The 72089-nt window shown below is 44.3% G+C and overlaps 1 protein-coding gene across 8 annotated transcripts; it reads right to left on the bottom strand.

The window, feature by feature from the left end:
- Positions 1-20155: 20155 nt before the first annotated feature.
- LOC123773757 (zinc finger and SCAN domain-containing protein 23) lies at positions 20156-57045 on the bottom strand. 8 transcript variants are annotated; one of them, XM_045767682.2, is made up of 8 exons: positions 56920-57040; positions 44167-44268; positions 40030-40215; positions 36784-36991; positions 33984-34234; positions 30555-30809; positions 23107-23310; positions 20156-21506 (listed from the first exon to the last, which is right to left on the bottom strand). In XM_045767682.2, exons 2-8 carry the CDS (start codon positions 44245-44247, stop codon positions 21240-21242), a joined length of 1452 nt encoding a protein of 483 aa, XP_045623638.1. In that variant the 5' UTR covers positions 44248-44268; positions 56920-57040; the 3' UTR covers positions 20156-21239. The 8 variants fall into 8 exon arrangements, with proteins under 8 accessions (XP_045623638.1, XP_045623637.1, XP_045623639.1 ...); XM_045767681.2 differs by lacking the exon at positions 56920-57040 and adding an exon at positions 56698-56864; XM_045767683.2 differs by lacking the exon at positions 56920-57040 and adding an exon at positions 56443-56629.
- Between the last annotated feature and the right edge of the window lie 15044 nt (positions 57046-72089).

The raw sequence follows: 72089 nt of genomic DNA, 5'->3' as shown, positions 1-72089 counted from the left end.
TTCCAGAGAGCAATATATCTTGGATAAGTCGCTCCACGATATTGTTGCTTGGACCATCGACTTCCTTTGATATTGCATATTTACATCTTATTTTGTTATGAAATGATATTTTTTCAGAGTAAAATTATGTTTTCTCATTTTCTGCATCCAGCATCCACATTATAGTGAGTAAATATACCATATTACTTCATTGCTTACGTAATGCTAGGAAGGTTTGAGTAGCTTTGGGTCTTTAGTGGACAGAATCTCCAATAGATGGGGCGAGAGTCGCCCCATCTCTCTCGACCGGGCGGGACTCGAAACTTAAATTAAAATTGCTATATCATTGGTCTCCAACATGATATATTTCCTTTGATGCACTCACAATAACGATTATAGCTCTGTCTTTCTGGAGGCATGTAATATTTTAGGCTTTATTAGCGTATCTTTGTTAATTACACAACATATTGGCAAGTGCGTAGGCGTCTGCACTCCATGACCGAAAAGCTGCTGAACGCCACTATAAAAACATATATATCTTCACTTGAGCTTTAAATATGTCTAATGTAATGTATTTAAAATAAAGCTTATATTTCTATCTTTCTTAAGACGTGTAAAACATTTGTGTTTATTAACGAATTTACGTAAAATAAACATTCTTCTGAGAGTTGCTCTGTCGCTCAGTCTATGCGGGGGTCGGAGCTCGGCGATTATTAAAATACATGAATCTTCATTAGAACTTTAATTATGTCTATGATAAAGTGTTTAAAATGAGCCTTATAATCCTATCTTTCTTGAGGCATATAAAAAATTTACGATTATTTACAAATTTACGTGAAATAAGCATTGTTCTGATAGAGAGTTGCTCCGTCGATCGATCTGTCCGGAGTCGGAGCTCGGCTATTATAAAAGTACACGTATCTTCGCTTTAAATTTAAATATGCCCATGGTAAGGTATTTAGAACGAAGCTTATATATCTGTCTTTCTTGTGACATATAAAACTCTTACGTTTATTAAGGAATCTGCGTGAAATAGGCATGGTTCTGAGATGAATGCTGCGGTTTTCGAGTTTGACGAGCGATGAAAACTGCCACTTTTATACAACTACAAATATCTTCGGTTTTACTTAAAATATTTGTCTGGTAGAGGTTTTACATATAGATCGCGTTTCTGTCTTTCTTCTGACTAATAAATAATTTTGGTTTAATCATTTATCAAGATGTTTTCAACAATATTCTTTCAGCGTTCATCTTTTCCAACTTGGGCGACCCTTTTGGAAGCGCGATACTTGGGTTAACCCATCCTATAGTTGGGTCTGTTTGCAACTGGGGTTCGAATAGATGTTCGCCACCGTCCGTGACGGTCACCCACGACCACCCTGCAAGACGCCGGCCTCACCCTCACGCCACCACAACGCTACCTGGCAGATAGGACACTGTAGGGGAGTAGAAATAATTTTTTTTTTTTAATTTTTGCCCCAAGGAGCGAGTTTATTGGGCAGCGTCACTCATCCTGTGAGTGGACACACCGCCATAGCAGCATGTACAACGCTCCCCAATAGGAAGAAAACCCGCTGGGTTGTTCATCCTGTCACTTGTACCCAGACACAGCTGGGACTTGGTTAACTGTCTCAAGTGAACAACTCCTCAAACAAGAAGATTAACACCTATCAACCCTTAAAAGCTTACGTTATCTTGCGGGTGCAAAATGGGGAAATCTTTTAAGAACAGTATCAATATTTGACAAAGTGTTTTCCTAACTCAATGTGGAGTTCATTATTCTACACATATTTCTAATGTCTCTCAGGTGTTCACATTCACGTAGATAGTGGTCAAGGCGGTGTCCGTCACTCTCACCACAGATTCTGCAACTTCGCTGATCAACAGTCGTTTCCATTCCGTATCTCTATGGATATTTGTATCCCAGACGGATTCTCGCTATTACTGATTCTCTCCCTCGTCCTCCTCCTCTTCGGCCATAATGATTGGGATTGCCAGCTGCAACCATGTTGTACCATCGTACAGATTCACTGGTTTGTTCTTCTATCCTCCTTTCCTCAGTTACCTTGTCACGGTGATGTTGCCTGACTATATATACCTCTAATTTGTAGAGTCTTGGGTATGAAGTATTAAATATGGTCTCCTTCAGCGCCTTCAGCAGCCAGCACATCTACTCGTTCATTCCTACATATTCCAACATGGGAAGGGATCCACAGAAACTTGATGACTCTTCCCTGATTGGTAAATACTCTCACAGCTCTCTTAATTTCAGCGACTATTGCAAGATTTTCTGCCCGATTTTTACTTAGGCTTTGCAGTGCTGCTTTTGAATCAGTGCAAATCACTGCACCATTAGTGTTCCGTTCAAGAAACCTTAACGCCATAACAATGGCAGTTAGCTCTGCTTGCGTTGAAGAGGCATAGTTCTCAATACGCGCTTTTTCTTCATTTCTGCGTTGCAAAGTATTATCCTTGATTACCGTGTATGCTGCACCAGCCCTGCCATTGACAGGATTAGATGACCCGTCAGTGTAGATTTGATCTAGTTCATCTCCGGCTTCTTTATAAATTTCCTCGAGATATTTGTGCCTGTTATCTTGTGGTAACATGTTGGATTTTTTCATTGTCATTTCATTGATGATAATCTTGCACGAGTCATCCTCCCAGGGAGGTAACCTCTCTACAAGCAGGAGCTCACGGGCTTGCTCAAGCAGGTGAAGCTCTTCCAGGTAGCAGACTGATCTGTGATGCCATTTTTTGCTTCTCCTGTTTCCCCCTGAAAGTAGCACAGAGCTCAGTTTTTTTTTTTAGCAATATCATGGTAATGGGGATCTCTGGCTATCCTAATTGCAAGCTTAGCATTCAGCTCCTTAATTCTGCTTTTAACACTGGGGAGGGACAACTCCTCTCGTAGATTAGACATTTTGGCAGTTCTTGAACTCCAAGAATGATTGCCATGGCTTCATTTTGAATGCTTTCAAGCCTTTTCATATCGCTTTCGGAGTAGGTGCACAAAACTGGTGCGGCATAGTCTATGATGGAGCGCACATAGGCTGTGTACATCATTTTAAGCACGGCAATAGAGGCTCCATGTCCATTCCAGGTCATTGCTTTCAGTGCCCTAAGTCGAGTTTTGCATGTTCCTATGAGTTGATTGAGCTCCTCTTTCTTCCCCTTGTTAGAGCCGACAGTGACGCCAAGGTACCGATAGTGGTCAACCCATTCAAGTGTTACACCATTAATTTGCAGTTCTTCATTTGCTCCCCGCTTGTGATGGGAGTATGCCTTCGTGCATAGTTTGTGGAGAGAGTGAAACCGAGCTCAGTACATTTCCTTCCAAGGAGTTCAATGGACAGTTCAATTTTTCCCAAGGTGGGAGCTTGTATTAGAACATCATCTGCATATCCCACTTGTTGTGTTCCTTCCGGAAAATCAATATTTGCAATGGCGTTCATAAGTACATTGAATAGTGTAGGGCTTAAGACTCCGCCTTGGGGGGTCCCGAGTTCCATATTCATTGTTCTGGAGACTGCTCCGTTGAAGCAGACCTTGGCTTTCCTTCCTGTGAGGTAGTCTTCAACCCATTTCATGAGTCTCCCCTTGACACCCATGCATGCAAGCTCGTCCAGGATCGCCATCCCCTGTGCTTTGTCGAAGGCTCCTTTGATGTCAACAAATACATAGTACCTAACCGTGTCATTAGCAAACTTATTAACTATACAGTTTGCTGTGCTCCGTCCTTTACCAAATCCATTGACCCCCTCCCCTTAACCTGCCTACTTTGTGCAACAGTCGGTTTAGGATGATCCTTTCAAGCATCTTGCAAGTGCATGACACCAGACTGATAGGTCTGTAATTGCCAGGGTCATTGGACTTCGGTATGGGAACAATTATTGCGTGTTTCCATTGTGTGGGCAACACACCACTTAGGAATGACTGGTTAAACAGGTGGAGTAGTGGATTCCCAGACACTTCACACAGTGCATTGAGTATGTCGTAGGTGACGCCATCTTCACCAGGTGCTGTACTTTTACCCTTTTTCATAGCGCCCCTTACTTCTTGGGCTGTGATCGGTTCCCCATATTCATCACTAAACAGTGCTCTTGTTATCCTAATTCTTCTGTCATCATGTCGCATGAGCTGTTCCCTGCTTACTTCTGCAGGGAGGGAGGAGGATGCTGCATCACTCCACTTGTGAATTAGTTCTTCAGCCTTACCCTGGGGGTCTTTGTGAGCCGCAGGCTCACAAAGAGGGGCAGGCTCTGCCCCTCTTAGCTATCTGAATTTTTGCCCACACTTGTCTTGCAGATGTTTCTCATCCAATGAAGGTAGTGAAAAGCCATTGTCTTTCCCGCTCTTTAATCTTCTCTTCCCTGGCTACTTGACACACGGTTTTAAACAACTCTTGGTTACTTTCAGTGGGATGTCTCCGGTACTCTCTACTCATGTCTCGCACATTTGCGTTAAGCATCTTTATGTACTCGTTCTCATACCATTTTATTTTCTTCCTCTGAGAGTTACTTCGCCCAGTCGTACGACGCGGAACTCTGAGACAGCTCTCAATTTGGTTATTAAGGTCAACAAATGTATCAAATATCTTCTGGGATTCGGTATTCCGTGAACCAGTCACTCATCCTGTTTATGAAGAGCGGCCTCATATCTGGTCCGAGTGATAACCTTTTTCATTTATTTGTCTCTTTCCTTCTCTTGCTCATGTCGACGGTGGTAATCAGTGCCCAGCCCTATCAAACCCCCCATACATTACGTCCTCCTTTGATGGAGTGATAGACGGCCGACAGGCCTTAATAAAAACATATATAAACCATAAACTGCACAATGTGTGTACTGGCATCTAAGCTACTCTATCCCTATGAGATGTATTTCTTTCTTACCTCAATAAACATACTTGAACTTGAACTTGAAGGACGCCGTTTACCAGAAATATTAGCACATGGATCACCGATCACGACATCCTCGCCAATATCAACACCCAGAATCCAACGCTGACCAGCGGCCAAGACCATCACTAACCTGGGCTGCAGACCCACACTAACGGTGACCTTCAGCACGGCCATCGCAGCGACCCACGCCAGATTACGGATTCAAATGCTATGGTATCCCCATACCCCGCCCAAGCGACCAAGGAACGCTGCACGGAGCTCTGGCAGTACCTCAAGTGCTACCAGTATTCCCACTTAACCAGTAAGTGCACCGATCGAGCGCAGAGATAGTCTCTGCGCCCAAAAGCACCACTATACGGCCTGCACATCCTCCCACCGTCGCTGCCTGCTCTGCACTGGCCCACACCCTGCAGTCTCACTTGACTGTCTCCTCCGACAGAAGGAAATCAAGATGATGTCCACCACCTCGACCAGCAAAGCTGTTTTCTCGCCACCGCCCGGTCCTTGGGCGGCGGCGAGATAACGCCACATCTAGCCGACAGCACCATCACCGCCCAGCCTTCAGCCCCCACCGAGACCACCCTGCTACCCGTCTTCCTCCACCTCGCTGACAAAATGGCAGGCGACGACACTACTCACTACATCCAATGCTATATAGTCGTAATGGCTTGGCGCTTTCCCGACAGTTCCTGACAGTTCGCTACATCCACGTCATACAGGCTGCTCGTCGCGAATGGCCTCCCGATAGCTGCTGTACTCGACGACCTTCTCCCAGCTTCCACAACCATTATCCAGACCCTCTACCCCGGGGACCTCCGAGCCAACCCCAGGGGAGCCCTTACAGCCCGGCCACAACGACTCCACAATTCCCCTAGCTTATCCCACTGACAAGGATGGCAGAAGCCCTCAGGACAGCTGACCAGGTCGACGAGGCCGATTCCGAAGACGAACACAAAGAAGCTTACCACGATGACTCCGATGCTTCAGTCAACGTCACCTACTCTCCCGCCCTTCCTGCTGCCGCACGGGTACCATTCCCCCCCCCCCCCCCCCTCCAGATCTCGGACCGGCGCCATCCAGAATGACACTCAACCAGGCCACTGCCTCTGGGTGGATCTAACATGGCCACGTACTTTTCAAGGAAGACAGACAACATAACTTCATAATCCACAATAATTACTGGAAACGCAGGTGCTGTGAAGCAGCCCGGTTCCTTTTTTTTCATAGTCATCCCTCAACAACGCATCGACCACCCTTGCGACGACACCTTGAAGAAGGAAATCCGTCCAAACTTCAAACTTCAGAAAGCTGCGCCTAGGACGCCAAGCCTCCTGCAACACCCGACTACCTCCCACTAGGCTAGACGAATATGGCCAGTCTCGCCGACAATCCTGCGTACTCCCAGAGCAAGCAACATGTGAACCCCACCAACCTACAGCATCAGCTGCAAGTCCTATCCACAGTGGTTGGGTTACTGCGTTTTAATTACATCCTCCGACTAGTATCATGTTCCCTGCTCAAGTTTTCTGCACCCTCGCCCCAGCCTTCCGTCCCCTGCTTACCTGCACTAGGGTCTTCGATTTTGAATTTTGGAATGACAAACATTTGCCATCCTTGGTGCCATTACCCGCTTGATGATTATCAGTGGCAGATAATATTAAAGATCTACTGTTATTTGTTAAATCATAGCACATATGTAATATTATTGTATCGGATATAAATGAAACCCTTTGATAAAAGTTCAGTTTATTTGCCAAAATAGGTATTATTAAATTAAACCTATCACATGGAATCTTAAATCTAAGACTAAGACAAGTGACTGTAAAACCCAGTTAAACATGGCAACTTCATTAATCCTACTATATACAAAAATATCAAGCTATTTGTTCCAGAACTGTTCTGTATTGTTGGACTAGTTATGTGATTAGTAGCTGGATGTGAAGTGGTGCATTCTCAGTCAACGTATCAAGGCAGCAGGGCATAGATAGTTACTGTTTAAAAGATGGAATGAATAGAGTAGCTTGTGAAAAGTGGACAGAGAAAACACAATTCTTTTGCAATGGAGGGTGTTGAATACAAATTGAACTCTTGAATGAAGCACAAACTCCGTGAAATGTGTTTAATGAGCAACTGTGTGAATGAAATCAATCTCAGGAAATATACAAAATATCAACAAAGCCATCATTGTTATAAATCTGTATTAATATAAAGTTTCACCATGCACCATGGTAACAAAATTATTTCAGAGTGAGCCTCTTGAATGATTTCCCAAGCAAAATAGAAAATCCACTTTAATTTGTAAATTCGTCTTACAGATTTAAGGCTCAACATATTGGCATATTGATAGGCACTGCTTGTGATTAACATGAAAGATGGATATGGACTATTTCTGGAGTAAAACATCATATCAATATCAGAGGAAATGACTGCTGTAGATGGCCAAGAGAAATTTAAGAAATTTGCTTTCCAATGGCACAACTACACCCTGTACCAGCATACTAAAAACAAACAAGCTTATAATGCTCTGAGCTTTATGCTATGGGAAACCATTTTAGAAAATGTATTACGATATTACAGTTGAGAAAACACACTGCTTACAGAGAATAACAAGCACCAGTCAGGTGTTACCATATGATAACATGTATTTACTGTAAGTGGATACACATTGGAGTAAGGGAGCTCGTTACTACCGGTGGTTACAGCAATTCTTCTACAGTACTGTACTGTATTTATACAGCAAAACCTGCTATTAACTATCATGCTGATAAATATAAAAAATATAATCTGCCAGTTGAAATTTCCTTCCAAGGTAATGAGGTACATTTTAGACCACTGTGTAACTACTACACACTGTTAACACTCAATCTACATTTAATAATAAATAAAAATGTATTGACACTTATATTAAACTTAAAATTTCCAGCATATGTGGCAAATCATGACTATCTTGATAAACATGCGTAAAATAACACAGTATTTCACTATCAGAGGTGCAACACAGTGACATGTCTTATCTGAAATGCTTGGGACAAAATACCTTTTGGGGCTTATATATTTTCCACTTATAAATTGTTTGACATTTAGACCTGTCATATCATGGGTGGAGCAGTGACAATGAACAACAAATAAGCAGAGTACAGTAAATAAAAGAAATATCAAAGGTTATCGGAACTAAATACGCATAAATGAAAGTAATATAAAGCAACTCGATCTAAAATTATTCAATGTATCCACTTACAAACTGAGGAGCATACACACAAGTGAGAAACATTCAACAATGGTGTCTGGTGAATATGATGACAATAGAAGTACAGAAAGTTGGGGGGCGATAGTAGAGTCTATAACAAGATAGTCATTTCAGCAAATTAAGACATGGGCATTGGGATAGTCACCATCCGTTACATGGCTGAACAAAATACTGACGGCTCTGCAACATCAAGCCAAGGGAAGAATGAGTGGCTCGAGGGGTTAAGACAATCGAGATTTTGCACAGCTAATTGCTTCTTAATTAGGTTTTTCTAAATGAGAATATCCCAAAGTGGATTAAACTGCATTAATTCTTAAGTTACATTGCATATATCCTTCCGAGAAAACAATTATATAGTGAATTACAGCTATTCCTATATCTAGTTATTTTCACTGGCTTATGTGATATCTTGACATATCTACAGCAATTTCGCTTTTCATCGATGGTACAGTAGTACTGTATATTCAAAACACCATCCATAATTTCACCACCAGTCATTTGTGATACTCTTAGAAAGAATTATCACACTCAAGCTGGTTTCCTGTGTCATCTTTTGAGTCTAGGCTGATTTCTTTACTCATTCCCTGTACACATTAGTTATGCTATCCAAGATTTTGCTCGATATATATTTAAGCTTTTGTATTCACCATACGGTTCCGAAATAATTGCAGCATGGCTTAATTATTAAAAAGCCTGAAAGTCCCTCCACGTGCAATTTAAAGAAAAAACAATAATGAGAATCTTCTTTTGAAAAAAAAAAAATCTAAAATGAAAAAATGCTAGTCTTCTATCTTCATTTTATAGAATTTAATAAGCATTAACTGGGTCAAAATATATTCTGAGCTTGGTCTAAAGTTAAAATTGTCATTAACAGATACAAATATGGCCATTTTTTCTGGGTATTAAAATACTGCAGTCAATTCACTAAAAATTACCTACATATGCAAAAATGCTACATTAAAACAGTTCTAATTTAAAACAACATTAGGTACACAAAGAGCTTTCTTTCAAGGTTATTATAATTTCAAATGCATATGCTTTTCTAGCCAAGAATAATTCATAAACAAAACTAAATTTCTCATTCCCATAAGTGGCAATGTTTCTGAACTCCAAGTTGCAGCTTCCTATTTGAAAAAACACATTTTTAAACATGACGTGCAACTCAAGGAATAAAAGCACTTTACTGTGCTTTGGTTCAAATAGTTCTACTCCCCAAGCTCGGGCAGTGTACTGTACAGTACTATACTCTCCGCTTGAATGGACAAATCAGGACTAACTCCATTCCATTCCAATTTCTGTTGCAATCTGTGCTTGCAGAGGCTATATTACATAAAAATTACATTTCTTTACAATAATGGGTATCCATAGTTTAACACTATTAAAACCATGTTGTAAGACAGTTGTTAAATATAAAATACAGATGATAAAGTACTTTAAGAATTTATTTCTACATACCTTAGGAGTGAAGCTCCACTTGCATTGTGACCCTCCAGTTGCTTAGCACGGTTTCTCTGTACTAAACAAATTTGCATACACTAAGCACAGTCTTTGTATACTGTAGGGCAGCAGAAACAGTGGTTACAGTAAGGCCACTCAAATGTCATTACATAGTTTAATGAAGTTACCATAATTTTATTCTTTACTACAGCCCGACTAATGTTACTGCTATATATCTTCCCTACTCGATGATTGTCAAATTACATCAAACAAAACGACAGAAATCCTTCAGTCTACAGAATTGTCTAATATTAACAACAGAAATAAAGCATGGGAGAGCATGACGTGAAAGCATAAACACAACCTAGGCAAGTACTGTAGATACTGTACACTGAAACCTCGTCACTCAAACTTAACTGGTTCCACCAGACCATTCGAGTGCTAATTTGTCCATAGTACCAAATAATGCAAATTGGAGTCATTCAACCTAGAACACAAAATACATTCAGGAATATAATAAATAAATGAAATGCAAATTTATTCTCGCTTTACCTGCACTTACGAAAGTTGATTGTGTGACTCGTCTAGTTGTGTTTGTGGGGGTTGAGCTTTGAGGAAGGTGGCGAGGAAGAGGAGGAGAGATGTTATTGTTTGACAGGGGAGTCTCCCTACCATAAAACTTCAGGTAATTGTGCTTCTCGGGTTCTCTCTCTTTGTCTATATTTCCCTTGAGACTCACTAGATGTATTTTTTACAAGAAAATAAGCATACCGAACTCAATAGCAAGAACAGACATGCGGGCACCAGTTTCATATTTTGCTACGGGTTCTTGTTTCATCTCTATCGCAGTTCTAATATTCTTTTTGTTTGGTTCTTATCACTAGTTTTTCTTAGGTGACTTTTTTTACACTTGAGAATATAAAATATATACAAGAAAACATGAGAAAGTTTACAGGGAAGTTTAGTGGGGTTGTACACCAAATAGCAGCTACTAGAAAACTGACTTGGCCATTACGCGTTTACATTTGAGTGCAGAGCAAACAATCGCCTGCAGAGTATGAACACACCATTAGAGTGCCAAATTGTTCGAGTTGGGAGCTGTTCAAGTACCAAGGTTTCTCTGTATTTCTCGTTCTATATAGTATCGTATTTATATCTATAAAGTTAATGTTTGTGGGGTATTTTGGAAATCAGGATTTCCCACAAATATAGAATGATGTCATCCAGATTTTGGAGTTGTCCTTATATGGGTATCAATTCCTTAGCCACAGGAGCCGGTCGGCTGAGCGAACAGCACACTGGACTTGTGATCCTGTGGTCCCAGGTTTGATCCCGGGCGCCGGCGAAAAACAATGGGCAGTTTCTTTCACCCTATGCCCCTATTACCTAGAAGTAAAATAGGTACCTGGGTGTTAGTCAGCTATCACGGGCTGCTTCCTGGGGGTGGAGGCCTGGTTGAGGACTGGGCCGCAGGGACACTAAAGCCCCGACATCATCTCAAGATAACCAAGTCGTGTGGTGATCAAATCTCAACACAATATCTCAACTAGGCGAAATGTGAAAACAGTTCCTTAGAGATGAGAACATTTTTGGAACAATAGTCACCAACAGATCCAGGACAGGGGACCCTGTAACTAACTCAAGCCACGGCAGCTGGTGGTAAAGATGTACAATATAATCAATGTAAATATGCACATTAATAGAATTGTAAGGCCTGTATACACACCTCAACATCGAAGAATAGCCGAATATTTGCTAGGATTTTAAGTGTTCTCTTGTCATCTTACAGATACCATCTTGACATTTTAGATGCCAAATGATGCCGAGTACTTGAGTGATTGTGGATGCATCGCCCAACCCTGTGTGATTGATTGCCACTTGCTAAGTAGTTTTCACCTTTCAAGTTCAGCAGTTATCCAGTAATTTCTCCGAGGGAGTTTAGGAATTTTGTGGCCCCCTTCATAACCTTTCTGGCATGTCACCTCGTTACTCGGTTGGCCTTCGGTCTCCATGGGCTTCCCTGTCTCTTAGGGGAACAAAGGGAAAGTCCCTTGTTTGCAGAAGGTAGTCTCTATCCCAGACGCTTGTCTTTGGAATGTCTGTCAATGCGTAAGCAGTACATACAACAGTTGAGGGGGGACAGCCAAGAAAACAAAACCCATCACTTGTCAATGCAGGCTTTCCAGACGTTTGAAACAACTCTGTGACAATGTTCATAGTTATAATCAAGAAACAGAGCAGCATGGTGTTCACTCACTTCTGAGCCCTGCCTTAGGAGCTGGTAGGTCTATTCCAGTAACAGTGAACTTTTGAAAATATTTATTGTATTAGCTTCTTTTATTTTCACTCGTCAATTCCATTTCCTCACTACCCTCACGATAAAGTTTTATCTAACATGTCTGCACTCCAAGCTATCATCCATGGCCTCTTGTTTTAATCTAATAATAAACTGAATTGTGTACTCTCCATTTAAATTAATATGGACCAATCCCCATACATTGTTTGTATGGATACAAGTTCTGTTGCTGGCGCACGTTTAACAATTTTACAAACATTACTACCTTTTCACAGGAGACAATACAACATTTATTTATTGCAATTTTACCAATTACCAATATCAAGAACATGTAAAAACACAAAGATAATACTGTACAGTACACTGTAAGAAAATAACACTTTCACTTGCCTTTGTAGAGAAGCTCCACTTGCCCAAAATGATCCAAGTGAGGTGTTCCTATACCACTGAAGGAATTTTCATACTGCATACATTATGTACATTACTCTATTATAAAAATATACTTTACTATTTACAGAAAAATACTGTACAGAATATTAATAACTTACATTGCATAATGAAAATAAGGACTGATTAGATTGAAGTAACCACATGAAATATGTTAATGTCCTTAACTGTATCTGCCTGAACAAATGAACAAATCCACAAGGGCCGTGACGAGGATTCGAACCTGCGCCCGGGAGCATCCCAGACACTGCCTTAATCGACTGAGCTACGACAGGGTAAAAGGGTTGAAACCGAAGTTATACTGAACTTACCGGATCCCGTAGCCTCTCCGAGGCACAAACCAGGCTTTTACACAACCCCCTCCCCCCTGCACCCGAGCTATGTCAATAGGCTGTTCTCCCTCTTCGCCCTTACATCATCACACACACATCACACTAACGTGATGCATCAAATAGATCACACAGATCACACTAACATTGATGCATCACGTTAGTGTGATCTGTGTGATGATGATGTATCTGCCTGACATTTGGTTATGACCAAGTCCTGCCTCGGGATACTTATAACTGATCCTGCACTTGTAACCTGCCTATGCTGGGCACTGGAACAAATTCTTTGGCAAGCCTTAAGCATGAATAGAAATTTGCAACATCATTCAGTTTGTGAACATATCAATTGGGGTCATTATTGGCATTTAAATAGGAACCTACATTAAATCTCTAGCTCTACCCCACCTCCGTCCTTCACATGACCAGAAACACTCCATGATGCCATAACCTGGATCATTGATATCATACTCAAAACCATTCCTGTACATTTTCCAAGGTAACATCCTTGCCAGCCTTTCTTAAGTCCCATGAATCTTTACATCAAACACCTCAAAATCATAAGCCTCATCTTCAAGTGTACCTGTATCAAAATTTCTTACAAATTTATTCTAGGCCCAGTTGAAAACGACTTGAGCCTCTTGACCCAGCCTTCTTGCTTACACTTAGTATTTTTTAACCTGTTTATCATATTTATTATTGAACCAGTACATAAACCAAGAGGTTTGGGAGTGACGGTAAGCTACAGGAAGGCTGTTCATTGGATTGTTGTAATAAAACTGGTTTACCAGCTAAGCTTACCACTGCAGACTTTACTCTGATACAACTGCCATCTGTATTTGAACACAAGTAAATATCTCTCTTTTTAGATACTTTTCTCCTTGCCACACATTTCTCTGCCTATTAATGTCATGCTTGGTAACCTTTCAAAATAAAATGGGTTTAATTTTAATTATAATATTTTTTCTTTTAACTGTTATGATTAATGAGATTGTTAAATTCTCTTAAATGTATCTCAATCCTGTTACTATCTGCACTTTTGGCTTCACTCTAGACTCTCTTGACACTACTAATACACCATACAGTTTCAAACCTCATATCGCAGCCATCACTAACCATCAAGTCTGTTAACATCCAAACTTTGTGCAAGGTTGTATTACCTTACTTTGCTTACATCCTGTCATCAAACATTGATTAAACAACTTCAAACGAGTTGTAAAATGTCATGTTTTGTTTGCACATATCAAGACAGTGTGGGTCCCCAAGCCACACTCATGTGTGCCAAGCTGGCAAATATACAGCCAACCTCGAGTTTCATCATCGCCTCCTTTGTCATGCATAGTTACCCTGTTTCTCTTTTTTATCTCCGCCAGCCCAACTAATGCAGCTATTGGACACCTTTCATCCTCTTATCATAGTCCAAGTCAAAACTTACAGCATGTATATTAAAGTCCAAAGGATCACCACCTAGTGGCAAACACGAGGAAAACATTATTTGACGAGCAGGGACAGGATGCATAAATACATTCACATTGAGTAAAAAAATAAATAGGTAACATAAAAATACATATTTTACTAATTTAAAACAATTAAGAAATTATTTTTAAAATAATAATTACCTGCAGAAATACAATACGTATATTTATTTTACTGGATTCGGGAACATTTTCTCCACCAAGTATCTCTGACTTCTTGTAAAAAGAAAAAGGGCTGCCAATTTTACCCAAAAAAACGAAAATGTCCAGTACACCCGATGACAACTTGTATTTTGCAAGAGATAAAAACTACTGCTGTAACCAGCATTATGAAATACATCTCATGCCAGGTGGGATACAGGAATACCCTGATTTAAAATTGTGAATTTGTATGTGAATAGAGGAGTGTGTGTGTGTGTCTCAATTACAAGAACTTCAATTATGATAATACTGTAATTAAAATAGTGTCTTCACTCACAGAATGCAACCCGTTCTCGCACTTTCGTACAGTCAACTTCGTATGTATATATGTATGTTAATTAATTGTATGATCTTATATGACTATGTAGTAATTTAGGTGTGCTTTTTCGCTTTCATTGCAACATCGTTTTCATAATTCCTTTCCGATACTCTCCTTATATTAATGTATTCATTCCTAGCTCTGTTGCATCTAATCTTATTGTCCCCTGTCCTCTCTCCAATTTCCACTTGACAAAGTCCATAATATCTTGCACAGTTTTTCCTCTTGGTTCTACTTCCCACTGCACTTCTCCTGGATATTCTCTTATCCTCTTGTAATCCCCCTTTCCTATATCTTACTCTCCTTTCCCAGACCTCTAGCCCAGTGGTCACAATTTTAAGCTCTATTATGTAGTCAAAGATTAGAACACAAAGGTCACTGGCTCCTAGTGGTATTTCACGTTCCATATTCGTAATGTCTTCCTCATTCTGGGTGAAAATCAGGTCTAACAGGCTTGGTGTATCCCCACCTCTTTCCCTTGCGTCTTCCTTCACATGTTGCATTAGGAAATTCCTGTTTATAACTTCCACTAATTTTGCTCCTCACATTTCTTCCCCACCATTGGTATTTCTTGATTCCCAATTGATCTCTCTGTGATTGGGGTCCCCCATGACCAACAGTTTGCTCTCATTCTGCGAGTAGTTGTTGCTGCCCTCTGCAGTTCATCTATACATGTCTTGTTATCATGTGTGGGTGTAGGGTGGGGGTTACAGGATGAGAGCTATGCTCATAGTGTCCCGTCTTCCCAGCTGTCATATAACGCTTTGATACTACTGATGGTTTTGGCCTCCACCACCTTCTCACTCAATTTGTTCCAACCGGCAACCCCGTGTGCGTATGTTTGTCTGAACTAATTAAGATTGTTTGGGAAAAGCCCACAGTTTTCAGGTGATGAACCAGATATTGGCAGCTTTTGCAATTGCCTCAACCCTATTCATTCTTTGCTTATGCTGGCCATGTGCCTAGTGATATTTAATCCCGATTGGTATTATTACTCAGATATAATATCTACCTTTTGATCCCAAATTAGTGAAATAAAAAAAAATAAAAAAAATATCAATTTGAATTTTTACCCCTATCACTGTTACAACAGTCAGGTCAGACATGGAAGTATCTTTTAGCAATGCCTGCACACAAATCGACAACCTATCTGTTGTTGCCCAGAAATGCATGCAGAACAGTCTGTTTTGCTCAACTCGTCTTTGTAATATTTCATGTGGCAAAAATCCCATTTAGCTGGAAGAAATCAACTTGAATATCTAAGAATATTGAAGCAAATTGTATGGTGAAATATGAGTGACTATCTGCCAGTACGTAGTTTGCTGATGCATGAAAATTTTGAAATTGGATTTTTGTCCCTATTTTGTAATTACTATACTACAATATGTGAAAACTATGCAGACGATTATGACAGTAATTTACTCAAAGTATTTAGTAATAAATGTCAAGAATACAGAGCTAAAGTATTATTGACTACAGAAACTAAAGGTGCAATTTGCTTTATGAATAGTCACCCAGGGCACATACCCAGCTACCACAGAGGGAGGCTGGGCAGGTCCAACAAGCCACAAAATACAAATCTGTGAATACAGTGCCCTCAAGTTTTAAGAGTCTGAAATTGATTAAAGATGATTTCATGAGAAAAGATTATGACTATAGCAATAATTCTAAGTGTCATATTTATAAATCACTAAGTCAGTCACAACCCACCAAACACACACCGAAACTACGATGTTGGTATAATGTTCGAACAAGTTTTAACACCTCCTAACCAGTTATAACAACCAATATAGCAAGTTGTAACAACGTTCTAATACGTCATAAACACGTTAAACCAAGATGTAAGAACTTTATTACAAGTTGTAACAAGCGGAAAATAGAGGTAGTTACGGTTTGTTTCCAGGGAATGACTGACGTTGTGATTTATAAATACTACACTTATAATTATTGCTGTAATTATTAATCATTAGATACAAGGAGAAAGATGGCTGGCTACTCGACTCCAAATGGTGGTAATTCTGTAATCAAATTATTTTGATATTACAAATAATATTCTAAAATAATCAAGTTTATATATCTACAGTATTACCTTTGTAAAAATCTAGTATAGGAAAAATGGCAGGGTGTTCAAAGCTCAGCAGTAGAAGTTGTTCTTACTTTTAATTATTTCCCCCCACAAATTGTAAGACCTTTGCTGTGGTCGTGTTTTTATACTGTACTGTACCTACAAGTCCAAAATCGGTAAGGCAGCACCGACTGGTGGGGGATAACAATTTGTTAATACTTGAAAAGTCAAATCCCCGAAATCCCGAAAAAATATTCTTTACCAATTTGTTATCTTAATCGGAAGGACAATTGTGATCTAATTGTACCAAGCCACAGCGATTGTACATGAAAGTGTCTTACAAGTATCCAACATAATGAACCTTGTAAAGAGAATAGTCTGAATCTCTATGATCATTGTATTATAAAACACGTAAACCACCAAGACAAACATTCTCGACCAACATTCTTTCCTTCAATTTACCATCATGTAACCCCCCCCTTCCCACCGAGCCAATGGCCTAAAGCAAAGAGCACAGCCATTATAAGCAAAGAGCACAGCCATTATAACATGTTTGACTGTAAAATCCCTAGACACTTTCACTGTAATTTCACAAAATTTGCTTATTGTACTGTTAGGTCCTAAGTGGTCTGATAGTAGTTTACAAAGCATTTAAAGTTATAAAATACACAGATACACATCAGAGAAGCTAATGTAAGAATGCAACTTTGAGTATCAACAATTTATTTCAATAATAATGCTAGACATTAAGATCATCGGTTTAAATACTGAACCTGGTACCATTCACACAAATTTAGAGACCCAAATTGTGAAGGATAAACATCTCCATTTTATCAGGTCAAAATGGTTCGAATTTCAACAAATTTACTCCATAAAGTAGCCCTCTGGCTCTGCAAGACAATGGTATGTGTGAATTTGAACTGGTAAAAATTAATTTCAACACAAATTTGAACGGCACAAAGTCAGTTTGAGCACACACAAGTTACACAAGTCAGGCCTACTATACTCTCACTTCTTCAATGCACAATTAGCTTGCGTTTACGTATTTTATGGTTACACTGTCATGTTTTGGCACCTTGTATGCTTTCTGCATTTATAGGAGTGACTCCCCCACCCAGCGTGTAATCTCTAGGTAGGGTCACTCCTGGAGGGGGGGTGGGATAAGGTTGTTTGCCATGCATATTTTGCCACCAAATAGCATTCTGCATACAACATTTACTGTATTTGTGGCTTTTACCAAGTGGACAGGAAAAAATACAGCTCACAGTGTAGCTAACAGGTACGTTTTTGGGCAAGAAATTTGGTTACTCCTTCTCCCACAGCCCTGATGTTTCCAGAGACAGGACTAGGCAGTCAAAGCAGTTTAACATGGCTACTGGTCCAATATCTTTTCAAGCATACCTGTCAGGTCATACTGGTGCAATGAAGACACTGAAGAATACTCAATACAGCCAAAAATGACCTCAAGATGGCACATATCTACTATAATATACTTGAAGCTCTTCCAAGCACTACCTGGAACCAAAGAATGATCTTGCTAACCATTCGCACCAGGTGGTAATACACATGTACCTACATGTTAGCTGTGTACTCTTAAACTGCCTACCTCACATTTCACCTGACAAGAACTACCTATAAACGCAGTGAAAAGCAAGACCAAAGGGAGGGAAGCAACAATGCATCTCGCACAAAAAGGAATTCTTTTGTTGCTCAAAAGATTTATTTCTGCATTATACCATATTTTAGGCTGGCTTCTATTTTGGCAAGAGTACTGGAAGGATAGGATTACCAACAAAAAAAAATGGATTGATCTTACCTGTGTTGCAGAGATACAAGATGAAACCGAGAGGTGAAAAAAGGTGATAAACTCCAAGGAGGCCCACACTTCCACCTGACCAGATCATTATTTTGAATAAAGCCAAGAGCAACACATTGGTAGCATAGGTGAGAAAATACTTCAAGGCAAGGGGTCCAGGAATGCAAAAGTAAGGTTCAGCCTCCAACCCCTCTCCCTGATCCGAGTCTTGAAGTCGGTACAGGACAAAGGAGAACCGTTTCAGATCATGAGCCCAAGCTGAGCCTGACCACACTGCACAGCAACTGGGAGAATATGGCCTTACTACAAGGTGCACTTTTGAATTTTGGCACAGTGCATGCTTTCTGCATTTCCAAAGAGACCTGGTCATGCACTGGGCCGTGGGGATGTTGCACCCTGAAATCATCGCAAGGTAAGGTACCAGGTTACATAGATTTAAAATCAAATACTCTGATGAAGGGTCACAGAAAGACTGGAATACCCCCAGCTGCGTACTTCGTATGTTGAAATAAACTATCGTTGTCTGGCTTTTTTAAGTGTATTATGCTAATAATGAAATAATAACTATGTGGATGTAATGGAGTATACCGTAACACACAAAAAAAAATCTTGCTAGCATTTTCTGGTTATCTAACTACTCAAGTGCCGTTATCCTCACAAATGTCACCATGTGCATGAGGAAATCATCACTAGAAAAATCAGTCATAATTCCATGATATGTATACTGTACCAGTGAGTTTATATGGTTACCTCAACTCTCTATGGTTGAAGTTAAGTATACCACGTCAACCAATCATCTGAATATAATAATAATAATAAACTACAAAAGGCCTATCAACCCTGATGAGGGAGCTCATATTATATTATATTATAAATATAAATATATAAATATATATATATATATATATATATATATATATATATATATATATATATATATATATATATATATATATATATTATATATATAATTAAAGAAATTGAGAGCCCAAGTAGGTTCTTGCACATGGAAAAGACAAATATTAATTGGGGCACCTGAAGAGCAGAACTTTGAACAGAAGAAATAACTGCTAACCCACACATGAGAACCATCCATTAATACCACATATTAACAGCCCAGACCCCAACAAAACATGTTTCTAAGGGTAGAACACAAGTTACTTAACTGAACGTTTGGACCGTCAGACTGAAGTGCTTTCAGAAACAGTCAGGAGGAATGTGCAGGGGTAAAGGTACCCTGTGGATGTTGCCACTAGTAGTGGTTGGGGAAAAGTGGCTGGCAGACCATTCCTTGGTGGTTTCTTTAATGCCGTCAGGTTCTTTAATGCCGCTTGGAAGAGCTTCAGGTGTAGTCGAATAAGCCTTCTGGAGGTAATTTCAGTAGTGCCAGTGTGGAATGTCAACTTGGCCAGACAATGTGTAGTCCTGTTCATAAGGAACAGCATGACCTTGCCAAAGGGACGAGCCAAGCTCAGAAAGTGAACTTTTTCCGGTTCCTGGAACAGAACTATTTTCACCGTGTTAAATTGTGACCACGGCCTGGTCAGAGGCCGGGCACTGGGGACCTTGACCCCCCAGAATCACCGCACAGTAACCATATAAAGTTAAATTTTGCTCTATTTGTGGAGGTTTCAAAAATGAATCCCTTATGCTGAGGGCCATATACATATGGATTTACTTGGAAACATAGGCATGTATGCAAGGTATTAATATGGTACAAAAATTTATACAAGAAAAATAAAATATAATACAGTGCTTACACAAACACATCCAGCTCAAAACTGTGACTAAGCACACTTTGAGACTACTCTTGAAATGTTAAACAATGCATATTAATGCTGCCTTACATTACTGACTTGTGCTTTCACAGTTCAAAACACCAAGTAATTTCACACTGGATGCATGCATTTGAGATCAGATGAAGCATATAAACAATTCTTAAAAAATAAGACCCTCTTCAAAGTCCGGTTGAGGAGACGAGGCAACATCCCAACCAAATTAAAATGCAAATATATTTTAATGTCGGAATAATTAAAATTGATAGCTAATTATAGGTTTACATACAGGTAGACTATAAGGTTTAAATACAGAAGAATGGCTTCTAGGAGAAACCTCACAAAATTATTTCATCATTTTGAATGTTAAGTGCAACAGAGATAAAAAGAACTGTGAGCATTACTTAAAAAAATTTAATATTTAAATAATTAATATTTAACAAAAACCTCTTAGGTATTGTATATGACGAATAATAATTAGTGTGACGTGGACAGTCTTCAATTAAAAGTGAGGCGGCAACTAACCAGGTCAACTGAGGGTATGTAAACACCAAATGACAAAATATTAAACAAGTTGGTCTCAAGAGTGAATACCAGAATACTGGCTTCATTAAGTCAAACTAACATTTTAAATGATTTATGTCAATGTTATCTTTTATAATTAATCATAATAAAAAGTATAAATTATAAATTAATAGAATGTATTATGTCTGAGTGAACATATTGCATGCCACTAGTCATCAATATATATATGATATCAAACCACACATCTGTACAGAGCTAATGCATCGGCTCTCACCATTTTTGACTCACTTACCCAATCAATTTTGACAAGTATTAAAACTTTGTTTTATTCGAAGAAACTGACTAAAAAATGAACGACATCAAAGTAGTAGTACATGTTTGCCAAAGATCTCTCAACATGTCACTAATATGGCAGAACACTTAAGAGTGGCTAATGTTTATAGTTCCTTTTATGGAACCGCAAGCCACATTTCTGCTTGAAGCTCTTACCACAGGTTTCACAAGAAAAGGCTTTGAAGTCTGAATGGCACCGCATGTGGTCTGTCAGACCTTCCTTACGGGTAAATGCACGACCACATATGTCACAGGCATAGGGTTTCTCCCCCGTGTGAATACGTTCGTGCTGCTTCAGGTAGTCTTTCCTCGAGAAGCACTTGTGGCAATATTGGCACATAAACGGACGGTCACCGGTGTGAGTCTGGTATAAGAAAAAGAAGAGATAAGTTTATTATTTTGTGAGACTGAGATAAGGAAAGTATAGGGTGAAAAACTAGCAAGAAAGCAAGGTCTATTGATGAAGTTGAGCATTTTACATGGTGGGTAAAGTTGAGAGATTACAAGCAATTCTTTACCAGTATTCAGGGGATTAATGTGTTCTTCACCAGTATTCAGGGGATTAATGTGTTCTTCACCAGTATTCAGGGGATTAATGTATTCTTTACCAGTATTCAGGGGATCAATGTAAATAAAATCAAACAGTAACCTCATTGCCCCTCAGGACTATGAATGATATGTTCCAGCACTGAGAACACCTAGGCGAGTACTCATGTATGATGTACGCTGAATGTGAACCACATATTTAAAACTAATAGCAGTTGGCAAAAAGGCTAACATGGTACTGTACTAATATATCAACTAGATGATTTTAGCCAACACAAGGAGGTATACCTGGTTCCTATGGCATTACCTGCTACAATACAAGCCACACTTTTTGTAATTTTCTTAAAAAGCAAGAATGCTTCTTCCTAACTATGTAGATAAATTAAAATACTAGCTAAGGTACCAGACATTGTTTGGACAAACAACTGGGAGACATATCTACCTGACCCTTAAAGGTACCGTCGTGTACATCTTGGAATTGGTCCCCTTACCACTAGTTGCTTTTTTCCATTGCATGCATGGCATGTATGCCTCATTTCCTTTGTGCCAATGCTTGCCTAGGCCTTTTGGTGTTTGGTGAGGGGGATTGGTTTATGTGAGTGCTCCAGTGCAGGTGTATCAGTAGTGCTTGCACTCCCTCCATCCTTCTTTACCTTCTCTTTATTAATTGCTATATTCCTTGCAAGATCACATCCTGTCACATACTACACCAGTTTGTTGTTGCAGTAATTGATGGGGATTTACCTGCCACCCTTGCTTGTAATTCTACCCATTTAATTGTAACTATCTTACATTTTTCTAAATAAATGTAGTGCTTCTTAACACAACTGGGATATCTTGGTTTTGCCTGGTGCGTAGTGATTCTGGATTAGTGATTCCAAGCACAAATCTGAGGAAGGAAAGGGTGCATGCTGAGCTTGTCACTCATGCATGCTCCTTTAAATGGATGCCTTGACAGGCTAAGCTGACCTACTATTTTGTCTGTGTTGTATTCTCTGTTGCCTGGCTTATAGGTTCTTGTGAACTGCATGTGCCAGCCAGGTTTCCTTTGCATTATTTACATGCTTTTCTTCCTTAATTTAGCCTGCCTTCCTCCATGTCCTATTTAGACACACATACTTCATGACATACCTCTATTCTTAATTTTCTTTTATGTCATATTTCATATGAAAATTATTCTTAAAATCAAGATTCATTGATCAATTCTGTTGTCCTGAAATCTCAATAGCCTTTAGAAATGTTGTATTTCCCTGGTTGCTTGAAGTCCATAAACATTCATGAAGGCGTAAACACTCCAGCTTCCCTTTCTGCAGGAGCCTCACACTGACTGATCTAGTGTCAAGGCTTAGGGAACCTACAGTAACTGAACAAAGATTAATGAAATGGGTACACAAATGACAACTTAATTTGAGTCTTACCTTGATATGATTGGCAAGGTTATCACGTCGTGTGAAGGACTGGCCACAGAGGGGACAAACAAATGGCTTTTTTTGTTCTCTATCACCATTTCTTTCTTCATCCCCAGCTAATGAAGACGTTCTGGACATAACTTCCCCATAGCTACCAGGACCAATAATGAACTGTGTTCCATCCTCACTTAAATCAACTTGTAATAGTTCAGTCTAAAAAAAAAAATAAAAAAATAAAAATTATTAACAGTAGAGAATAAAAATGAAAATAACATGCCAGGAAGCGATAAACATCAAGCCCCACATTAGAAATGGTTAAGGTCACAGCAATTGTGTTCACCCTGGATCTTCACCCTGGAAGATCCTGTTCACCCTGAAACAGTTTCAGATGTAACAATACTTTATTTTCAGACTTTTCCACCTTCTAATGTGTGGTTTTAGTTTTTTATTTACTGTATCTTGGTACAAAGCATAAAAAATACAGAAAAAATAATGAGTGCATTCCCTCTTCAATAAAACCAATTAAAAAACCCAGCATTGAATGTAATGAAATGCCATTTTCTGGGGGAGACCTGGAGGCTTCCCGGAGCTATCCAAGCTGATATGTAACTATTAGCTTTCTGGCATCAGTCAAAGTGGAGTTCTTGCCATCCAGGGACCACGAGCCAGAACTTGGCCCCCTCAGAGAGGCACGAGGAGCAATGGCCTAAAGAAACCCCCGTGTGGTTGGAAGCATTCTATGTCTGCCATCGACCGAGTCTGGGCACCCAGAAAGGTAGGCGCCCCAAACAAACCCCTATTCTGGTGTAAATATTGCTACCAAAAGCCGAACAAGTGGACAGAACTCCCCAAATAAAAACTAGCAAACTAGCCTGACGTCATCACGTCTCCGCGCCACCGTCTGCGCTACCCCCCCCCTTCCCAGGAGGGGGGAAGGGGGAGCCCCAGACCCTTGTGCCGGCGATCGAATCAGCAGTTCTTAGGCAGGATGTAAAAAACATGCGAAAACACCACCGACCAGAGGGAAAGAGGGATGCCAGGGAGCCTCCGGGTCTCACCCAGAAAATGATGTTTCATTACATTCAACACTGATTTTCCGAGGGGAGCCCCGTCGGCTCCACGGAGCTACCTCACCAAAGATAAGGAAAAGAAGCAAGGACACGGGAGGCGGACACCACATGCCCTAACTCAAAAACAGGACAACTGGCCAAATCAAAGGACCCTGCAGACGACCCAGTAGACCCGAACCCCGGAACAGGAAGGAAGGAAGGAAGGGGACCCGGGAAATCCAAAGTGTGCCCATAGCCACAGAGGCCAAGATGCACCGAGAACAGCAGAAAGCCGCAACAGAAAACAACACATGATGCATCCCCGGCCCAACCAACCAAGCATCAACAACCCAAGGATCCCTCTGGAAAACAGCAGACCCATTCATCGCCAGAAAAGAAGGAGACTGCTGTAAACGAACAAACCTGAAACAATGGTAGGTTTGTTCGTTTTATGTTACGACAAACCGAGGAGAAGAGAGAAAAAAGCGCACCCAGTCCAACGACCAGAACGGAGGTGAAAACGCGCGAGACAGCTTGCTGACTGGGGCAAAAGTAACACCGAACGCAAGCTGGAGCGACTCCACCAGCACCGCACAATACAAGGCGACAGTATCCGGCATAAGATGACAGGTCTGGAACAACCACGAGAGGAAGAACAAGATAACCCTATCAGAAACCGAAATATACCGGTTTATATATATATATATATAAAGTGATAGGAACCAGAAGGACCGCCAGGAACTGCAGACCGCCGCTGAGATGAAGCATGCAGGTGGGAGACCAACAATGAAGCCACCTGCACCCCATACAAGTGAGGATAGACTCTAGACAGAAACCCCAGGCGCAAAGACTCGAGGAGAACGAACGAACCGGCATCGTACCGAGCTGGACCGATCTGCAGAAAGAGGCAAGGCCGCAGGAACTCGCTTGGGCTCGGACACCAAGCAAGCAGCGCCTAAAACCAAGGCTGGGCCGGGCACCAAGGAGCGTCACCCCCCGAACGTGAACTTCCAGGAGAGCCAACCCCGAGAACACAGCAGATGAGTCACCTGAAGCGACCAGCCCCAAAGAGTGAAGGATCACATGGAACCCCCTCGATTCAGGCAAAGAACCACCGGGGAACAGTCCGAATGGAACCAGATCGTTTATCTGCGAGTGACGCGAATCCCCTGGAGCGACATCCACACAGCCGCAAACACCCGCACTGTACTGTGAGCCCAACGGGAGGACTGACCTCACTGTCCCTGGCAGGCCTAGTGAGCACCGGTCACAAAGCCCCAGCCAAGAGACAACGCGTCAGTGAACACAGAGTGTCAGCGCCAAGGCACTGAACCCCGAAAAAACCCAGAGGAAGCTGGCGACACAGCAACCGACACAAAGCCCCCGAAGACCGAACCCAGCAGTCGCAAGAAAGGTGGACGAGACGTCCCTGAAGGAAACAGAACAGCCGACGAAACCACACCCGACCCGGCGAGTAGACCATCATGGCAAAATTCAGGCCCCCGCACAACCCTTGAGCAACTGCCGCGTGACCCAGGAGCCCCTGAGGAGCAGACGAAGGCTGGAACGCAGGCATAGCAGAGCCACCAGAGGACGAGAGAGGGAAGCGGTTCGAGCATCCCACACAAGACCCAGCCAAGACTGAACCTGATAGGGAACCAGATGGGACGTCCGCTAGGGCACCAGGAACCTGGTGAGCTGGGAAGAACCAATCCCTGATGAGCAGACACGCAGACCAGCTGGAAGCCCATACCAGCCAGTCATCGAGGAAGGCCAGAAGCCGAACACCTAACAGATGCAAGTGGGCCACCACGACCCAAGTAAGGTATGTGAGAACGCAAGGTGCCAGAACCAAGCTGAATGGAAGGCAACGAAAGCAGGAACCTAGAAGCCCCACAACAAAACCGAGCCAGTCCCTGAACCTTGGATGAATCGGGACATGCCAATACGCATCCACAAGGCCCAGGGACACCATCCAAGCTCCCGGCTCCAACAAAGACGAACCTGGGGCTGAGGAGCCATCCAAAGGAGAGGCAATAAACCCACAGGTGCAGATGGGACAAGTCCAGAATGAACCAGAGCTCGGCGCAGTCCCGTTCCGGGACCGCAAACAGGCAGGAACCTACCTGAGAGACAAGGTCGACGTGACCATGCCCAAGCGAACCCATGCCAAGACAACTCGACAGATTGCACGAGAAGAGGCCTGCCCCACCAGTCCTGAACACCCCGAAGGAGGAGCCACCCAACGCCACTACAGGCTGCACAAAACGACCTGAAGTGCCTATAATCACGTGGCCAGGTGCGAGGAAACAGAATGAGCATCTTCCCCCATTGCCCTGTCAATGGGACGAACTGCGAAAGGGCCGACGTACCAGATGAGAACCGAAGCGGCGCAAAGGGTGATATCCGCGCTGACCAGAAAAGACGGAACCGAAGGCTGCTCTAGCCCCGAATCTAGCACCACCTGCCTACCACGACGGGAAGAACCCTGAGCCCTACCTTGAGGTTACCTTGAGGTGCTTCCGGGGCTTAGCGTCCCCGCGGCCCGGTCGTCGACCAGGTCTCCTGGTTGCCGGACTGATCAACCAGGCTGTTGGACGCGGCTGCTCGCAGCCTGACGTACGAGTCACAGCCTGGTTGATCAGGTATCCTTTGGAGGTGCTTATCCAGTTCTCTCTTAACACTGTGAGGGGTCGGCCAGTTATGCCCCTTATGTGTAGTGGAAGCGTGTTGAACAGTCTCGGACCTCTGATGTTGATAGAGTTCTCTCTCAGAGTACTAGTTGCACCTCTGTTTTTCAACGGGGGTATTCTGCACATCCTGCCATGTCTTCTGGTCTCATGTGATGTTATTTCTGTGTGCAGGTTTGGGACCAGCCCCTCTAATATTTTCCACGTGTAAATTATTATGTACCTCTCCCGCCTGCGCTCAAGGGAGTACAGTTTTAGGCTCTTTAGTCGGTCCCAGTAGTTTAGATGTTTTACTGAGTGGATTCTAGCAGTAAAGGATCTCTGCACGCTCTCCAGTTCAGTAATTTCTCCAGCTTTGAAAGGTGCTGTCATTGTGCAGCAGTACTCCACTCTAGAGAGCACAAGCGTTTTGAAAAGTATCATCATCGGTATAGCATCTCTAGTGTGAAAAGTTCTTGTTATCCAACCTGTCATTTTTCTTGCAGTTGTGACGGCTACTTTATTGTGTTCTTTAAAGGTAAGGTCTTCCAACATGAGTACACCCAGATCCTTTACATTGCCTTTTCGTTCTATGTTATGATTTGCCTGAGTTTTGTACGTGGTTTCCGTTTTTATATTTTCATTTTTTCCACAGCGCATGAGCTGGAACTTATCTTCGTTAAACACCATATTATTTTCTGTAGCCCATAGAAAGACCTGATCTACATCTGACTGGAGGTTCGCCGTGTCCTCTATGTTGCCTACTCTCATGAAGATCCTAGTGTCATCGACCCATCTGAGAAAGGTGATTGGTCGTGCCCTGGCACGACCCATCTGAGAAAGCCCCCTATGAGCCTTCTGGAGGACCAACAAGTCCAACAACTAGCTGAAGCCGCCTGTAGAGATTGCACAACCGCAGACTCCACAAACAGGAAGCTGATGGGTCGTGCCCTGGCACGACCCATCTGAGAAAGCCCCCTATGAGCCTTCTGGAGGACAAACAAGTCCAACAACTAGTTGAAGCCGCCTGTAGAGATTGCACAACCGCAGACTCCACAAACAGCAACGGACAAAAAAGGGGAAGACAACCTAAGAACCAGGGCTCCAAGCAGATTCCAAGGAAGAAGCAAGCACTGCCTGCCAACATACGAAGCGAGAAGCAAAAACCGCGAAACCACATCTCACAGAAGCGGCACGAACAGTTACAACAATGCAGACCACTTAGGGCAACACACTAGACCCAGAGACAGTCCCAAGCGCCTCTACACCCAATGCAAGCCTAACTGAGGACAGCTCGAGGAGGGAGAAGAAACGCAGAGCCGAAGCCAGCAGGCCACATGTACAGAATTCACTTGCGACCAAGGCAGCCTAAAGGGAAGGGACCAACCCATGAAGCTGCATCACACCAACATCCGGCGGAAGGCAGGTTCAAACAAACAAGCATGTAGATGCTCAAAGTCGGCCCCAAGACACTCAGGCGCGCAGGACCGACAGAACGAGTGCCAAGCCTCCAACAAGAAGAGCTGGCTGTCTGCTAACCAGGACGACTCCGGAACTTCATAACGAACCCAGTACGGACACAAAGATCCAGACACGAAGGCACGTGGATCCATCATGAAAGCACAACCTAGGTTGTGCAGGAGGAAAGGCACAAGGGTTAGCTGCACCTCCATGAGAAGGGACGCGGGAAGCCGAAAACCTCCGAACCTCTAGAAGGACGGACTGAAGAACCCACGGGAACACTGAACCGAACCCGGGGAGTAGATGCCAAATCCAATTTGTACGAGGAGGAAGCAAGAGAGAACCCCTCTCCGTGTAACTCCAAGCCCCGCTCCGAGGGTACAGAAACCCAGATGGGATCCATCGGGGCCCAAGGCCCCAAGTCAACCCCTCCCCGGGAACCTCACGCCGAGGACCCAGAGCCGAGCCATCCCCCAAAAACCCCAGCCTCGCAAGAAAAAGCCGGGGCAGCCAAAAAACACCAACGAAGGGGGGGGCACTGGAAAGACCCATACGCATCAGCAGGAGGAACTGGCTTGAATGCCTCTGCCGCCACCCCGGAAGGGGACTCCCGCGAAACCTCCGAAACCTCCCAAGTCTCAACATCAACTAGACCCTGCCCCGCCTCCAAACCCACCGATGGGTCGGAGCCGGGAGCCAGGGAGAGGTTATCTTGAGGTTATGACCGGATGCACAACAGAAGAGAAAGGAAAGGTGGAAGGTACCAAGGCGAAGCGACTCCCACCCCCTAGTCCGGGTCCCTAAAACCAAAACAGGGCAGTCTTGGGTCATCTGGGGAAGCAACCAACCCATCGCATTGCAGCAAAAGAACCTAGCACATAACACAGCTACTGCTTGCCCCCCTCAGATCAAGATCAGTAGCGAGGGTGAACTGGAGCACACACCAAAAACAACGTCGCATGACTCGGGGTCAAAAGAACCACCGACCCAACAGGCAGCATGGCAGAGGCACAACCGGTGAATGTCACTCTGAGACAAGGGGACAGAGCAACCATCAACCTCACACAAAGCAAGAGGGGGGACTTGAAAGTCACATCCATCGGACCACGGAGCCCCCACAGGGTTTCCCAGGGCCCTAAGCCTTGGTAACACGTTAAAGGAAGCCTAGGCAGGGTACTGCAAACCGGCGCCCAAAACTACCAAGCAAACTTCTAAAAGCTGAACCCCCCGGGACATGTCCACTCACAGGGTCTAGCAAGAGGTACCACCAAGAACACAGAATTGTCTGTCGAAAGACCCCAAAGATAGATAGGAGGCAACCAATCAAGGGCAGACCCCCCTACCAGGCAGGATAACAAAAGGAAAACCCCACAAGAGGTCAACGTACCCAGGCGGAACAGAGCCAGCTGCTATAAGAGGTGAGAACTAGCTGTACAGTACCCTACGAAAATTACAGTACTAGTGATGAAAACTACCTCCTACCCACAGGCAAACGAGGGCAACAAAACCCCAGTTGACTCCAAGGGTGGCCATATACTGAGCATTAAAAGACACAGCGGAGGTAAATCCCAAGGTGACTTGTGGAAGGTGGCCCCAAGCCCCAAGGGCAGTATTTACAGGGCACCTACGGAAGGAAACCCTAGGCACCTGCAGCCCGAATACCATAGAATATTACTCCTGGCTCACACACCACCTGTAGAGACAGACCACACCACAAAGCACAGAAACAAACCAAAGTAGGAGCCAGAGGCACCTGACCTGCCAATATCAAATCAGCCAAAAACTGCCGGTTGGATCGCCGTCATGAGGGTCTGGGGCTCCCCCTTCCCCCTCCCTGGGAGGGGGGGGGGGGGCGGCGACGTGATGATGACATGCTAGTTTGGTAGTTTTCATTTGGGGAGTTTTATCCACTAGTTTGGCTTTCGATAGCAATATTTTCACCAGAATAGGGGTTTGTTTTGGGGCGCCAACTTTTCTGGGTGCCAGACCCAGTCAATGGCAGACAGAATGCTTCCAACCACACAGGGGGTTTCTATAGGCCATTGCTCCTCGTGCCTCTCTGAGGAGGCCAGGTTCTGGCTTGTGGTCCGCGGTAGGAGAGAACACCATGCACTTTGATGCCAGAAAGCTAATAGTTACATATCAGCCTGGATATCTCCAGGGAGCCAATGGGGGGCTCTCCCCAGAAAAAAATTATGAAAATATACTGTACATCATATAGTTAACACATATATACAAATATTTAGGATATGGGCGGAAAATAAAAATCATTACATACCGTTGATATGTCAGAGTTGGGGAGCGAGGAGTTGGATTGTTCAAAGGCATCAACATCGGAGAGTACATCATGACTCATCGGAGACAGAGGTTTCCCCTCACCTAAACCTGCTTCATCATCATCTTCCTCTTCCTCCTCCTCCTCCTCCTCCTCTTCCTCTTCATCGTGTTCTTCATCTCCTGACATACCTTCTCCAGCCACACCTTCATCCTCTTCTGGGTCTTCTTCAACTTTGATGTATTCTGGACGCTCATTCTTAAAATCACATCGGATATGTTAAAATATAAATAAAAATTCAAACTAAATGTGGTTTGAATGCATAAATATAACCGCGGTGTTTATAATCTTCTACAGCATGTTAGCATATTTCGAGATAAAAAGTATATTACGAATTGTAAGAGAATTTCTGCTAGGAAGGAAGGATTGATTAATCTTAGACTCTCCTAGTGCATACAATCTTTACCATTTAATAATTTTTTATTATTGTAAACACACATTTAAAAAAATTATGAAAAAAAGTGCTGTGGACTTATATAGAGCATAGCAAAAAGAGCAAAAAAGAAATTGACTTGCAAGCAATTTATAGTCTAACACAAAGTCTACGCAAAAGCAATGCAACACAAGCAGACGACACAACAAAACCACAGTTCTCAACATAAAAGCAAGAAAGATTGGAGAATCATCTAGAAGATCGTGTCTCCGGATGTCAGTGAGAGAGAGAGAGAGCGCCCTAGGATAACTCTGCATGCAGGCAATGATGATGAAGGATTGCAAGCCAAACTGGAATTGGCCACATGGGGCCAAGAGTGAGCACGGCCACATAGGGCCCAAGAGTGAGCACGGCCACAGAGGGCCCAAGAGTGAACACGGCCACATAGGGCCCAAGAGTGAGCACGGCCACATAGGGCCCAAGAGTGAACACGGCCACATAGGGCCCAAGAGTGAACACGGCCACATAGGGCCCAAGAGTGAACACGGCCACATAGGGCCCAAGAGTGAACACGGCCACATAGGGCCCAAGAGTGAACACGGCCACATAGGGCCCAAGAGTGAACACGGCCACATAGGGCCCAAGAGTGAACACGGCCACATAGGGCCCAAGAGTGAACACGGCCACATAGGGCCCAAGAGTGAACATGACCACATAGCCAAGAGTAAACATGGCCACATACGGTCAAGAGTGAACAGCTCCTAAGTTCATATGTACTACCCACAAAGAAAAGAAACAGTTTTGAAGAAAAAATGTCAAAAGTTTCAGCTGCAGTTGCCAGATCACCCTGACTTGAGATGGCTAAGTGGCACCGTAAGCTTCACAAGTTAACAGCTTTATAAACCCAGCCATTCACCAAGAAAGGTTGGCCCAACGCTCGACAGATAGAAGAGCTATAAAAAAATCACCGACAGGTATAGGCCTAAGCCAGGCATAAGGCATGAGAAACTTTATCATGCCTTACCTTCTTTACTCATGAAAGTAAGGCATGATTACTTTCACTGCTCACTTTCACTTTCATGAATACTTTCTCATGCCATACAGACTTCCTCAGCAAGTCAACTTAAAATGTGATGGGTCAACTCTTTTTTGCCACCTGCGTTTATCAATTAATGTATGGGCTTGAGGATGTGCTGAAGGTCCATGGAATTACTGTACTCAACATACTGCCGTGGTGTTTTGTAAGCAACAAGATCATTCATCATTAATTACCTGAATCAATGCAGTTCTATCTACAATTCTAAATGATAAACCTTGGTGTTAAAGAAAGCCGTCTGAAACCAAGAAACCCCTCTTCAACATGCCACAGGTAGAAATGCAAATTGTCTACAATAAAAGGGGCAACCAAGCCCACGTGAATACACAAAAACTGGAGAACAGCTACAAACGTTTACCGAATATATACCAAATCATTGCAAAAATTGTGGAGTAGGAGACTTGTGTGGAACACCTGGCAAGAATCTCGGAGATAAATTAACACTCAATATACAGCCAATGTCACTTCATATGTTCACAGGCTCATACAGACCTGTGTAACAAATGTACATAGTTTACATGATAAGAGCCACAGAGATTCTACAGGAAAGAGATGGTTGCATTGACTGTGTCCATCTGCAACTAATAAAGGCTTATGGACAGAATCCCAAACAAAAGGTTGTTTTTGGTAACTGGAACATACTGGCAGGGTGACAGGGAGACTTCTGACATGAATGAAAAATGATCTAACTGACAGAAAGATGAGGGCAGTAATCAGAGGCAATGTATCTGACTGGAGGAGTGTGCTCATGTTAGAAGCTCATGTAACCATATATATTTCAGTCGAAAACCAAGGAGAATGTCAGGTTTTTGAGCAGGTTAGGTCAGAATAGATTGGGTTCCTATTCCTGGTCAGCCCCTTTCTATCAGGGGTGAGTTGGGAAACATGTCATTACTAGCATATTCTATAAGGAGGCTCCCCCCCCTCCCCCCTACCTTTTCCAGGCTACCAGAAGGGGGTCCAAAGGGAAATGTTGCTTCACTTGCAACTCCTGCACTATGATAAAAACTAAATATCAAAACAGAAACTACACATAAAATGCAGTTAAATCACACAACACAAAGAAAATGCAATACAGTCTAAAATATTTTGGAGAGTATCATATCAGAAGACCTTATTTTCACAAGAACACAATAAAGCAGCTGTCACAACTGCAAGAAAACAGACAGATGCCAGACCAATGATGGTACTTTTATACAGTGGGGCAATATTGTTGCACACTAACAGCCCCATTCAAAGCTGGATAAGTTGCTGACCTGGAGAGCGTGCAGAGAACTTTTGCTGCCCAAATCCATTCAGTAAACATCTAAATTATTGGGAACATATTCTCTAGGGAGCAGGCAAGAAATACATAAGTTTAACTTGGAAAAATATTAATGACCGTTTCCAAATCTGCAAACAAAACTAACCCATGAGACCAGGAGGCGTAATAGGTGCACCAAGAGAGAATTTTATCAACATTAAAGGGACCAAGACTTTTCAACACTCTCTAAATATAAGGAGCATAACTGACTTCTCAAGCGTTCAAAAAGAGAACTTTTGAAACACGTCCAAAGGATACCTGATTAGATGGTCTATGATTCTTGTCAGATTGTAAGCAGCAGCATCTAGCAATTTGGTTGACTAGACCACCAACCAGGAAGCCTGGTTAGAGACCATCAATGGGGACACTTGGTTTCCAGAACCGACAAGAGGTAGAGAGAACCGAGAAGTTTGAAATATCTCCATAGCACCAACATGAATCACCCGGGATCATTTGAAAACATCCCACAGCTGTGCCGGTGCGGAATGGCAACCTGGCCTCACAGCCTAATCCTGTCTGCAGGAGAACTGTGTGTTTGTCTAAAGACTGCACTAAAAGAAAAATGTCCTACTCATTATTGCACTAGAAAAAGCTCCTAACCTTTATCTTATCTGTATTGTTTATAGGTGGATCATCACTGTTGTGACTGCTGGCTGCTGGACTTGGTGATCTAGGGACCTCACCTGGCTCCATTGTCCCAACACCTACAGCTTTGTTGTCATCTTCCTTCTTTATTCTCTTGAGCTCTGGCATGCCTGATGCCCGGTTACGTTGTCGGGAACGGTTAGGAGTTGGAGGTCCAAGATCAGGTCGCAACGTCAACTTTGGAGGGTCATCTTTCCTGTTTGATTCTGAAGATACATTAAGAAGTTGATTATTATTTAATCCAGTAGAGATGAGAACTTAATTTAGTTGACCAAATATAAATATTTAGAAATAATATCAAGATAGTATTTTATTTGCATGTGAGTAACACAGTATCTTAAAAAGTTTTGAAGGGCTAAAAACCACTAGCCCCTTGAAAATACATAGCATCGCACCTTATGGCATGACGCTAGTCAAATTCAGGCTTAAGTGGAGGCCCTGCTTGCCACAACTACAAGAGCAAACTAAAGAAAACAACTCTAGGAGAAAACATGAAACCTTCTCAAAGACCAAGCCTGAAATTCAATATCCTCGGAGAATGACAGGCTATGGTGACCACTGGTGCTCACAATTAGTTCCAGGGAAGTGGAACCCCTGAAACAAAGCCAAAGTGGATAGTAAGATCAGATACACAAAAACAAATTGGGAACTATGCAGTGCAGCAAACACTAAACCATGAAATCCCATGCACAAATAAGTCTTTGGGATGACCAATCTAGGTAATGTATAGAGTAAAAACATTGCTTCTCTCTCACGATGACATTTTGGTCTGCCCTGGACCAGTATCAAATTGTGCGTGTAATGCATGTGTAATTGGCCCATGTTTACAAATCCTGTGAAATTGTTCACACTACCACAAATTCCTCCAAACAGCATTCAAATTGCAGGAGGAGTCATCAAGGAAGTCACTGATAACCTGTCCAGTGAGCTCAACATCTGGTTTTTGGATGACGGTACTCTAGCTGGCTCCCCAGACTCCCTCCTGGATGACATAAGAATAATTCAGGAGCAAGGAGCAAGTCTAGGCCTCACCCTGAACTCTTCCAAGTGCGAAATAACTTCCACCAACCAGCGCATAATGGAGTGAATAAAGGTTGTTTTGCCCGATATTCATATAACCAACCCCGAGGACAGTACACTTCTAGCAGCTCCTCTTGGAAGGAATGCCATCAACAAGGTCCTTGGTAAGAAGATCTCTGACCTGAAGCGGATGAATGAGACAACTGAAAACATCGATGTTTATGATGCACTTTACCTCATCACCAGATACTTGTTCCTCCCCAGGCTGACCTACTTTCTTAGATGTTCGCCATCTTTCAATACGTAATATTAAATTAGAAGAGCACGACAGCCTGCTGAAATCAATGCTAGAAAAAGCCCTCAACCTTTCCCTCAGTGACTCACAGTGGAAACAGGCCTCCCTTCCTATCAGACTCGGGAAGCCTCGGCGGTCGCACAGCAACACAAATTGCTGTACCAGCGTTCCTATCCTCTTCAGTGGCATCTGACAACTTGGTGAAAGAAAACCTACCTGAGTACCTAGGCCAACAGGCAGGGGTACATGATCTCAGTTTTACAGACTGCACCACCAAATGGGTCTCTGTTGCAGGACCAGCACCCCAACCACCACCTTCTGAAGCCCATAAGCAATCCAGCTGGGCTCGCCCCATTGTCGACCAAAATGCTGCGACATGCCTGGAAGCTGCGACAACACCACATGACACTGCCCGACTTAAAGAGCTGTAGCAGCTCCCCATGCAGGCGACTTCCTATTGGCAACCCCAATGTCAGCAACTAGCATTCGTCTCACACCTCAGGCCCTCCGAATTGCTGTGGCTCTCCGCCTCACTGCCCCAATCCACACCGAACACAGGTGTATTTGTGGTGAGGCAGAGGCCGACAGGTACGGACGGCATGGCTTTCTCTGCCATAGGACAGGAGAATGGTATGCAAGACATGGCGAGGTTAATGACATTATTAAGAGAACCCTTATCACAGCATGTTGTCCAGCAGAGATATAGCCCCGTTACCTAATGCCCCGCAACTCTGATGAGCCTGTCCGTCACCCAGACGGGATCACGTTGAACCCCTGGAAGAATGGTAGACAGTTGGTGTGGGACTACACTTGCATTTCAACTTTAGCCAACACCTGTTGACTTTAGTGCTGCACAGGCAGGAAGTGCTGCCAATCACCAGGAAGCAGCCAAGTCACATATATACAGAGATCTTGATCACCACTACAATTTTGTCCCCATTGACTCAGACACACTTGGTGCCTGGGGTAAAAGTGCTGCTAGTTTTTTGAAGGAGCTGGGGGTCCAAGCTAATTGAAACAACTAGAGACCCTAGAGTCGCCAGTTCTCTCTTTCAGTGCTTTCGTGTGGTGATCCAGAGAGGAAATGCTCACTGCATCCATGGTTCCTGCCCGCCATCTGAGGAGCTGGAGGAGCTCTACAACCTGTAACAAGTAGCCTTGTACCCTGCATGTAACCAATGTTGTAACCCTTTTTGTGCAATGAAATTTTTTAATAAAGTGAGATATATATACACACATACAAAAAGAATAGGAGTGGTAGGAGAAGAAAATATCAAAGTGTTCAGTGAGGATCCACAAGGTCTTCTCCAAGTACTCTTATTTTCTTCTCCGAGGCTATGGGTCCCTACAATTGCACCAGTGGTGGTACCCCCTTTTAGGTTAAAAAAAAATAATAATAATATCTTTTGTTAACTTCACATGTACAGTATTTCAACTTACCCGGTGGCCTTTTGCGCTTTCCACGCAGATGTAAAGGTGCCAAAAGTGTGGGCGGATGTGAGCGTGGGACGGATGGAACAGAAGGCACAATAGGGGTGGAAGAGGAGCCGCGGGGTGAGTCATCAGGTACTGCCAAGCCCTTCACCTGAAGACCTTCTGCTGTACGTAGCAAAGAGCCCAATTCACTCTGAGGTACATGTACTTCTCCCTGAAATAAAACAATATATTTGTTACACAAAGCACAAAGGTTGGCAAATACAATCTTTGCAATTATTAATTTAGTGAAGCCTTCCAACCTGTCAACCTGTTTTAACATCTTAATACATGCTCCCACAGGTGTGAAAAGCAGGTTTCTTCCAGAATGTGTGTTATCTTGAGGTTATCTTGAGATGATTTCGGGGCTTTAGTGTCCCCGCGGCCCGGTCTTCGACCAGGCCTCCACCCTCAGGAAGCAGCCCGTGACAGCTGACTAACTCCCAGGTACCTATTTACTGCTAGGTAACAGGGGCATTCAGGGTGAAAGAAACTTTGCCCATTTGTTTCTGCCTCGTGCGGGAATCGAACCCGCGCCACAGAATTACGAGTCCTGCGCGCTATCCACCAGGCTACGAGGCCATTACCATCAATGAAATGATAATTGTACATTCTCTAACACCAGCTGCACCACCACCTAGGGGTAAGAATAGGGCAGAGAAAGATGACCTAAGAAACTAACCAAGTAAAGTGGTTTGGCACTGACTGGAACTGACAACAATAAACACGTGTAGGCGAGACGGGCAGCAATGACGTCACCAACCAAACATGACAAATTGGTACAAACATCCTGGGCACAGCTGCAGAAGCTGCTCGCAATGACAAAGACAGGATATGCATTCTACCCATCAAGCCAAATGCTTTCAAACTGAAGCAAAGCAAAGAAGAGCCAGGCAAGTAACCTTACAACTTTCTGAGAATGTGAACATAAAGCCACCAGTAATCCACCTCCCAGGACTAAACAAGAGGAACTTAGCTCCCTGTCGATGAAATCGAGATTAACTACTGCCAATGCCACACTGAAGATGTGAGAAACTTACTTCTAATCAAACACTGGGCCCCTGCAGTATAACTGCCACTTCCACACATAAAATATGGTATTGCCTGCCAGCCAAGCGAAAAAGGTAACCTAGCATAACACTGTATTGCAACCAGTGAGTGGAACTGAATGCAAGGCAGAAAATAGGAGTAATCACAAGCAGCCTCTTAATGTGGCTCAGGTTTTTGGATAACTTCCTTTTGCGCACACATTGTTTCAATCAGCATTGTAGACTATGTACTTGTGTTAGCCCCTGTTTGCTTGCTGTCAATTCCCTGTGTGCGGTTGTGAGAGACTGGCAGCGAGAGACTTGTGTGTGAAGTATCTAGCCCAGGTTTACTGCCATCTGTAGAGATCAGTCTCTACCATCTTCAGGCTGCATCTAGTCATAGGTATGACTAATTGTTCCAGATGATTCTGGCTCGGGCATTTTCCATCACTTGTCTGTGAATCTGGTTAACCATGACATGGCTTTTTACACTGTACTTTTATGCCTAACATCTCTGAATCTTATAGGACAACTCTGATGATGCCTCTTACGTTATCTGGTCATGACATCTTGTCTTGGCCGTTTCTGAAACTTGACCGAGCATTTTGCTACCTCAATCTTTCTACGGCTTCACTGGAATCTGTATGCCGATCATGACATTGTGCTACACGTTCCGTCTTCTTCTCACTTCAGGGTTTCATAATTCTTTTAGGATTTGTTTAGATAAGCTCTCTCTATCCTCCTTTCACTTCTTGTGCCTCTAGTGAATACTACCAAGTAGTATTGTGTTTCTAGGGTACTACCAAGAAACATATGCCAAGAACCAAGAAATAAACAATAAACAGTAAGCTATCAGGCTACATTATGCAGTATTGCCATGCCTTGAATCAATTGTAAACAACAGAGAAATTATAGAAGACAACAGTAGGTCCCAAAACCTTTACCACAGACCATAATATGAAGAAAAAGTCCATGTGACAATACAAGTGCACTAGGTACATGCTAACCTTTACCTGTCTATGCCACAAGCAAAACAAAATAAAGCTCCACTATGCCAATGAAGAATGTTGACTTGCTCTGACTGCATAGGCCTGTCTCTGAGGGAAGCAAGATCTTGCCTGAGGAAGGAACTGAAGGGGAGTTCCTCAGAAAGGGAAATGTTTTACACACATATATATTTTTAAATATAAATAAACTTTAATACTGTATATATTATTTTGGGTTTTGGTGATGGAGGGGTGGGTGAGTATGAACAAAGAGGTGCAGAGACGGTTTATATGGGTGGGTGGATGTATTGTGGATTTGATAATATATTGAGTGAGCGATGGTATTTGCAAAGGTGGGTTGTGAGAGCTGGAATGTGAGTAAGCAAGAGCATGCAAGGGTGTGAGAGAGGGTGTTGGAGAGCCATATATAGGTGTTGGGGGCAAGTGAGGAGGTGTGGAAAATGTGAGGTTGGTGGGTGGAAAATATGAAGTGGGGGTGTTCACATATGGAGTTCAAATAAGGTGTTGCGAGGCGGTGATGACATGGGTATTTTGTGTGTGTGGATGGGTTGTGTTTGTAGGTGGGTGGTGTTCAAGTGTGGCAGGATCTGAGGACAGAGGTAGGTGTGGTTGAGCTTGGAGAGTAGTGGCGGGATGATATTGTGGGTATGCACAAAGGTAGTGGCATCAGTAGTGGGCAGGTATGGATTTAGTTGGAAGTTGGAGCAGAAAGTTGAGAGTGTTGTTTTGGGTGTGATGAGATAGTCTGGGGATGAAAGGGACTGATGAATATGTGGGGCTGTTGCAGCACTCGGTGCATAGTGGTAGTGGTAGTGGTAGTGGTAGTGGTAGTGGTGGTGGTGGTGGTGGTGGTGATGGTGATGGTGGTGGTGGTGGTGGTGGTGGTGGTGGTGGTGGTGGAGGGGGATCAGTTTGCAATACACATTATTGTAAAATGTTTAAATACATTAATAGAATATTAGTCTAATAGATGAGGATGTTACAAGGAGAAATACTCTTGGGAGAATTCCATGTCCATTTCCGTTTTTCTAAAATATATTTCCCGAGGCCAACACCACCTAATATCAATACTGTACAAAGCTTAGTTTGATGATCATACATAAGTACTGAAAGTTGTAAGTCTGAATGATGAAGACCAATTTTTTGTAATTGTAAAACAAATTTTTGACTGTACTAACTTTATACATGAAATCCAAGAGAGCTTCCATATCCTTTGTAGACACATCTTTCATGAAGACTATTGGATGCTTGCAAGGATTTTTAGCAAACATTTCCTTGAAGTAATCACTGCATGTTGAGAGGACAAACTTGTGCGCCGGATATAACCTTCCAGCGCATGCCAACGACACATCAACATAAGCCTCCTGAAGCAAGACAATACTAGTTAAGACAGCCTAAAATAAACAATCATATACAATACAGGCAAATACAATGTATATACAGTCAACATTCCTGGAAAATAGAATGCATGTCTAAATTGACACACCAAAGTCAAGGTCATATACAACATATGGGGACACATTCCAGACAAATTAAACAAATGCTACTTCTTCAAATAAAACCCCAAAGTACAGTAGGTTCTCACATAGTGAGAAAGTTCAGGTTATAGATAAAAATATGTTGAGTAAAATACACTTTTTTCTAAGAATCCGCTGTTGTGTTCCGCTCTTGGGGGGAGACCAAACAACAAGGCCCCAACCTCCCCCCCCCCCCCCCAGCTCACTGTAAAGACACTAGGCCTCAGTCAACCTTCATTCACCCCATGACAAGGGAACTGTCAACAGTCTTGCTATGTGACTGGAGAGGAATGACGGTGGATAGTATTCTCAATTCACCACCACAGCTACTGATCCCAGGTCTCCTCTCTCTTCCAGGTCTTCTCTCACGAGTCGAGCCTGGCCTCGGGCCGGGCTTGGGGAGTAGAAGAACTCCCAGAACCCCATCAAGCAGGTATCAAGCAGATCACGAAACGCCAAAAGATCACAAATAACTTACTCAATCTCCCCTTTTTGTCTGCAATTATTTTCCTTGGACCACCTGTATTTAATAATACCAATAGAGCAAATTATTCACAATAGTTATCAACAACAGGAAAGTGCCTTGAGCAACAGCACAAAATTCAAAATGAACTCTGTGAAATTATAGGTCATGTCTAAGTCAACCCGAGAAGCCGGGAATTCATTTCCATTCCATCAATATTTACTTGAGGTGTTACTAGCATGATATGGTTCCCGTTTATGGGGACGACAGATTTATATATTAGACATACATATAGACTTGTATATACAGTATAGTACAGTACTCAGTGTTTTTTGTTAATAAAGTGTACTATATTGAGCTATTCAACACAAAAATACAATTATGAACACTAATTATCAAAGCTACGAACATAAAAACCATCCAACTTAACCATTCAAATCCTCACCTCTAAACCACGAGACAGCAAATTGCATTTCTGGTGTTGATGTGACTCAAGTGACCCCTACACCCAGTGTCTCTATACATGTTTCATAACCACAAAAGCAGGTATTTTATACATTTTTTCTGTTCTCACTTAAAATCACCTGAACTGCACAACGCGCCTGTATGCGCTCGACGGAGGGTGCAAAACGTGCCTCCGGGGTCTTACATTTTTAGTGGATGATTCAAAACTCCTGTGGCTATATGGGGTTATAAGAGGTTGTTCTGGAAACTGGAACATATTGGAGAGGTGACAGATAGGCTTATAACATGGATGAAAAATTTTCTAACTGATAGAAAAATGAGGGCAGTAATCAGAGGCAATGTATCGGACTGGAGAAATGTCACAAGTGGAATACCACAGGATTCAGTTCTTGCACCGTTAATGTCTGCATATATGATCTGCCAGATGGAATACAGAATTATATGAACACGTTTGCTGATGATGCTAAGAAATAGGGAAGATAAGAAACTTAGATGATTGTCATGTCCTTCAAGAAGACCTGGACAAGATAAGTCTATGAAGCACCACTTGGCAAATGGAATTTAATGTGATAAATGCCATGTTATGGAATGAGGAATAGGAGAACACAGACCACACAACCTATAAATTATGTGAGAAATCTTTAAAGAATTTTGATCAAGAAAGAGATCTAGGGGTGGTTCTAGATAAAAAAAAAAAAAACTCACCTGAGGACATTATGTGAGGAGCCTATGCTACACTTTCTAACTTCAGAATTGCTTTTAAATACATGAATAGAGAAATACTAAATAAATTGTTCACGACTTTTGTTAGACCAAAGCGGGAATATACAGTGGTTGAATGGTGCCCATATCTCAAGCAGCACATCAACACACTGGAAAAGGTGGAAAGACATGTCACCAAGTGGCTCCCAGAACTGAAGGACAAGAGCTACGAGGAGAGGTTAGAGGCATTAAATATGCCAAAACTAAAAGACAAGAAAAAGAGGCTTAATAATCACTACATACAAAATAATAACAGGAATCAATAAAATTGATAGGGAAGAATTCCCGAGACCTGGAACTTCGAGAACAAGAGGTCATAGATTTAAATTAACGAAACAAGGCTGCCAGAGAAATATAAGAAAATTCACTTTTATAAACAGAGTGGAAGACAGTTGGAACAAGTTAGGTGAGAAGGTGGTGGAGGCCAAGACCGCCAATAATTTCAAAGCATTATATGACAGAGTGTTGTGAACACGGGACACCATGAGCATAACTCTCGTCCTGTAACTACACTTAGGTAGTTACACTTAGGTAATTACACATGCACAGGGCTAAAAAAATAAACTGCTTTACATATGCATGTGAGGTGAATGCAGGGTTAAAAAGTTGGCAGAGCCTGGTTTATCCAACACATCCTGGGTGAAATGTGGGTTCTGGCTTAGTTAGAAACTGATAATAGATTCCTTTGTGAGATTCCATCTCACAAAGGAATTCTTAATGATATTCACGGAAAATTTCATTTTCTTTTTTTTTGTAGGTAACCACTTATCAGATAATTACTGCAAACAATCTGTCACAGGTGAAATTACCCAAGTGCACAGATCACAGAATTGGTACACCTGTACCAATTTGTGTATCCCTGCGAATACACGATGCAGCTCTTATGTAACCCTAAGAAATCCAAGGAACATGTATTTTCCATTGAACTCATGAAAGAAACCTGCATTTCTGTACATAAATACTATAGTACATCAGTAAATGAAATATGTTGCACAAAGACGACCAGCCAGTTAAGGCTACATAATCATTTATTTGTAATCTACAGTATATACATATTATAAACTGTACTGAATTTAAAAACACTTCTAAACTATCAGTTACTATAACTAAGTGGAGCAATACTAATTATACATAGTGAACACGTATTATCTACCACAGCCAAAATTACTCGTTAAAAATAGATGGTTACAGCCTTGCGATGACCACACCACACTCGGAGGATGGAGAAGCGACGATGTTTCGTCTCTTCTCCATCATCTTGATAATGGTCCAGGGGCCAGATTCACGAAAGCACTTACGCAAACACTTACGAACCTGTACATCTTTTCATAAGCTTTGGCGGCTTTGTTTACAATTATTAAACAGTTAATGAGCTCCGAAACACCAGGAGGCTGTTTATAACAATAACAACAGTTGATTGGGAAGTTTTCATACTTGTAAACTGTTTAATAAATGTAACCAAAGCCGTCAAAGATTGAGGAAAGATGTTCACGTTCGTAAGTGCTTGCGTAAGTGCTTTCGTGAATCTGGCCCCCGGACAGACTGAAACGTCATCGCTTCTCCATCATCTAAGTTGTTGTTTGGTCATCATTTCTTCAGCAACGTTGTGACCACGTTTCTTCAGCCAATGTGACTGGACTTGTGATCCTGTGGTCCCGGGTTCGATCCCGGGCGCCGGCGAGAAACAATGGGCAGTTTCTTTCACCCTATGCCCCTGTTACCTAGCAGTAAAATAGGTACCTGGGTGTTAGTCAGCTGTCACGGGCTGCTTCCTGGGGGTGGAGGCCTGGTCGAGGACCGGGCCACGGGGACACTAAAGCCCCGAAATCATATCAAGATAACCTCAAGATAACGTTATAGTGACTCATCGTCTACATGCAGAGTTGCATTTAATGTAAACAATACTGTACAGTACTGTACTTGTAAACAGTAAGTGTACCAACAAAATATCCAGCCAACTAATTATTTTTCAGTACAGTACATGTATTTGTAAATCAATTTCCTACTTTTGTAAATAATTTCCTACCTTTGTAAATCATTTCCTACTTTTAAAAAATATTTTAAAATATATAAAATGTCTATATACAATTTTTAGCCAACATACAGACCTGTTCCCTGAGGAGGGTGAGGATCTTTGTAAAAATTGTGTTGTGGTTGTTCCATCGCAGTGCCAGGTAGCCCTCCTCCATGCTGTCCTCACGATCTTTTGCCTGAAGAATGTAGTACTGTATTTATAATTTCATTACCTTTCAAATATAGTATGCAATAACAAATGTCCAGCAATTCTCACATCACAGCAAAACGTGCTCTCATACACCGAGATTTAAAAGGTAACAAACGTGACCAAACAAGAGCATTCAAATACATTTAATACAACAAAATCAACTGTCTTTTTATTTCATGTTTAATGTAATTTGTATAAAATGCTTCATTATGAGCCTTGCATGCAACTACAGTATATAGCACAGCATAAAACCATAAGAATAAAGGTAACTGCCAAAGACCTACTGACCCATATGAGGTATTTCCTATTGACCTGTATTTGGCTCCAATCACTACCTGTAATTACCTTTCATGCTCAAACTACCAAATAATTTTTTTATACCAAATAATTTTTTTAACAAATTTTGTGAAAGTATTTTTTGTCGTGTGTAGCATGATATAGGACTTTTAATTAGCTGAGCTGTTTAACCCTTTAACTGCGCAACGCGCCTGCAGGCCCACGTCTGGGGTGCGCTACGTGCCTCTGGGTATTTGTATTTTTCACGTTCCATTCAAAACTCCCGCGGCTACATGGGGTTCACATCAGCTTCCTCAGGGCTCTTGTAAACAGACGCGATCTTTAAAAAAAATCGTGGTCCACATTCCTGGGTGAGAGCCTCAGTAGTGAGTGAGCAACCAAGGCTGGCGCTCGCAGCATGAGCACACAGCACTGCTGTTCAGCGTGTGACCACAGCATCGCCTAATAATGTCAAAATATATATATATAATCTGTATTATTTAGGCATGATAGTATTATAGAAGAGCCTGAGTGTGATAATGACTGGCTACAAATGTTCAAATATTAGTGATTCAATGCTGTTCTCGATGTTCACAGCACTAACCACAGCATTATTTCGTCCATCTAGGCATCTTCAAACGAATTTTTAGGTTCCTTTTCAAAATAAACTTGTGGTTAATTATTCATTTACAGGAATTAGTCACCAGGATTGTGGTTATAATTAGCATTCTGTGTAGTATTGTGGAAGGAGGAATTTTGGTGAGGGAGGGAGGAAGGAAGAGAATTGAGGAAGCCTCACTATGTGTGGCAGCCACTCTTGTTTTGCTCACCATACTAGCTTCGTGATTTGCTACGGGGAACACCTATGTACATGGGTATATACAGTGTGTGTGTATATAGTGTAATAATAGCATCAGGAGTATGTTGAGAGGAGCTATTTTGGTGAGGGAGGTGATGTCGTAATCATAGTGTCGTCTGCTGTCTGCTGTGTGATTTCTCATGTAGTGTATGGTGGCCACTGTACTGTTTGGACACAATACCAGCTTACTTGCATAGTTCTGGTAAATAAAACATGTAGATAGGTATATATAGCATGTGTAAATAGTGTAATAAAAACAATAACAGTATGGTGGGAGGAGGAATGTTGACGCGTAAGATGTTGGAGTGAGGGAGGGCTGGCTGGGTGTGCTCACACTTGCGGTGTTCTGAATGTGCTGATGGTGAATGTATATAGTGTGTACATATGTTGTAAATATACATAAATGAACATGAAACATTGGTGTGAATAACTGTATGATAGGAGGAGCAATGTTGGCGAATACAATGTTGGAGGAGTGAGGGAGGGCTGGCTGGGTGTGGTAGCTCACACTCGCGGTGTTCTGAATGTGTTGATGGTGAATGTATATAATGTGTGACAGTATATAGTCTGTAAATAGATTGTATATATATACATAAATTAGCATGATACATAGTACATATGTGCAACATATGTGTACACAAGTGTCATGCACGTAACACAGTGTCCTCGGACAGTATGGATGTTTTACTGCCATAATATAGTGTACGTGTTCATTATACACAGGCTTAGCACGTAAAAACAAATGAAATGTATTTGGAACTGTGCGCAAAAAATGAACAAAAATATATTCGCGGCAACTCGCACGCCCCGCCCCGGGCGCCCTACTGGCCCCGGGAGCGTACGTCACGGGCGAACGGGGAATGATGACGTCACGCGCCAACTTACGGTCTCCATAGCAGCCAAAGTAAGTACAATTTCGAATTTTTTTTAACATACCCATACTGAGGGAAGAGTTTTTGACACTTTAAAAAGCCAAAAGAATTTTTTCAAGAGAATTTATTTCCTGCGCACTGGGGGGGGGGGGGGGGAGGTATCATATTTGGAGGCGGCACAGTTAAAGGGTTAAGGGTTAAGATAGATATGCATGGGCAATAGACCTGTGCAACCAGTCTCAAATCCAAGAGAAGGAGAATTCAGCAAATTCAATTTTAATAAACAGATTAACTGGGAACAAATAAAGCAAGATTTCACAGAAATATGCCGGGAAAAGACAGCCAGATGATGTAAACAAACCAGTGCCTTGAGAAAATATGCACGGTATGAATTACTGTACTAGAAATATGTGTAAGTCACGTACGACTAATGAGAAATGGAAAAAGGTGCAAACTGGAACAATAATGGTCTTACCTCTATAGGCTAAAAACAAAATAAAAAATAATGCAGAACATGTCAAACGCTCCACTCTATCCCAAGAACGACAAAGAAAGTAACGTAGAGCTGAAGTTGCAAAGATGATATAAAACCCTAGAGGTAGAGAGAGGAAAAGGTGATAAGCAAAAGATACAGTAGATCAAAATACGTTTTCTCCAAAGCAAAATCTAAAACAAAAGCTACATCCTGCATTGGGTTCTTGCACAAGGGTGATGGAACCTTCAGAGACGACAACAAAGAAATTAGAGAAATACTAAGGCTACAGTACAATTCCATTTTCAGTGAACTCGAAAATTCTTTATGAACATGACGTAACAATTGGTGAACAACTCGCTGCTACCATTGTAACGTTTATGACAATCATGTACTGCTGTTATTGTACAACTATGGTAACACTCACTGTAATGGTTGCTATTAACTTGTATCCCTACGGCTGTAATGACTTGCACTGATATAACCCTAGAGAACTAGAAGGGTTCACCCCTCACAGCAGAAAATGTTCAAACCAGTTATTGGGGGAAAGGGGGAGAAATGACAAAGATGTTAAAGATATCTCTACAATCCTTTACAGTCTGGATGGAAGGTAAGGTTACTTGTAAAACAAATAAATGCTGCTGCCACTCCTCCTTGAACTTTAATAATTATGTTAATTGACTCTGGAAGAGTCTAGTCAACTAACACCGAGTGCTTAGGTAATTTAACCTTTTAATACTTACTGGATGAATATAACTCCTTTTACATTTACTTCATGAATTACAAGGTGAATATATTTACTCAATATATAAATATAATAAATATGTAAAAAAAAAATGCCCCCAAGATCACAGGTAAGGTCCAAAACAATTCAAGATCCACGACTCGGAATTAAGAGAAAAAATATATAAAATACGGACAATTAATAGAAACTTAATTTATTAATGCAAATTAATTAACCCTAAGCTAGTAACATCCTATTCCTTCAGAAGCATTTAATACAACCTTGTTCGCTTTACCTTGTTCACTGCCTTTCACAGGCAATGTTGTGGCCTGGTGGCCAATAACCCCACCCCCTCTAGCATTCCCAGTTTCCACTAAAGATCTTTGGCCCTGCATCCTTCAAGGTGAAGTTGAAAGTCTCTTACCCTAGAAGGCCCCTTGCCCTAGAAGCTCTGCCCTTTTCTAGGCCTACATCCAATCAATTTGAATCAGGCCTAAATTCTCACAACCTCAGCCAATGACAAGTTATGCATGGCCCTTGTCCAATGAACAAACTTTAAAACTCCAAAAGGAAGAGTTTTCTAACAAAACTGGATACTACTGACTCTGGCCTACAGAAGGGAGACTTAACCGGCCTCTAATTCAAAACGGATGTAAAACCTATGCCCTCGCTGTCCAGAGGAGGGGGAAAACAATTCCATGGTACCACTATCCGTTGGTGGACAGGGACATGTAAATGAGGATGGAGAAGGGATAAGCGAGGAAGGAAGACAGTGGGTACAGAGGAAGTGAGAGGGGGGAGAAGGGAGAAGAGGAAGAGAGAAGGGAGAAGAGGAAGAGAGAAGGGAGAAGAGGAAGAGAGAAGGGAGAAGAGGAAGAGAGAAGGGAGAAGAGGTAGAGAGAAGGGGAGAGGAGTAAGAGAGAAGGGGACAGGAGGAAGAGAGAGGGGGAGAAATGGGAGGAAGAAGAGAGAGGGGGAGAAAGGGGAGGAAGAAGAGAGAGGGGGAGAAAGGGGAGGAGGAAGAGAGAGGGGGAGAAAGGGGAGGAAAAAGAGAGAGGAGGTTATCTTGAGATGATTTCGGGGCTTAGCGTCCCCGCGGCCCGGTCCTCGACCAGGCCTCCACCCCCCAGGAAGCAGCCCGTAGCAGCTGTCTAACTCCCAGGTACCTATTTACTGCTAGGTAACAGGGGCATCAGGGCATAAGAAACATTTTTTTCCATTTGTCTCCGCCTCCACCAGGATTGAACCCGGAACCTCAGGACTACGAATCTGACGCACTGTCCACCCAGCTGTTAGGCGCCTGACAGCTGGCGAGGAGGAAGAGAGAGGGGGAGGAAGGGGAGGAGGAAGAGAGAGGGAGAGAAAGGGGAGGAGGAAGAGAGAGGGAGAGAAAGGGGAGGAGGAAGAGAGGGGGAGAAAGGGGAGGAGGAAGAGAGAGGGGGAGAAAGGGGAGGAGGAAGATAGAGGGGGGAGGAAGGGGAGGAGGAAGAGAGAGGGAGAGAAAGGGGAGGAGGAAGAGAGAGGGGGAGAAAGGGGGAGGAGGAAGAGGGGGGGGGAGAGAAAGGGGGAGGAGGAAAAGGGGGGGGAGAGAAAGGGGAGGAGGAAGAGAGAGAGAGGGGGAGAGAAAGGGGAGGAGGAAGAGAGAGAGAGGGGGAGAGAAAGGGGGGGAGGAAGAGAGAGGGGGAGAGAAAGGGGAGGAGGAAGAGAGAGAGAGGGGGAGAGAAGGAGGAGAGAGGGGAAGAGAAAGGGGAGGAGGAAGAGAGGAGAGAAAGGGGGAGAAGGAGGAGAGGGGGAGAAAGGGGAGGAGGAGGAGAGAGTGGAGAGGTCTATAACGTCTGGCCATTACGGTGACACCACCACCAAACCATGTACAGCAACTTCGAACAAGAAAACGGTCTCAATAATAACTTTCGTAATTCAACAGGAAATATTTCCCAACAAGATAAGAAAATTACCAGCTTAACTGATAAGGCAATGAGACGGGGGGCACAAATCAAGGAACTAGTGGAGGAAAATGTAACATGGAAAGTGTAGAGAGGTGTACTTTAAGAAATTAATAGGCAAAACAGACTCATATGGTGAACAACTCGAAGTAGTGTACCTCGACAAGCTAGTGCAAAGATGGAGTTAGAAGGATATTCTGAGAGAAACTTCATTGACAGCTCAAATAGAGGCAGTTAATAAAGGACTGGAAAAAGTGCCAAGAGGAAATAAAAGAAACATATGCACAAGTTGTAAAAGAAACAAACTACTGTATCAAGGAAGTGTGTTTGGAGGTCAAAAACAGAAATAACCAACAAGAAGCAGACATTAGATAAGCAATTAGGAAAGAACTGGCTACTAACAGTAAATTAGTACAAAACTCTGTAGATAGAAGAAGTCCATAATATAAATAATAATAATATAAATAATAATAATATAAATAATAATAATAATAATAATAATAATAATAAAGAGCGAGTGTGTGTGTGTGTGTGTGTGTGTGTACTCACCTATGTGTATTCACCTACTTGTGCTTGTGGGGGTTGAGCTTTGGCTCTTTGGTCCCGTCTCTCAACTGTCAATCAACTGATATACAGGTTCCTGAGCCTACTGGGCTCTATCATATCTACATTTGAAACTGTGTATGGAATCAGCCTCCACCACATCACTGCCTAATGCATTTCATCTGTTAATTTAACTACTCTGACACTGAAAAATTTCTTTCTAACATCCCTGTGGCTCATGTGGGTACTCAGTTTCCACCTGTGTCCCCTTGTTCGTGTACCACCAGTGTTGAATAATTTATCCTTGCCTACCCGGTCGATTCCCCGGAGGATTTTGTAGGTAGTGATCATGTCTCCCTTACTCTTCTGTCTTCCAGTGTCATAAGGTGCATTTCCCACAGCCTTTCCTCGTAACTCATGCCTCTTAGTTCTGGAACTAGTCTAGTGGCATACCTTTGAATTTTTTCCAGCTTCGTCTTGTGCTTGACAAGGTACGGGCTCCATGCTGGGGCCGCATACTCCAGGATTGGTCTTACATGTGTGGTATACAAGATTCTGAATGATTCCTTACACAGGTTCCTCAAGGCTGTTCTGATGTTAGCCAGCCTCGCATATGCCGCAGACGTTATTCTTTTTATGTGGGCTTCAGGAGACAGGTTTGGTGTGATACCAACTCCTAGATCTTTCTCTCTGTCCGTTTCATTAAGTACTTCATCTACTATTCTGTATCCTGTGTCTGGCCTGCTGTTTCCACCGCCTAGTTTCATTACTTTGCATTTACTCGGGTTGAACTTTAACAGCCATTTGTTGGACCATTCACTCAGTCTGTCTAGGTCATCTTGTAGCCTCCTCCTATCATCCTCTGTTTCAATCCTCCTCATAATTTTTGCATACACAGTGCCATGCCATTAGTGAAATATTTTTTAAATAACTTTTTTATTTTGATAATAACTGAACATTTTTGGCCAAGACTATGTCTGGTAGCAGCATCAATCGCTCTGGAAGTGTTAAGAGGAAGAAGGTTGTCCTAACAATTAAGGACAAGTTACGTGTTATACAACTCTGTGAAAATGGCCAGTCGCCTTCAAGTGTTCCCAAGGAATTTAATATAGGCACTAGTACTGTTTCTGATATAAGGAAACAAAAAAAAAATCTGAAATACATTTCAACCTGTGAAAATGAAGGTGCAGGCACTGGCAGAGGATGTGGTAGAAAAACTATGAAAACTTTGACGCATGTCCAGTTGGATGAGGCTGTGTACAAGTGGTTTGCTCAGCACCGCACAGCTGGCGTGACAATTTGCTGCCCAGAAATACAAAATGCTGCAAGTAGATTTGCAGCAAGCCTCAGAATAAAGGATTTCAAAGCCAGTGAAGGGTGGGTTGCAAGGTTCAAAGGTAGGGACAATATTGTGAAGAGGAAAATTGTCTGTGAAAAATTGAGTGCAGATGAAAGCAGAAAAAAAAAAAAAAAAAAAAAAAAAAAAAAAAAAAAAAGCAGTGTAGAACCATTTATACAGAAATTAAGAAGATACATTTTGTCAAATAATTTATATTCTTATCAAATTTATAATGCTGATGAAACTAGGCTGTATTGGAGGAAAAAAAAACAGAAAAAGCTTTTTTTTTTTTTACCAGAAAAAAACTCTAGCAATGAGGAGTGAGGGTTGTGCGCCAGGCCGTAAGGTCAACAAGGACAGGCTGTCGGCCATGATGTGTGCGAATGCCGACAGCACAGATAGAATCACGTGTGTAATTTTGTTGGCAAATCAAAGAAACCAAGAGTCTTGCAACATTGCTTGGACAGACTGCCAGTGAAATATTATAACTCAAAAAATGCATGGTTTACACAGGAGATCTTTCCTTCCTGGTTTCATGACAGCGTTTTGCAGGGAAGTTCGTGCCAATCAAGTTAAGAAACTCAAAGTAAGGCCAAGCAAAATTCGGGCTTTGCTGCTGCTTGATAATGCACCTGCTCACCCCAAAATTGACAAATTAACCTCACATGATGGCAAGATAATGTGTATGGCACTTTCTCCTAATACATCCTCTCTCATCCAGCCTATGGATCAGGGAGTTATCTGTGCCACGAAGAGGTTGTACACCAAAAAGATGCTGAACAAAGTTTTGGTGGTTTTGCCTCTTACGGAAGATATTGAACTAGGTGTGGATAACAGGGCTAAAAAAAAAACTGAGAATTTGAAGGGATATGAAGGGACAATAAAGGAAGCCATCAATAACTGGGCCAAGGTGTGGAGTGAAGTAAAGGAATCAGCTTTGAAAAATTCCTGGAAAAAACTCCTCACCTCTACGGACAGAAATGAGGAGGATGAAAAAATGGATTTTGAAGGATTTACAGATGAAATCCATGGAATGTTCAGAAATGCCAGCGAAAACTTAGAAAGACAGGATGTGGTTGATTGGCTTGAAAAAGATGCCAATTACCCAGGATATGGTGTAATGAGTGAAGACAAGATTCTCCAGTGTATTACTGGTGAGGTCAAAGAAGAGGAGGAGGATGAAGGCAGTGAAGAACCAACACCAATGACTACAAAATACAGTGTACTCATGACCTATGTTGATGGATTAATAAATTTTTCATCCAATTGTGTTCATCCAGAAGTTGGAAACATATCAGTACCCGAGGCGAACCAAAGAGCTGATCATACAACTGGCCACAGAACACACAATGCAAGCTACACTTGATTCTTACATGGTACGAAAATCAAGCCAAGCGCCTTCAACCAGTGAGGCGTCACAGGCAACCCAAGCGCCTTCAACAAATGAGGCGTCACAGGCAAGTCAAATGCCTTCAACCAGTGAGGCTTCCGCAGCTGGCAGTCAAAATTAACTTTGCTTAATGAACTGTACAGTAATTTTAAGTGTTAATTTTAATGTGTTAGTATAGGTTACATAATTATCAAGAATTTTTAACTTCAAGATGTGTGGCATCAATCAAGAAGACAAACAACAAGAAAGTAAGTTGAGGTTTCTAGTTGAATATTTAATAATTATATGTGGCAAGGCAATTCAAATTATGTTGTTTGTAGTATAAAAATAGTTGGAAATGGTTAGTTTTGGACTCAGAGGTGAAAAAGTACCATTATCTGGAACACGTGATTATCTGGCTGGGGGTCCTTCCCATATAGTCCAGATAATCGAGTGGAGACAGTAATCTGGTTCACACTGCTGCTCCTGCTTCTAATAGTGTTGGTGTCGCCTCTATTTCCTGTTCTTCTTGTCCTCTCCAATACTTTGGCAAAACTGGCCACACACTTAATGACAGACATAAGGAAACACAAGAGAAGTGTTAAATTTACAGACACAAACAATGCTCTCCTGTCATGTTAGGGACTCTAACCATCCTGTTGACTGGTCTTCTAAAATAATATTTCCTCCTGCCTCTACTCTTCCATGACGCCATGTTGTCGAATTGGCTCTGATACACAGCATACCCAACATGAACCTTGGTTCTGGCTTTACCTGCTGGATGGGGTTTTGGGAGTTCTACTCCCTGAGTCAGGTCCAGGACAAGGCTCGACTTGTGAGAGTTTGGTCCAACAGGCTGTTGCTTGCACCGGCCCGCAGGCCCACATATCCACCACAGCCCATTTCGTCCAGCACTAATTTAAGAAAACAAGATAGTTTTCTCTTGATGTCCATGTTTGTTCCAGCAATCTCTCTTACTATCACCTGGAGAATGTTGAACAACCGTGGACCTCTGACGTTTAGACAGTGTTCTCTGATTGTACCCATGGCACATCTGCTCTTCACCAGTTCTATTCTTCATTTTTTTCCATATCATTCACTCCAATATGTTATTAATTTACAGTGTAGATTTGGGACCTGACCCTCCATTATTTTCCATGTGTATATTATTTGAAATCTCTCTCTCAACTCCTTTCTAGAGAATACAGATGAAGAACATCTTCAAGATGTTCTTCATCTGTATTGATGAAAGATGAAAGATGATTGGGATCATCTCGGAGGAGAACTCTGAGATGATCCCAATAATTTAGGTGCTTTATCGTGTCTGTGTATGTCATATATGTTCTCTGTATTTCCTCTATTTCAGCAATATTCCCCACTGTGAAGGGAAAAAGTGAGTATCGAGCAGTACTCATGACGGAGACAGAACAGCACATGTGATTTGAAGAGTACAACCATTGTGATGTGATCCCTGGATTTGAAGGTTCTTGTAATCCATCCTATCATTTTTCTGGCTGACGTAATATTTGCTTGATTATGCTCCCTAAACGTTAGATCAGACATCAATATTCCCAGATCTTTACATGCTGCTTTCCTACAAAGGGCAGATTTGATTACATTTTGTACCCTGTATTTGGTTTAAGGACCTTAACTTTTACCATACCAGAGTACTGTAACTGGAATTTATCACTGTTAAACATTATGTTATTTTCTGCTGCCCAGTCAAAAACTTTATTAATACTATATCAGCTTGTAGTTTTTCAATATCTTTAGCAGAGGTCATTTTCATGCTGATTTTTGTGCCATCTGCAAAGGATGATATGAAGCTGTGACTTGTATTTTTGTCTATGTCTGATAGGGGAATAAGGAAAAGCACTGGTGTAAGGACTAAGGACTGTACCCTGAGGTACAGAGCTTTTAACTGCGCTTGGACTCTATTTTATTTGGTTGACTGTTACTCTGTTCTGTTAGACAGAAAATTGAATAACCACCATCCTACTTTATCTGTTATTCCAATTGACCTCATTTTGTGTGCTATCACTCCATTATCACAGTTATCAAATGCCTTTGTGAAGTTTGTGTATACATCATCTGCATTCTGCTTTTCTTCTAATGCCTGTGACTTTGTCTTAGTAGTCAAGTAGCTGCGACAGGCATGATCTTCCTGCTCTAAATTTACGTTGGCCTGGGTTGTGGGAGGTCATTGGTCTCCATGAAACTGGTGACCGGACTCCTGATCACTCACTCAAATACTGTACTAGTATAGTACTTTTATTATGTGGGACATTAGTGCAACTGATCTATAATTCTTAGCCAATGCTTTGCTCCTTCCCTTCTGTACAGTAGCAATGTCTGCTAATTTAAGTGCATCTGGTATCTCCCACTTGTCCAAGCTCTTCCTCCACACTATACCGAGTGCCTGTGCTACTGGCACTTTGCATTTCTATATAAATATTGAATTCCATGAGTCTGGACCTGCAGCCGAGTGCATAGGTATGTTGTCAATTTGTGCAGCAGTATAGCACCAGGGAAAGTAAGCTCATTTTCCCAAATTGTTAAGATTTTTAAATTGGTTGACTTTTCAGTCTTTTACTTTATATTAATTATACCTTACTTGATCAATCAGCAACTGATTACTGGATTTAGTAATTAATAGCCATAAAGGAAAACTATTACAAGAATGTAAAAAATTAAAAAAAAAATGTAAAAAAAAAATGTAAAAAAAAATGTAAAAATAAAAAAAATTGAATGTAAAAAAGAATGTAAAAACTCTTGTGTATAATAAATATTAGTATTATTATTATAATATATATATATATATATTATATATATTTATATATATATATATATTTATTTATTTATTTGTTTTACACACATACATACAAACATACATACACACACATACTTACAGCACTTGCAAACTGTCTGGGTTTTAATATACGGTACTGCTAATACTATACTGCATTCTATACAGTACATAAATTCTAGCCATAAGTAAAGAGGATGTTTCTATGCTTTCACGAGACACGAAAATGTGCGTCGTGCAGCAGACAGAGCAACACTATCAGTGCCAGTAACACTGACTTCGGGGTCACACTCGGAGTCTTCTCGCTAACTCTCCATTGACAAGTACATTGTCTATCACTGTGCAAGAGTGACACTCTTAGTTACATATGGTAGAGTAACGTGTTGGGTAAGGAAGGTTGTTTAGGTAAGTGTGACGACGGGTGAAGCAGCGAGGACGGGCAGCCTGAGGTGCGGCTGCTGGCTGCTGCTGCTGCCCCGTCTGGTCCCTTCAGGCAGGGTAGTCGCACCCCCGTCGCCTCCCCATGGAGGCTGAGGCCGGGGGGGTGAGTCAGTGAGAGCGGCCAGCAGCAGCAGCAGCAGCAGCCCAGGGTGCGGCTACCCCGCCTCGCCCTTCCCCAGGTACCCTCAGGCAGGGTGAAGCGCCCTGTCGCCTCCACACACACTACCTTCCTGCTAGTGAAAGCTATTTCTTTATCCCTCCACTAAATGCAACAGGTTTCGCCATGCTTCTAATACCAGCACATTAAAAGGCGACGTCTGCGACGACTGTGATTCTGGTGTCCCAAGCCGGGGGATGTGGGGAGGAAGAGGACGCAGAATATGGCGTCATCACGACTAAGGCCTGCACCGCCGCCTGCAGCGTCCCACCTCCCACCCCGGGAGCGCCCACACACACGCTCCACCACACTACCACACGCTCCACCACACTACCACACGCTCAACCACACAACCACACCTTCTCTAACACAAGTGACAGGAGCAGCGGGAGGCGAGAGCGTGAGGGTCGTGGCAGCGGGTGTAGTAGCTCACCATCACCGCCGCCGCCGATAGTGTAGGGCAGCGACGCCCTTCACCGCATAGCAACCTACACCGTCAGCGGGCGGGCCTGGCCACCGCACACCCACCTCCCCCACTGCTACACCCACACCCACACACACACTAGGGGCACACCACGTAGAGGGAAACACTCGGGTTGTGTCAGTGGAAATACCTGAGCGGGGAGTGTTGTTGGAGTGAGGACCAGCGGTGGGCGCAGCAGCAGCAGGCCCCGCAGAGTGTACTGAGGCACACTCGCCGCAGCCGCCGCCACCGCCGCGCCCACGCCGCCTCACCCGCCGGGACACCTCCTCCCCGTCACCCACGCCCTCCACACCACACAACCACCACATGTCATCCATCCACCGACTCATTTGAAACAATAACATAGTCTCACCGAGCACTAAATGTTCAGAACGGAGGGGCGGGTTTTCAAAAAGGATCGGACCACGTGCGAGCACGTTTTCTCTGGTGCGTGAAGCCCACCGTTTTCTGTGTGCTCCTGACGACGGGGGGTCGCGGCCGGCGCCTCCCCCAGACCTCCGGCCTCCCTCGCCTCGCCTCCCCCTGGGGCCGACCAGGGGCTCCCGAACAAAGAACCCGCCGCGGCCACCACCTGCAGCTGCCAGGGGTGGCGGCGGCGGCGGCCAGCAGCGGCGGCGGGGCCCGGCACGCCACCCGCCGCTCGCGCTACCCGCCATCCTCCACCTCCCGCTACACTTCACACTCTCTCTCAATGGGAAAATAAACCGGCAATGTTACATACAACTTCTGAAAGATCAAGAAGTGTCATTTAACAGCGGCCGAGTGAATCAAAACTTATTTTATAACCAAAGGAAACCTGATTAAAAATCGGTTTTAGCTGAATAAATGGTTTAGCTTTTAAAGGCATAATCGAATTTTAAAATCTCGCACTCGGCGACCTGCACCGCCGCCTGCCGCTGCAGCAGCTGATATACACCTACCCAGCAGTAGGCGACCTGCATCGCCGCCTGTCGCAGCTGGTATACACCTACCCAGCAGTTGGCGACCTGCACCGCCGCCTGCAGCAGCTGATATACACCTCAGCAGTAGGCGACCTGCACCGCCGCCTGCAGCAGCTGATATACACCTACCCAGCAGTAGGGAACCTGCACCGCCGCCTGCAGCAGCTGATATACACCTACCCAGCAGTAGGGAACCTGCACCGCCGCCTGCAGCAGCTGATATACACCTACCCAGCAGTAGGGAACCTGCACCGCCGCCTGCAGCAGCTGATATACACCTACCCAGCAGTAGGGAACCTGCACCGCCGCCTGCAGCAGCTGATATACACCTACCCAGCAGTAGGGAACCTGCACCGCCGCCTGCAGCAGCTGATATACACCTACCCAGCAGTAGGGAACCTGCACCGCCGCCTGCAGCAGCTGATATACACCTACCCAGCAGTAGGCGACCTGCACCGCCGCCTGCAGCAGGTGACCTGGAGCATATCTTCAGCTTGCCACTCTCCCTGCCTGCGCCTGCAGGTGAAACCCCTAATTTTGTGAGAGGGTGACCAAACATAGGCGATATCAATTTCATTAATTTAAACAAAATATTTGCAATTGCAAGTTGCATTGAAATTTGCAACTGCAGCTGCTAATAATTTGCAACTGAAGCTGCTGGAATTTATTGCAGCCTCGCGGTTGCTAGAAAGTTGCCAATGCAGTTGCTAGAGTTTGCAACTGTGAGTTGCAGCCTATGGTGTGCATGTGCAAGGATACATATAATAACTACACTCCTAGTTAATTACCCACTTACATAAGTGTCTAACATTATATGTGTAAATGAAGAGACAAGCTACATGCATACAGAACATTGAAAGAATAGGTCGACTGGCTGTATATTAAACTAATCCTAATAATATTGAATTGCAAATGTTTAAATCTATAATAGGTGTATAATAATAGTCTCAGCTTGTATATATATAATACTTAAAGTAGTTAGTTAATATACAGTAAGGCATGTGGTTGTTGGAGCGTAGTAGCCTGTGCACCCTTCCCCATGGCTGGTATTTTCTCGTGAATACTTGATGCCTCCTGGACGCATGTGCAGGCACACTCACGCGCATGTGTAATGCTCAGTCTCACAACTGCTGCCATCCTTGCCGTCGCAAAAACACACAACGTCCTTCCCATCACACACCCACACAACATCTCCCGTCACACACCCATACAACCCGTCCCGCCGCACCTACACACCTCCCTCCCGTCACAAACCCACACAACTCTCGCCACACATCTTCACAACCCCTCCTGTTACACATCCAAACAATCCCTCTCGTCACACACACCTGCCACCCACCCAAACAACCTCTCCCGTCAGATCCACACAACACCCTCCTTTCATACATCGACATAATCTCTCCCGTCACACATCCACCAAACTAGTTAGTGCTCCCTCAAGGTACCGGAAGACAGGAGTAAAATAAATACGAGTATATATATGACATAATGAACACAGAACACTGGCAATCCACGAAGACAAGATAATTTCAGTGCCGATACGAACAGCTTAATGTTCCTGCCAGAATTTCCTGGTAAACACCTACTAGGCAATAAGAAGGGTGCTCTGCTCTGTTAACACAGCCGAGGCAGCTCTAGGCTACAAGTCCTGCACACCTTATCATTGATAACATTCAAATGAGGAAGTGTCGGTTGTTTATTAATAATGGACCCTACGGCCCGTGTGGGTGGGGGCGCCGCTGCAGCCTAGCCTCGATTCCAGTGTTAATTGTGAATGAAGTATTTATACATTGCTTGAATAGTAATGATTGAGATCATTAATCAGTAAATTCTTGATTATGTTCACAGTCGTTCACAGTGTTGTGCAAATAGTTTTCTTCGTGCAGTTTAGAGTTTCTCAGACCTACGTGCTCCAGAGAAACCGATAGCCTAGCAGCAGTAACTTTACATAGGAAATTGAAATAAGTTTCTTGAGGTAAAATACACACAAAGGGATGAGGTAGCTCAAGCTATTCTCTCCCCTTTGCTTTACATAGGTGATCTGCTGGATGCACTATAGGCCAGTGGCTCTTGTGGGGTAGTGTGACGATAGCATAGCAAATGCAGATTTCATTTCATGTCAGATTTAATTTATTTACGATACTCTGTTGAAGCTTTTTGGTTAAAGGTCTCGATTGTGGAAGATTCATAAGAGCTGCGCCACCCTGACATAAACACAGAAGTTTTGAGGTTTGCGTTTAAATGTCCTGCGGACAGGAAGGTGTTTCCGCTATATGATAAACACAACTGCCAGTGAGATAGTTCACACCCAACAACAGCTGTCACACAACTCTACCATAGTGCCCACCAGCTCTACTCAACACACTTGCACTCACACAAACCATTAATGTGTGTTCCTTTCCCTGCTAGGTGCATGTGTGGTCTGTGGTGCCCTCTCTTACACCCATTGATACTCTCGTCACACAACCCCCTTCCGTCACACTACCACACAACCCCCTCCCGTCACACTTCCACACAACTCCCTCCCGTCACACACCCACACAACCTTTCGTGCCACAAGTTTATCCTTCACTCGCGTCACGTGCACACAGATGCCACTGTTTACCAGGCGCATGGTAGCCACCCTGTGCGTGGCGCCAGACAGATGCTGGCGGTGCTTTAACGCACTAAACCTCTATTACCTGTTGTTTGTTGTTTTAGATTCAGCTACTCAGAACAAGAAGTTCCAGTAGCACGGGCTATGGTGAGCCCGTAATTGAGTTCAGTTATTTGCGATAACCTTGTTACTGTGATATTTGGGTCAAAGTTTTAAATAGAGGTGGGGTTTCCTCCTTTCTCCCCGTTTCTTTTTCGCTTCTGTTTTGGTGCACTGATTTTAGTCTTGTTTTAATAACATTATCTTGGTGGTGGATATAGATGCAGAATGTTCACTAGTGAGGCCAATTCTTCAACGGCTTTTCTAATCATTGTAGCCGCTGTGGAATTTGCATCTAATGCAGATGCAGTCGTTGGATTAATGTTGAGTTTGATGCGCAGGGCTTCATTACGGGCTATTCATGCCCGTGTCACCTCTTGGGTGGGTTAATCTTTATCAATCAAGGCTTCAGTCGCTTCACATTACAGTAAGTAGTGCAATAGTGGCGCCTCTGCTTCTGTTCCACAGATATGACACTCTTTAACTATTGGGTTTATTACACAGACACACATGTTGTTATAGATTAAGCTACTCGGAACAGGTTCCAAGTAGCACGGGCTTATCTTGAGATGATTTCGGGGCTTTAGTGTCCCCGCGGCCCGGTCCTCGACCAGGCCTCCACCCCCAGGAAGCAGCCCGTGATAGCTGACTAACTCCCAGGTATCTATTTACTGCTAGGTAACAGGGGCATTTAGGGTGAAAGAAACTTTGCCCATTTGTTTCTGCCTCGTGCGGGAATCGAACCCGCGCCACAGAATTACGAGTCCTGCACGCTATCCACCAGGCTACGAGGCCTATAGTGAGGCTACGAGGCTATAGTGAGCCCTTAACTTACATGGCACAGGAGCGGGGCAAGTAGCGCGGGCCATGGTGAGCCCTTAACTTACATGGCACAGGAGCGGGGCAAGTAGCGCGGGCCATGGTGAGCCCGTAGTGGACTTACCTGGCACAGGAGCGGGGCAAGTAGCACGGGCTATGGTGAGCCCGTAGTGGACTTACCTGGCACAGGAGCGGGGCAAGTAGCACGGGCTATGGTGAGCCCGTAGTGGACTTACCTGACACAGGAGCGGGGCAAGTAGCACGGGCTATGGTGAGCCCGTAGTGGACTTACCTCTACGCATGGAGGGCACACAGCTCTCCATGCCCTATATACTAACTCTCCACACAGCCCCTTATGGGCTATTCATGCCCGTGTCACCTCATGGGTGGCTTAATCTTCGTCAATCAATCACACAGCGTGCACACGCCCCTTAATCTCCCGCCACACACCTGCTTATGCTGTGCGTATTAGTGGAGCTACTCTACATCAACAGTTCCTCAGGGAGGTGATGGTAATCACTTCAGACCACTACGTAACGAGTGTAATTACCTACTCCCTATCCATAGTTAGGATAGGGAGTAGGTCAATCCCCCGACCGTCTAAGTGGTTGGGCACCATTCCATTCCCTCCGTCCTATCTCAAATCCTTATCCTGACTATCCTGATATAGTCTTAATGGCTTGGCGCTTTCTCTGATAGTTCCGTTCTATTGAAAATTAAAAGGCTTTTATAAATTAACATTCAGAAAAGCAGCAGCAGGAGCCGTGAGAGAAGAGGAGGGGGCAGCGACGCTTGAAACACAGGCGCGCGCAACACATGGTAGAGTAGAGAGTGTAGTGGGACAACACAGGGCGGGATGGGTGACACACTTCCCGTAGCCCTACGCATCCACTCACCCTCCACCACATCCTCGCCTCCGCTCCTGCACATCATATACACTCCCAACCACCATTTGAAGCAATTCATACAAGTGTATAATTTTCGTTAATTCGTCTCTAGTAATTAACACACCTAATTAGTCAGGTGAAAGACAGTTACATGAAGGATTATGTAGTTCAGTTTGTATGTTTATGAAGTTAGAATTTATCGAGGGGCAATACTATTAAATTTTACTTCGTACTGTTCGACTGTGTAGTAGTATTTGAATCGGAACACACTGAAATAATATCCTTGAAGCGTTTAGTTCGCCTGCCCCAGCTAGGCTTTACGGCAGGACCAAGGGAAGCTAACTTCTTTATTTATGGCTGTCTCTCCTTAGGAACCATCTTCTGAGACATGTGTGGCGGCCAACCAGGACCACAAATGTTCTCCGAAGACCTGTTGCTCTTTCCCGCCAGGAGGAGCTGGTTGGTGGTCCCAAGGGGCGCCCTGTCACGCGACTCCCTGACCATCACGTCCTCTCCCAGACTGCTTCTATGGACACTCTTGTATCGGCCAGCGGTTCCAGCACTCGACATGGTACAGCGTCCTCTGCGTCCTCTCACTTCCTCTACCACTTGGGTGCTGGTGTCATGGCCTGAGTCGCCAAGTTTGTCAGCTGCTTCCACAACATGCTGCTTTCAGACACTACGGGAGGGTGGGGGAAGGGGCATTGTTGCCTTTAATGCCAGGAGGAGGGGCATTGCCTATAATTTCCTGGGGGTGGTGGTTGGGGAAGGGAGCGGTGGTTGGTGGGAACACTGGCGATCGATGGGGACGGTTATATCGCTCCTGATTCGCTATATACTGAATCACCCGTTGACTCACAGGAAATGACCGCCCCCTTATTATTATTAACATCTTTATTGACAAAATTAATTACAATTTTGCCTAATCTGAGGATTTTGATAGTCTTATTAAAGTGAGGATAATGCTGGTATTTACTGTCACGCAGGACAGAGGGTCATACATAAGACAATAGGTCTGGAATGTAGCTTGTAATATTAAATACCGCCCCCCTGTGCGGTGGGTGGCATTTGAGAATACTGTAGAAGCAGGGCTACACATTTTGGGGGAAAAGATCAGGTGGTTGAAGACACACACACTGGAGGAGAAACTGCCGTGGGTAAAGAACCCACAACAAAGGATAGGCGTCTTAAAAAAATAAGAAACGATGGGAAACAGTGTAGAAATAAATCCTATCCAGTGAGAGTCGAGGCGAGGCGACAAGGTTAGATAGGCTCTCGTCATGGATACAAAGAAAAGAAACAGAAGCTTTCTGCTAGCTATTTACTGTGATATATAAGTCTCTGAATATAAGAGAGCTGCCAGAGAGTTGGAAAACAGCCAATATACACAAAATTAAATCAACACGAGGCACTAAATTACAAGCCACTATCCTAACCTGCAAGGAATATGAAGAATTAGTATACTATATATAAACAAACTCTTACGCTCAGTTGTAGGGAACAATTCCTGGAAAATATTCCAAAGAGCCTGGTGACACTTGGGAGGAAAAGTCGAGTTGTGTAAGAGTGGTACAGGACGTGTGTGGTTCAAGTTCAAGTATGTTTATTGAGACAAGAAAGAAATACATCTCAAAGGGATAGAGTAGATTAGGCTATTTCTACCCCCTGAGTGTGTGGTCCAGCAGAGCTCCTGGTGCTGTCAACTGCTCTGCTTGGAGGACTTGTTCAGGACATGTTGTAAACGTCAATCCTTGCATCCACTCCACTTGCTGCCTGGCAAGGTCCTGGGCCACGACTGGTCTCTCTGGGGTCCTGGGCCACGACTGGTCTCTCTGGGGTCCTGGGCCACGACTGATCTCACTGGGGTCCTGGGCCACGACTGGTCTCCCTGGGGTCCTGGGCCACGACTGGTCTCTCTGGGGTCCTGGGCCACGACTGGTCTCTCTGGGGTCCTGGGCCACGACTGATCTCACTGGGGTCCTGGGCCACGACTGGTCTCCCTGGGGTCCTGGGCCACGACTGATCTCACTGGGGTCCTGGGCCACGACTGATCTCACTGGGGTCCTGGGCCACGACTGGTCTCCCTGGGGTCCTGGGCCACGACTGGTCTCTCTGGGGTCCTGGGCCACGACTGGTCTCTCTGGGGTCCTGGGCCACGACTGATCTCACTGGGGTCCTGGGCCACGACTGGTCTCCCTGGGGTCCTGGGCCACGACTGATCTCACTGGGGTCCTGGGCCACGACTGGTCTCCCTGGGGTCCTGGGCCACGACTGGTCTCCCTGGGGTCCTGGGCCACGACTGGTCTCTCTGGGGTCCTGGGCCACGACTGGTCTCCCTGGGGTCCTGGGCCACGACTGGTCTCACTGGGGTCCTGGGCCACGACTGGTCTCCCTGGGGTCCTGGGCCACGACTGATCTCACTGGGGTCCTGGGCCATGACTGGTCTCCCTGGGGTCCTGGGCCACGACTGGTCTCCCTGGGGTCCTGGGCCACGACTGGTCTCTCTGGGGTCCTGGGCCACGACTGGTCTCCCTGGGGTCCTGGGCCACGACTGGTCTCACTGGGGTCCTGGGCCACGACTGGTCTCCCTGGGGTCCTGGGCCACGACTGGTCTCCCTGGGGTCCTGGGCCACGACTGGTCTCTCTGGGGTCCTGGGCCACGACTGGTCTCTCTGGGGTCCTGGGCCACGACTGGTCTCCCTGGGGTCCTGGGCCACGACTGGTCTCACTGGGGTCCTGGGCCACGACTGGTCTCCCTGGGGTCCTGGCCCACGACTGGTCTCCCTGGGGTCCTGATCCACGACTGGTCTCCCTGGGGTCCTGGCCCACGACTGGTCTCCCTGGGGTCCTGGGCCACGACTGGGGTCCTGGGCCACGACTGGTCTCCCTGGGGTCCTGGGCCACGACTGGTCTCCCTGGGGTCCTGGGCCACGACTGGTCTCCCTGGGGTCCTGGGCCACGACTGGTCTCCCTGGGGTCCTGGGCCACGACTGGTCTCCCTGGGGTCCTGGGGTCCTGGCCCACGACTGGCCTCCCTGGGGTCCTGGGCCACGACTGGCCTCCCTGGGGTCCTGGGCCACGACTGGCCTCCCTGGGGTCCTGGGCCACGACTGGTCTCCCTGGGGTCCTGGCCCACGACTGGCCTCCCTGGGGTCCTGGGCCACGACTGGCCTCCCTGGGGTCCTGGGCCACGACTGGCCTCCCTGGGGTCCTGGGCCACGACTGGTCTCCCTGGGGTCCTGGGCCACGACTGGTCTCACTGGGGTCCTGGGCCACGACTGGCCTCCCTGGGGTCCTGGGCCACGACTGGTCTCCCTGGGGTCCTGGGCCACGACTGGCCTCCCTGGGGTCCTGGGCCACGACTGGTCTCACTGGGGTCCTGGGCCACGACTGGTCTCACTGGGGTCCTGGGCCACGACTGGCCTCCCTGGGGTCCTGGGCCACGACTGGTCTCACTGGGGTCCTGGGCCACGACTGGTCTCCCTGGGGTCCTGGGCCACGACTGGCCTCCCTGGGGTCCTGGGCCACGACTGGTCTCACTGGGGTCCTGGGCCACGACTGGCCTCCCTGGGGTCCTGGGCCACGACTGGTCTCCCTGGGGTCCTGGGCCACGACTGGCCTCCCTGGGGTCCTGGGCCACGACTGGTATCACTGGGGTCCTGGGCCACGACTGGCCTCCCTGGGGTCCTGGGCCACGACTGGTCTCTCTGGGGTCCTGGCCACAAATACGTGTGTAAATATCCAAGGAGTTTGAGACAACAATACGTTCTGTGTTACTGTATTCAAGAAATGTTAAATTTTTTTTTATTTATAGTAAAGTATGCCAAATTTACGTACTGTATAGAGTCCATAATGTCTGTAAAATGACAAAGTTAACTAAATATGTTTTCATAATGTGCATCTGTGTAAACTTTGTAGCGTATTTGGTGTAAACTGATGTTTTCAGATAAATAACAAGTTTACCATTACTGTACTGTAACCTACAGAGCCGTCTGCTCCAAAGAAAACGATTCAGCATATACTATGATAAATTTGCTGTCAGCTCCCTTTAGCTCGCTGATACGGTGGATAGCGGCCTTGGTGAACTTGTAATAATTGGCCTTAGTGAACATGGAATAATCGTGACAGGCCGCAATGGGGCTTTGACACGCTGCCGGCTTCCTGTCCCCGCTGATGCTACTATCTTCAGGTAAATTAATGATTATATTCAGTTAAACTACATCCCGTCAAACATTCATTTAACGGTTGAGCCAGGACACAATGTTGGGAATGTTGACCGGACACGACTCGCCTTGTGGCAGTGGCTCGTACAGCTGGTCCGCCTTGGACGAAGACTGGGCTTAATGGCTAAATTCCAACCCCTTGTTTGGGGCTTAATGACCAAATCACAACCCCTAGTTTGGGGCCTAATGGTCTAAACAAACTGGGTTATGATGAGCCTGGCAATATCTAGCCCATAATGAGCTTGTGACATATCTAGCCTTGATGAACCTGTGATTCTAAGCCTTGATTAGCTTGGACAAGATCTAGCTCTAATGATATCTTGCCATATGTAATTCTGATTAGCCTGGCAATATCTATAACCCTGATGGACTTGCAATATCCTGGATAAAAGTGGTGAGTGTGATACATTCTGAGTTGAACTGTAAACCAAGTCATCCATTTTTGACCAGCAATAGGTCAAGATGGTGACCAGTCCAGCAACCAGGCCTCCTGGGGCCGCGGGGGACCTTGGACCACGGAATCAACGCAAGATAACGATGACCATCAATAAAACAGGTTTAGAAGACTTTTGGATTTGTTGAATGATTTGTATACCATCGGTTAACCAGACTCACCCGGCGGTGCCCGGGTTCACATGGCATCATTCCACCATAAACAAATACAAGAGGATGAAAAATGACTATAATAAATGGGAATATATACATCTACCAACGTCTATCAAGACATGTCTTCTGTCTCACTGTTTATGTCTGTATGTCTTTCTGTACTCACCTAGTTGTGCTTGAGGGGGTTGAGCTTCGGCTCTTCGGTCCCGCCTCTCAACTGTCAAATCAACTGGTGTACAGAGTCTCGAGGCTATTAGGCTCTATCATACCTATATTTGAAACTGTGTTTTTGGAGTCTGACTCCACCACATTACTGCTTAATGCATTCCGTCAAATTCCATTCCATGTGTCTATATGTTTTTGTGGCTGTCTCTCTCTCTCTCTGTGTCTCGTGTCTCTTTGTGTGTGTGTCTCTGTGTATTTATGTATGTCTGTCTTTCTCTGCATTTACTATTTATGCCTACTTTATAGAGGTGTTTGTTCTTAGCCCACGGCATTCTAACCATTGGTTGTCTAATGTACTGATGCCCGACCTAAGTTTCAGTATCATATCTACTGCTTATATTTCTCTTACACACACACACACACACCACAGTGTGTGTGTGTGTTTAGCCCCCATAGCTGGCTAAATCCCAGACACCTATTTACTACTAGGTGAACAGAGGTCTCAGGAAAAAAAACTCTGATCGGCCAGTTATGTCCCTTATGTGTAGTGGAAGCGTGTTGAACAGTCTCGGGCCTCTGATGTTGATAGTTCTCTCTTGAACACTGTGAGGGGTCGGCCAGTTATGTCCCTTATGTGTAGTGGAAGCGTGTTGAACAGTCTCGGGCCTCTGATGTTGATAGTTCTCTCTTGAACACTGTGAGGGGTCGGCCAGTTATGTCCCTTATGTGTAGTGGAAGCGTGTTGAACAGTCTCGGGCCTCTGATGTTGATAGTTCTCTCTTGAACACTGTGAGGGGTCGGCCAGTTATGTCCCTTATGTGTAGTGGAAGCGCGTTGAACAGTCTCGGGCCTCTGATGTTGATAGTTCTCTCTTGAACACTGTGAGGGGTCGGCCAGTTATGCCCCTTATGTGTAGTGGAAGCGTGTTGAACAGTCTCGGGCCTCTGATGTTGATAGAGTTCTCTCTCAGAGTACCTGTTGCACCTCTGCTCTTGAACGGGGGTATTCTGCACATCCTGCCATGCCTCCTGGTCTCATGTGCTGTTATTTCTGTGTGCAGGTTTGGGACCAGCCCCTCTAATATTTTCCACGTGTCTTTCTTTCTTGTTTTGTTGTTGCTATGTCTCTGTCTGTGTCCATGTCTTCATCTCTCTCACCAACTTTGTCTCAATTTCTGTTTCTCTCACTGGATGTAAGAGAGTACAGCATGAGGGTTGGGGGATGTGGAGGTCACCTTGTGGTGGTGGTGCCAGGGGGTCAGGGCCCCCGCGGCCCGATATGTGACCCCTGGAGACGGTGCTGTCCTGGACATGTTTGGGACGTGTGAACATGTGGTCTGTGGTGTTGTGTGTTGCTGAGGAAGTCTTGGTTGTAGGGTTGATATAAAGCCATTGGTTGGTTACTGACTTTAATACTTATAAAGAGACATGACTAGCAGCTTCCAAGCTTGGCGGGCGGCCTGTACTCTGTTGTTTACATACTGCTGACGTATGAAACGCAGCGCATACAAACGGATGATGCCGTTTGCTATGAACATATGGTTCAGTGGGAGTATGTAGATACCCAGGTAAATATGTAGAGCCTTGGTGATGAGCTGCTTGGGCTGATTGGTCAACATTGGACCGAGTAAATCTAACTTTTCAAGAGTATTATGATTGAATTTTTAGCGAAATTTTAACCTGATCAATGCACAATATTTTACCATGTAATAAAATGTCACAGTCTTGTCAGAATGATACAAGCATGATTCTTTGTGGTGTTTGGCACTGTGTCACATGGCACTATTTAGTGACGCCAACCTTTGTGGTGTTTGGCACTGTGTCACATGGCACTATTTAGTGACGCCAACCCGGACATGTCCATATCCGGTAGAAACTTCCCTTTGTGGTGTTTGGCACTGTGTCACATGGCACTATTTAGTGACGCCAACCCGGACATGTCCATATCCGGTAGAAACTTCCCTTTGTGGTGTTTGGCACTGTGTCACATGGCACTATTTAGTGACGCCAACCCGGACATGTCCATATCCGGTAGAAACTTCCCTTTGTGGTGTTTGGCACTGTGTCACATGGCACTATTTAGTGACGCCAACCCGGACATGTCCATATCCGGTAGAAACTTCCCAGGAATCACGGAACAAAATTGAGTGAGGTTAGCCCAAGGCATCAGGCCCCCACCCTCAGACTAACACACATTCTAGTATATACTTATAAATGTCTCCCTCACCATTGACAGTGCCACTGATGCCGGGAATATTGATGACTGAGACTGTTGGGCACACATCATTATCCTCTACATAAGTTTCAAACCTTTCAACCAAATTTGGTACTTTTATAATAATGGTTAATTAACAGGTACATATTATGTTATATGAAACTAATAATTAGGACACCGTTTCGGTCATGACTTAAAATTTAGTTAATTTTTTTTAAGTGGATGGGTAATTTAAGTGGTAATTTAAGTGGATCGTGGATGGGAGGGGACGGAAGACGGGAGTCCATACAATCACCCGACTTACCTATACTTTCACTTCCCCAAGTGCTTACCTTGGCGTAAGTTACTTACACTTCCACTTCCCCAAGTGCTTGGGGGAGTCAACCATCATCACTACTTGGTAAAGGTCCAGGCGGACCGAAACGTCGTTAATCATTCAATATTTGGTGCAATAATAACCTTGCTTAGCATAAACGAACCGCATTGACCAGTCAGTGTGCAGTCGTTGCAGTTAATCACCGCCTGCATCCCTCAGGCTTCATCCCGCAATACCTGCGCCAGACTCACACAACCACGCCCTCCTTGCGCACTTCTCACACGGGGGAAAATTATCTTAGAAGTGTACTCACCTATTTGTGCTTGCGGGGGTTGAGCTCTGGCTCTTTGGTCCCGCCTCTCAACTGTCAATCAACTGGTGTACAGGTTCCTGAGCCTATTGGGCTCTATCATATCTACACTTGAAACTGTGTATGGAGTCAGCCTCCACCACATCACTTCCTAATGCATTCCATTTACTAACTACTCTGATAGTGAAAAAGTTCTTTCTAACGTCCCTGTGGCTCATTTGGGTACTCAGTCTCCACCTGTGTCCCCTTGTTCGCGTCCCACCAGTGTTGAACAGTTTATCCTTATCTACCCTGTCAATTCACCCTGAGAATTTTGTAGGTAGTGATCATGTCTCCCCTTACTCTTGTGTCTTCCAGTGTCCAGGGGAGGGAGTGTGCAGTGTTGCAGGGTTACTAGGCAACGGTTCCTTGGAGACCTTGGCAGTAGCACTCACCAGGAAATGACTGCCAGGTCCAGGAAGGACACCTAGACTCCCCCCCCCTCTCTCACCTCTCTCCCTCACCATCTCTCACCTCCCTCTCTCACCCCCCCCCCCGGCCTCGAACTCGGGACCAGACCCCTAACTGCTTTTTCATGGTTAGTGGCTGGGGCCTGGTACTGGGGAGGGACCAGCTGGGGCGGCCTGGTACTGGGGAGGGACCAGCTGGCACCTGGTACTGGGGAGGGACCAGCTGGGGCGGCCTGGTACTGGGGAGGGACCAGCTGGGGCGGCCTGGTACTGGGGAGGGACCAGCTGGGGCGGCCTGGTACTGGGGATGGACCATCTGGGGCCTGGTACTGGGGAGGGACCAGCTAGGGCCTGGTACTGGGGATGGACCATCTGGGGCCTGGTACTGGGGAGGGACCAGCTGGGGCGGCCTAGTACTGGGGAGGGACCAGCTGGGGCGGCCTGGTACTGGGGAGGGACCAGCTAGGGCCGCCTGGTACTGGGGAGGGACCAGCTGGGGCGGCCTGGTACTGGGGATGGACCATCTGGGGCCTGGTACTGGGGAGGGACCAGCTGGGGCGGCCTAGTACTGGGGAGGGACCAGCTGGGGCGGCCTGGTACTGGGGAGGGACCAGCTAGGGCCGCCTGGTACTGGGGAGGGACCAGCTGGGGCGGCCTGGTACTGGGGATGGACCATCTGGGGCCTGGTACTGGGGAGGGACCAGCTAGGGCGGCCTGGTACTGGGGAGGGACCAGCTGGGGCCGCCTGGTACTGGGGAGGGACCAGCTGGGGCGGCCTGGTACTGGGGAGGGACCAGCTAGGGCGGCCTGGTACTGGGGAGGGACCAGCTGGGGCGGCCTGGTACTGGGGAGGGACCATCTGGGGCCTGGTACTGGGGAGGGACCAGCTAGGGCGGCCTGGTACTGGGGAGGGACCAGCTGGGGCGGCCTGGTACTGGGGAGGGACCAGCTGGGGCGGCCTGGTACTGGGGAGGGACCAGCTGGGGCCTGGTACTGGGGAGGGACCAGCTGGGGCCTGGTACTGGGGAGGGACCAGCTGGGGCCGCCTGGTACTGGGGAGGGACCTGCTGGGGCCGCCTGGTACTGGGGTGACAATGTGAGGCAGATAGGTCAGCGAGGTACACAAAGGCCACTACGGGCGTGGTCAAATCAAGCTCTTAACCATGTTCAAATCAGAACCTATAATCCACCTGCATGAATGGCGCTCCATAAAAAAAAACCGTATCGTAAATATTTCTTGAAAATCCCCAAAATATAACCACAATATATATAAATCTAAAATATAAATATAATATATTCTGAGGACAATTCAAATGTTAAAAATAATAGTTTTTTCCTTGTCCACAAGAATCTTAAGGAATAACATTTCATTAGAATTAGTTGGAGAACAAGCTATTAAGTCTGATGGGTTGTTTAAGTAAGGTTAAGACAGCCTATAGCACTTAAGTGCTACTCAAAACACGAAAACAATGATATATGCAACATGCGGTGTATATAGCACATACTGGTAGATACACGAGTATATGGCCCTCATCCTTATAAGGATGAGGGTAGGCTAGAGTTCTAGTATACCTTGTGATCCTTATATGGGGTCAATCAGATTGTGTTAGCTGGCAAAATGCACCCATAAATTTTCAACAGTGAGACAGTTTACTCCCACCAGGCTATACAAACTGCACCACCACAGGCGGGATTCGAACCAACATGCGTAAAAATATGAACTATTAAGACCAATTTTGACAACACACAACATGCCAATAACAGCAGGCAAATATACTGACAAAACGTAATATATTTACTCGATATTATATCAACCTCTACATGTATGGTAAGTAAAAATAAAAATTTTTAGTAGAGCCTTCAATCAGAGTCTGAAGACCTCACGGAGGTCCTCAGA

This window comes from Procambarus clarkii, chromosome 72 (assembly GCF_040958095.1).
Source record: "Procambarus clarkii isolate CNS0578487 chromosome 72, FALCON_Pclarkii_2.0, whole genome shotgun sequence".
In the NCBI taxonomy this organism is placed as follows: domain Eukaryota; kingdom Metazoa; phylum Arthropoda; class Malacostraca; order Decapoda; family Cambaridae; genus Procambarus; species Procambarus clarkii.
Note: the sequence above shows the minus strand (reverse complement) of the source record. Positions and strands in the feature narration are given on the sequence as shown.

Coding starts and splice junctions, on each gene's coding strand:
- LOC123773757 (XM_045767682.2), bottom strand. CDS start 44,247: ATGGAGGAGGGCTACCTGGCACTGCGATGGAACAACCACAACACAATT. Junction 23,311..30,554: donor CCAACTCTGACATATCAACG/GTATGTAATGAT, acceptor TTTTTTTTTTAG/ACTGAACTATTACAAGTTGA. Junction 21,507..23,106: donor ACCTTGCCAATCATATCAAG/GTAAGACTCAAA, acceptor TTCTTATACCAG/ACTCACACCGGTGACCGTCC.